Below are 72,089 nucleotides of genomic sequence, written 5' to 3'. Positions count from 1 at the left end.
TTAATAGTTTTTCCCTAAAACCCTTATTTACTATGACTATTTCTAATAACATTTTAATTCACTGTACTAAACTTTACTTTGTATATCAGTTCATTGGTCTCAGTGATGGTCAGAGTTGGTATTGACTGTAGTGCTGCATTCACATCTTCTAGCAGACTTTCAGAAGGTACTTCACTTATTCTTGGTAACCGGCCTTCATGTATCTTAGCCATGGTCTTCAATCTTAGGTCAGCTGCTCTTGCATTAAGCTCTGTTATTGGGGCTTGGATTGTGGGGAGGATGATTGTAATATCTCCCTGCTGACCTGTCGTCCTAGCTCCCCCTTGCCGTAGAATTTGTGTTGTACCTCTTCAATCTCTAGTTGTGACATGAGGTGTTTCTTGTGGATGTTAGAGCCCAGTTGTTTCAGTTTTAGCCTTGATGATGGGTTCCCACATCCTCTTCATGTAGCCCCTCTCACTAGGGTTACTTACGAGACGTCCGAGCCGGTTTGACGCTTGTGTTTCTAACTCTCATTATACAAGGTAGACAGGTATCATTAAGGGCCTTGTCTAAGGGCCCACACTATTGTCCTAACCAGGAATTGAACCCACTCCCTACTATGCTGAAGTGGCACTAATCACTGCATATATATATACACAGTGAGGGAAAAAATTATTTGAACCCCAGCTGATTTTGTAAGTTTGCCCACTAACAAAGAAATGATCAGTCTATAATTTCAATGGTAGGTTTATTTGAACAGTGAGACACAACAATGACAAAAAAAATCCAGAAAAATTCGCTTCAAAAAGAGTTATAAATTAATTTGCATTTCCACGAAGGAAAGAAGTATTTGATCCCTTCGAAAAACGTGCTTTAGTACTTGGTGGCAAAACCTTTGTTGGCAATCACAGAGGTCAGCCGTTCTTGTAGTTGGCCACAAGGTTTGCACACATCTCAGGGGGGATTTTGGCCCACTCCTCTTTGCAGATCCTCTCCAATGTTTGGCAACTCGAACCTTCAGCTCCCTCCACAGATTTTCTATGGGATTAAGGTCTGGAGACTGACTAGGCCACTCCATGACCTTAATATGCTTCTTCTTGAGCCAGTGATTTGTTGCCTTAGCCGTGTGTTTTGGATCATTGTCATGCTGGAGTACCCAACCACGACCCTTTTCAATGCCCTGACTGAGGGAAGGAGGTTCTCACCCAACATTTGACGGTACATGGCCCCATCCATCCTCCCTTTGATGCGGTGCAATTGTCCTGTCCCCTTGGCAGAAAAACACCCCCAAAGCATAATGTTTCCACCTCCATATTTGACAGTGGGGATGGTGTTTTTGGAGTCATAGGCAGCCTTCCTCCTCCTCCAAACACAGCGAGTTGAGTTGATGCCAAAGAGCTCGATTTTGGTCTTATCTGACCACAACACTTTCACCCAGTCTTCCTCTGATCAGTCAGATGTTCAGTGGCAAACTTCAAACGGGCCTGTAGATGGGCTTTCTTGAGCAGGGGGACCTTGCGGGCACAGCAGGATTTCAGTCCTTCACGGCGTAGTGTGTTACCAACTGTTTTTTTGGTGACTATGGTCCCAGCTGCCTTGAGATCATTGACAAGTTCCTCCCGAGTGGTTCTTGGCTGATTCCTCACCGTTCTCATTATCATTGAAACTCCACGAGGTGAGATCTTGCATGGAGCTCCAGACCAAGGGAGATTGGCAGTTAATTTATGTTTCTTCCATTTGCGAATAATTGCACCAACTGTTGTCACCTTCTCACCCAGCTGCTTGGCGATGGTCTTGTAGCCCATTCCAGCCTTGTGTAGGTCCACAACCTTGTCCCTGACATCCTTGGAAAGCTCTTTGGTCTTGGCCATGGTGAAGAGTTTGGAATCTGGATTGATTGATTGCTTCTGTGGACAGGTCTCTTTTATACAGGTAACGAGCTGAGAGGGCTGCCAATGTCAGCTCGTTACCTGTATAAGATCCACCTGGGAGCTAGAGATCTTGCTGACGGATAGGGGATCAAATACTTATTTCCTTCATGGAAATGCAAATTAATTTATAACTCTTTTTGAAACGCATTTTTCTGGATTTTTTTTGTCGTTGTGTCTCACTGTTCAAATAAACCTACCATTGAAATTATAGCCTGATCATTTCTTTGTTAGTGGGCAAACTTACAAAATCAGCTGGGGTTCAAATAATTTTTTCCCTCACTGTATATATATATATATATATATATATATATATATATATATATATATATATATATACACACGTGTGTGCACGCGTGTGGCGCCGGGACCAAACTTCAGGAAAAGCAGAGACGCTTCAGACCTGTTCTCCCCTCCGTCAACATGGGAAACGTTAGGTCTCTTCCTAACAAGACGGACAAGCTGGCTGTGCTCACACGGCAGAGGGAATACAGAGAGAGCAGACCTGAGACCTGGCTGACACCGCTCATCCCGGACTCTACTGTTTTACTGGACAATTTTCATCTGCTGTGGGCAGACAGAATGAAGGGCAGTGGTAAGAGGAAATTAGGAGGACTGGCTGTGTTTGTGAATGTGAGGTGGTGTAAACTGGGACACTGCACAATTGAAGAACAACTGTGCAACAGAGACATTGAACTGTTAGCGGTTAGCATGAGGCCATGCTAACTACCACAGGAGTTTACACATTATAGTAATTACTGTGTACGTCCCTCCCTCTGCTAATGCTGACACAGCCTCTGACACTCTGTTCTCAGTCACCAGCAGGCTGCAGACACAGCACCCACAGGCCCATTTCCTTCCACACGGAGAGGACATCAGTGGCCTCACAGACTGCATAACCGACTACATAAACTTTTGCTTTGAAAACACTGTCCCCTCCAAGGTGGTACGGTGTTTCGCAAACAACAAGCCATGGATTACCCTGGATATTAACACTAGGACTACTGACTTTTCTGGTCATACCTAGGAGCCCGGCAGTGTGGTCAAATGACCACCTGGCCCCCTGTGGACAGCTGCTTTTATTATGTAAATACGGTAATTACCGGCTCACGTCGGGGTGGGCGCAGATGGGGGGAGGGTTGTCGCTGACTTACCACAAAAGGAAGGGAGGCCTGCTGAAGCTCTTTCTCACAAAGCCATCTTATGGAGACATCCACACACATGTTGTTGTTTTTTTTTTCCAAAGCGGGATGACAAGTCGTCTTTGCCGCTAAACTGGGTGCAGTTCTCCAGTGCAATGTTATGATGCCAATGTTACAGTGATGACATTATTTCATGCACCGGAGAACTGTTGCACATTTCCCACTTCTGAATGGTGAATGGCCCGCCTGATTCCCATGTCTGTAGATGTGACCACCAGAAGACCCATAGAAACAGACCAACGAATAAAGAACCCAATTTAGCGGCAAAGACAACTTGTCGTCCCGCTTTGGAGAACTGCTTCAACTGCGTGTTACGGTGTCCGGCCCCGCTCCGTATCACACTCTTATTATTATTGTTATAACTGTTATTATTCAGAAACATGTAGGCCCCATGTGTTATGTGACCAACAAATAAAGCACCCAGTTTCCGTGTCACACTCTTTTTATAAAAACCTACATCCCCTCCGTCACATTGTAAATGTGTCACAACATATTTGTCTCAGTGACACATGCATTTGTTTCGTCCCGTTATTACAAGTAAGCAGCACTGTCAGACATGTGCTGCTTACTTGGAGTCCTGACTTCCAGCCCCCACAGGTACATGTGGGGGCTGGGGGCGCGGGGAATGGAAGGCCCGCCCACTTTAATTCAACAGCTGCACGGGAAAAAAGGCAATGAAGGAGCAAGAGCTTCGAAATCAACCCCCCACGCTTATTCCTGGAAAAAGAGCTGTGTGCCAGGTGAAGCATTGCTGCACTTCGAACGGCATGACAAAGCGATGTGCTGGTTGCTATAGGTTCACATGTGGACAGTGAATCAAGCAGAAGCCCTGGATGTGTCACTTCTGCGGGTGACTGCCATTGTGATTTTTTATTTGTTACATTCTTTTTTGCACATTTGTGATAGGGCGTGGTTTTTGAAAACATATTAGAGTGAGAAATTCACATATACAACTCTACCTCTGGTAACCCTTCACCCCCTGTTGAAATATTATACATATATAAAATATAATACAAGAACACCTCCTTATTACTCCTTATTTACTGTGTTGTTTTTTCTAGATTATCATATTTTTGCAATGTAACACTATAACAGTAGCTACCTGCAGAACACTACAGGTTCTGTTGTTAGCTTTGTTAAAACATTAGTATCTGGCTGATTAGTGTAGTGGTGACATCACCACCTCCCATGTGGGAGACTGGAGTTCAAATCCCAGCTGTGGTCTACCACCAGTAGGGGTCCTTAGGCAAGACCTACCCTTGTACCCTACTTGTAAGTCGCTTTTTTTAATATAATATTTTTTAACTTGAGAACTGCACCCAGTTTAGCGGCAAAGACAACTTGTCGTCCCGCTTTGGAGAACTGCTTCGACGGCGTGTTACGGTGTCTGGTCCCGCTCCATGTCACACTGTGTGGATGTGTTCGTTAGTTCTATGTATGTGTTATGTGACCAACGGATAAAGCACCAAAGACGACTTGTCATCCCGCTTTGGAGAAGGAAGAAGATGTGTGTGGATGTCTCTATAAGATGGCTTGGCGAGCCAGAGCTTCAGCGTGCCTCCGTTCCTCTTGTGGTGAGTCAGTGACAACCCTCCCCCCATCTGCCCCCACCCCGACGTGTGCCGGTAACCACCGTATTAACATAATAAAAGCTAGGGTGTTAAAGCTCTAGTGTTAAAGCTCTCCTAAAGGAGAAGAAGAGAGTTTTCAGATCTGGGGAAAAGGTAAAGCTAAATAGGGTGCAGAAGGAGCTTAGGAGGAAGATCCGGGAGGGAAAGACCAGCTACAGGAGGAAGATGGAGGTGCAGCTGCAGCAGCAGAACATCAGTGGGGTGTGGAGAAGCCTGAAAACCATCTCCGGCTACAAATCACCCCAATCTCAGTCTGAGGGGGACCTGAGGTGTGTCAGTGATCTGAACCTGCATTTCAATAGGTTTGATCAAGCACCCGCTATGACCCACACACAGTCTCATTCAAAGTCCTTGACCAGGACTACCCCCCACAGCAATAGCCCTTCACACCTCTGGCCCATCTCAGCAAACCACTCCACCTGGACCACCCCCCCACAGCATTAGCCCTTCACACCTCTGGCCTATCTCACCAAACCACTTCCCATCTCACTGGACCCAACTACCCCTGCAGTACAGAGCCCCCCTGCTCACCCCTGTTCTTTTCAGCTGCCCAGGTGAGAAAAGAGCTGAAGAAGATCAAGTCAAAGAAAGCAGCCGGACCAGATGGCATCAGCTCCATACTCCTTAATGAACTGTGTGCCGTTATGGAGCATGTCTTTAACCTGAACCTAAAGCTGAGGGTGGTACCACAACTCTGGAAGACCTCCTGTGTGATACCTGTGTCTAAGACACCGCATGCCAGAGATCCCAGCAGCTTCAGACCAGTGGCCCTTACTTCACACTTGATGAAGACACTGGAGAGACTGGTCCTGCGCCACCTCCGCTCCACAGTGGGCCCTTCCCTAGACCCACTGCAATTTGCCTATCGACCTGGCATCGGAGTAGAGGATGCTGTCATCTTCCTTCTACACCGTGCTCTTACTCACCTGGAGAAGCCCAGCAGCACTGTGAGGATCATGTTTTTTGATTTCTCGAGTGCTTTCAACACCATCCAGGCAGTGCTTTTGAAACACAAACTGGAGAGGGCTGGTGTGGACCTTGATCTTACAGAGTGGATCCTGGACTATCTCACAAATAGGCCACAGTTTGTGAGAGCCCAGGACTGTATGTCTGACCGGCTGACCTGTAGTGTGGGAGCCCCCCAGGGGACTGTTCTGGCCCCCTTCCTCTTCACCCTCTACACTGCAGACTTCAGGCACAAAACGGACAGCTGTGTTCTGCAGAAGTTCTCCGATGATTCTGCGATTGTCGGCCTGATCACTGATGATGAAGACGCGGCGTACAGAGGACTTACGCAGAACTTTGTGGCCTGTTGTCGGCAAAACCACCTCCAATGCGAAGAAAACCAAGGACATGGTGGTGGATTTTTGCCAACGGCAGTCTGCTGTCCCCTCACCGGTGAACATACAGGGGACAGATATTGAGAGAGTGGACTCTTATAAGTATCTGGGTGTTCACCTAAACAATAAACTAGACTGGACTCATAACACGAATGCACTTTTCAGGAAGGGTCAGAGCAGGTTGTACCTCCTGAAGAGACTGCTGTCTTTTGGAGTGAAGGGAGCACTCCAAAAGACCTTCTATGACTCTGTAGTGGCATCAGCCATCCTGTACGGTGTGGCCTGCTGGAGCAGCATCACAGAGAGGGAGAGGAGGTTGATACTCATATTACACCTGTGCAATAATCATAAACCAACTTTACAATTTACATTTTCAACACTGCTATTCAGTAATATTCATATGCTGTACATAATCACACTGCTACATATACTGTACTTACATGGATATATTTTATGTATTACTGTACTGTTTGTACTATCAGGTTTCTTAGTTTATTTATGTCAGACTGTGCCAGTTTAGACTTTCAGACTATCTTTCTGACATTCTAGTGTACTTAAGCTGTTGTAAAAATGCAATTTCCCCATTGTGGGACTAATAAAGGTTTTCTTATCTTATCTTATCTTAATTTTAAGTAGTCAACCAACTTTATTGGACTTAATAAGTTAGGGCCTGTCCCAGGCAATCCAGTTTTAAAACCCTCTGAAAGATTTTATAAAATTATTTGTTTCATTACCCTATATCACAGTATTTGGTGTTTCAATTCAAGGCGCTAATATGGATAGGTGTCAAACCGATGTTACAGCCCATTGTTCAGCTGTTGCCAGAAAGCTTGAAGCTTGAAGCTCACTAGCTAGAAGACATTAATAAAAGACATGCAACTATGTACAATTTGAGAAGATTCATTACTCTACAAAAAAAAGCATTAAAATATTCCGGGCACCTGGAAACCATTTGTATGCTTTGTCGAAATGATGGAAAAGTGCAACTGAAAGTGAAAATGAAGGCCCTTTTTCTGTTTTGACTAGTTTAGGTATTAATATTCTTTGAGTTTGACTTTGTATGTGTTTCTCAATGAATGGGTAAAATGTTTATCGTCTCTGGTTTGTAACCCACTAAAACAAAAACTGTCACACCACCATGTTTGGCACTTACTGACAGGATGTACCCTGTCCAGAAGGGTACTGATTTACACAGTGCCACTTTCAACAATTTTTATTACAGACAACTGGTAAAAAGCTGATATATCATCTAAGTGTATTCCTGTCTAAGCCATATCAGCTGTGTGTGTGTGTGTGTGTGTGTGCGTGTGAGAGAGTGAGAGAGAGAGGGAGACAGATAGAGATTATGCAGCTTAACATGATCACCAATGATCCAGATGATGACACACATTTCAATAGTTTCCAGCTGAGATGCAGAGTTATCATTGGTGGAGGTTCACATTATGAATATGACCCAGTGCCAGGGTCTCCTCTGGTCCTTTCCCATGAGTAGGATCCACACAGAGCCAGGACCACATGGTCTTCATTACGACTGGTCTACCATGCAGTCTTAATCCCTTATACAGAGCATTCTACACCTGACAAAACCTTCTGCACTGTCAGTGCTACTCTCACGCTTACTGCTGTGTCCCTAGCTTGGATTTTAGAATTATTTTGGCTTTACAGAGTTATGGTAATTTGAAACATAAGTGGTGACACTCTTACACAGATCATCTTAAGGGATTGTGGATCAGGTCATAATGAAATGCACTGTTGTCAAGCAAATCAATAGGGAAGTACCTTTCAACACAACAATGCAGTCTTCTCTGGTAAAATCATCAGTTGATTTCACTTCTTTTTTTGATAAAATTGTATTATTATGTGTGGATTTATCATCATAGATCAGCACATCAACTTTTTATTTTATATTGGAACATTTAGTATTTTGAGTTTTATTTTTCACTGTAACTGGCTGATGAGCATGAAAAGACAAACAAGAACCTGCTGTCACCGTATTTCCTGGTGCCCATCACTTCCAGCAAACTTGTGTGCGAATTGATCTGCCCAATATGTTGTGTATGTTAACTTACTTCAGCAAAACCTCTTTAAGGATGTTAAAACTGCCTTAATCCTACTTTACCCCAGCTCACATGGCACTTTCCATCTTGGTAGCTTAAAGCTCTGCCTCATATCCTGCCACTGAAAACTAAGAACCACAAGAAGACCTCCTGCGAAGTGAAGTGTTCTATTAGGTTAATAGAACACTATTCTAGTCTAATTTATTAGCATAATAGTACTGTGAAGTTTTTTAGTTATGAGGGAGCTTGATTGACTTTCATTATAAATCAATCATGGTCAATAAAAGTTGGCAACTCTGAAAAAAACAATCTGAAAAATATCTCATTAATGTCAAAGTGAAAACAGATTTCTACAAAAGTAATGTCAATTAAATAAAAATGTGTAAGGTGAAATCAATATTTGCATTAATATTCATCCCCTTTAAAATGACTGACCTAATCCAACAAATCTGGTAATAGTAGTCCCACAATTAGTGAAATGGGGATCACCTGAGTGCAGTGAATATGTCTCAAGTGATTGCAGTGTTATTAAACTTGTGTCTGGAAGCTCCAGTCACTGGTTATTCAGTATTCCTGGCTACCATTACACATTAAAAAGCATAAATCAGGGGATAGATACAAAAAAATCTTCAAGGCATTGAAGTTCGGATTTCTTCAGTGACAACGTAAGAAGGGGACTAGTCAGAGAGGCCACTAACACACCGATGACTACTCTGAGGGAATTACAAGCTTCAGCAACTGAGACAGGAGAGACTGTACATACAGCAACTGATGCCCAAGTTCTTCACCAGTCAAAGCTGATGGGTGAGTGGCAAGGACTGTTGAAAAAAACTAAAATCATGAATTGAGTTTGCCAATAGGCATGTGAAATACTCCATGGTCTGATGAGACCAATGATGCTTTTTGGCCATCAGACAAGAGGTTATGTTTGGTGCTCACCACTGCACATCACCACAAACCCACCATCCCCAATGTATAACACAGCGGTGGCAGTATCATCATCATTCTCCTTGGCAGCCAGCCATGGAAGGCTTGTTAAGGTAGAGGGTAAGATAAATGGGGCAAAATATAAAAAAATTAAAATAATATATATATTTGGATTGTCCTTCAATCCTGAAGGACAATCTTATTTAGTCAGCAAGACAACTACGGCTCAAGAGAAGATTTGTTTTCCAGCAAGACAATGACCCCAAGCATACAGCGAAAGCTACATAGAAATGGTTTACCAACAACAAGGTGAATGTTCTAGAGTGGCCGAGTCAAAGCTCAGGCCCCAATCCAATAGAGAATTTGTAGATGGACTTGAAAAGGGCTCTTCACACTTGATCCCCACGCAACCTGACAGAGCTTGAGCATTTGAATTGAACTAGTGGTGGTGGTGCTGTTGAACTAGGCATTTATTATTTATATATATTTTACACCATTTTAGCTCCTTACCATGCAGGAAATTAATTATAAGTTGTTAGAATTTAAGACCTTAAGCTGGTTAACTGGTGTTTGCTAATTGTTTTCATGAATTGCTTGCCATAAAATGTCTAGAATGTTTTATACTGATACTGAGGTACAGGTAGTGTGTGCTGCAGACAGCTACACAGTACAACACCTTGTAACTTATGTGTGTGAGCATCATGACTATGATAGTGTGCAACGATCACCTGGTTGTCCTGCCAACAGGGTTTTACAGTGAGTTTTTTTACTGTGCTCATTCACTCGCAACGTCACACATCCCAGCTGCACACTGCATCAACCTTCCAAAGGGGACACAATGCAGCATTCACTAAATGTCATATTACCTTGAATCATAAATAATTTATTTACCACTAAAGCAACAATACTGTGTTACAATACAGTATATTGGGTCACAATAACGTTGTCATTATCATCATCATTATTATCAATATAACAAATACACAAAACACAGAGTTGCTGCCTAGCTCATTTTCTGCTATCCACTGTCACTAATTGCCTGTCGGAACTGTGGGTCAGTTCACCTGCATCACAACTTCCTATTTGATAAAGGTAAAATCTAATTAAGACTAGATATTCTAAAATAGTAAAACGAAAACGGCATCAGTGCAATTTGTTTTGGAGTAAAGAAGCAAAAAAAGTGAAATAATGTTTTCTACTACACACATAACACAGTTGACACTGGTCGCTTTTGATGGTTTGAGCGCTTTTGTATTTTGGCACTGATAGCATGTGAAGCTCATATATTCTTCTATAATCTTCCATCACATTAATTGTTCCATTATCAAAAGAGTACCTGTTCTTCCTCTGATTTTGAACTTCGGAATGTATGGCTATGCAGGGGACAATGACGGCCTGTAATTCATAATCTTCTTAAATGTCAAAAATAAAAAATGTGTATGTAACATTAAAGACATAATTCCAGTTAATCACAAACTTTGTCTAATATTTTCTTTTTTCTCTCTTTCTTTTGGTTACAAAACATTGTACATACTATGGCTCACTCTTTATTTGAAATTCAAACTGTGTGGATCAAATTGAAAGTTTCAAACTAAATGATCTGAAAGGGCTTAACCATGACATTGGATTATTTGATGACTGGTGGGTGGCTTTAAATATGTTTGTTCCAGTTTGTTCAAACATGATTTGTTTATAAGAGTGACAGTCAAAGTCATTTGTCAAAGTACGACTTTGTTTGGGAATAGGGTGACATCATCAGACAGACTGAACAGAACCAGCACTTTATAAGAATTGAAGCTGGTTAGATTGCTAAAATCTAGACTAAATAAACTTAGAGCATACAGCATACTTATGCTCCACAGTAAATCGCTACAAACACAGTGCATACATGCACTTAATTATTCAGGTAACGAAACCTGTTTACATGTGCTGTAGTGATTTGGTTACTGTAAATATACATGTAGTAGATCAGTGATTTCTCCTCTACCAAGGACTTATTTAGGAAGATGACTTACTGATTTTAACTGTATTTTGACAGTTGCTGGTGTGTGTGTGTGTGTGTGAAACAAAAAAACACAGCAATAAGAGCAGATTAGGGCATAAACATCTGGATTGGAATGGAACTATTTAGAAATGACAAAGGATACAAAAGAAAGGCAAACCTAAAAAGAAGACACGGTGTAGTGACTATGAATAGGGAGGACACATAAGTGAAGTGGGGGGGTATATGTGGGGGGCAGGGCTGTGTTAGTTTCAGGATTTATATGGCATATACACACTTATCATTTACACTTCCAGTGTTAGCCTTACTCTGTGTGGTGCACGTTGACAGGGCCTTAAAGACACTAAAAGACACCCTGTAACAAAGACCATGTCACTGCACATGTGCAAGTGTAACTATTGTATATGTGTTTTATGTTATGGCTTTGATACCATTGCTAAAGATGATTTTACAGTCATCTAATATCTTAAGGGCTATAGTATCAATAAAAATTGTGACTCAAATATGTACTGAAAGAGACACTTTACATTTTGAAAAAAAAAGATAAAATAACACACTAATATATAGAGAATTGACAGGGATGTTTTTAAATGACTTTAGCTATTTTTTGGCAATTCTTGTGGCTGATGGCTATTCTATTGACATTGATAATGACAAGATTGAGCATCTGTTGAGATCTGCTTTTTTAAAGAATATTTCTATACTCTGAAATGTATGAGTTTCAAAATAACATGAAACTGACAATAGAAAAATAAATAGAAAGAATACTAAAATTAACTAACTAAACTTAATTAAAATCAGGCATTGCTTTTGAGTTGTGGTTCAACAGAAGAATTTAAAATAACACACTAATGAAACTGGCCTGGATAAAAACAATGGTACCCTTAACTTAATATTTTGTTGCACAACCTTTTGAGGCAATCAGTGAAATCAAGCGATTTCTGTAACTCTCAATTAGATTTCTGCACTTATCGACAGGTGGCTTATTATCCCTGTGGGAGGATCCATGATCTGCAGCTGAGACCAAACCTTCTGACACTGGGCAACATGTTTGGCCCAGAATGAATTGATAGTCTTGAGATTTCATTGTACCCTGAACAGATTTAAGATACCCTGTGCGAGATGCAGTCAGTGCAGCCCCAGAACATAACTGAGCCTCCATCTTACACAGTAGGTACAGTTCTTTTCTTTATTTGCTTTATTTTGCCTCTGTGAGCTTATGTGACATGCCAAAAGGTTCCTGTCTTGTTTAATCTGTCCAACTAACATTCTCTCAGAAGCTTTGTGGCTTGTCAGTATGCATTTTATCAATTTCTTTGTGATTTCTTTGCTTGAAGCAGTGGAGTCCTTCTCGTCGTCTTCCATTAAGTCCACTTGGGTTAAAACAGTGACTAATAGTACAATTTCACACTTGTACTAATTTTACCTCTAATCTCTTTGGAAGTTGTTGTGGGCTCTTTGGTTGCCACATATTATCTATCTATTCAATTTGTCATCAATTTCCCTCTTGCGGCTACAGCTAGCTACATTCATTCAGACCTTAAATTTTTAGATATAATGTGCAACAAAGGAACATCAAGCTGCTTGGAGATGCTCTTATAGCCTTTATCTTTAACATGTTTGAGTATTCTTTTTTCTAATTTCCTGAGGCAACTCTTTCCTTAGCTATCTATGGTCCAAGTTTAGTGTGATATACACCATGATACCAAACAACACAGTGACTTCTTAACACCCATTAAATAGGTAGACTTTCTTTCAAGAAACAGACACCTGTGTTGCTGATTACAGGACACACTTTAGTTTAACATGTCACTATGGTCAAATTATTTTTATATTTTCTAGGGGAACCATCATTTTTGTCCAGGCCAGTTTCACTAGTGTGTTTTTTTTAAATGCTTGTTGAACCACAACTTAAAAGCAATGTCTGATTTTTAGTATATTTGTATTTATTATTCCTTTTGTCACTTTCACATTATTTCAAGGGCCATTGTGGGGTTTTTGTTTGTCTTTAACGGAAGGGTACCAAAAACTTTTCTCCACATCTGTTGTTATTATGTTGTTGTGCCTGTTGTACTCTTGCCAATCAAGTGCAGTGTTGTGAATTTCCTCTTGGGGACAATAGAGTCAAAGTCATCTTTTGTTGCTGCTTAGCATCAACCAGTTTATCAAGTCATTAAGTTGATCCAGTTCTATTTAATCTAATTGATACATTTAGTCACAACCAGTGATAAACATCTAGAATCCCCTGCTATACATAAATAAATCTGTCTATGTCATACAGTACATGTAAACTATTTCATTAATTGAAATAGACATTTTTTGGGTAAAAAAGCTATATGTTGACTTTAGACAGCCAACAGTTCCTGATGGTAGGAAAACCAAACTTTACATCACAAACCAAAGGCAAAATGCATCAAACTTTGTCAACCAAAAACTGCAATACAACACTGTACTACTTAGCACTGGTATCAAAGTCAAGGCACTGGTCCTGTATTGTCTGAACTATATGCAGTGAAGTAGCATAAAATTGTTCTGTACCTCTATTCTCCAACACACCACAACTGACTGTGCCTGTGTGAAAACACTGCTGCGAGAATAGCGGTGCTTTAAAAAGTACACTTGCGGTTCAACTTTGTGTAGGTCAACTGTATATGTGCTTACATGAAGAAAGGACAGAAAGTGTTCTGACTTGTAAGAGCTTCTAACTGCATTTGCAGGACTTGACTTTCATATTTGAGAGCTGCTCTATTTTGGGAGTCTTGCCAATGTAGTAGAGGATGGTGAGGGGCTCTAGGTCCTGGGAGACGCAGCATGGTGATGCTGATGCTTCAGGGTTAATGGTGTTATACAAGCCTAATACCTGAAACACAAAAATAAGAACCATACTATAAATACAACATGGTCTAAAGTGGAACATCACATCATCAAACTCAATATACAGTGGCTTTCATGGTTTTCTGCATTAATTTGGCTGATTATTGAGACTGTACCATGCACTTTTGACCCTGTCCCTCACACATTACCTTAGAATGCTGGGTATCGGCGCTCCACAAATATGGACATGCCCCAGCACAGAAGTTGGCCTCATACCCCTTTGGCTCATGGATCCACCTCCAGCCCAGGTCTTTCTTAAAGTCAATGTAGAGTGACCGTAAGCAACAGTTGTCCTGAACATTTCTACAATGAGATAAAAGGGAGGTGAGACGGTGAAGAGTCTGAGGTTTGTTGACGTTAGCATCTCTGTGTCTCTCACACACAAACAGAACTGTAGTTGTGCTTCCTCCTTTCTGTCTCCCTCTCTCTGTACCTTTCTGCAGGTATCCCCGGCCTCAGAGCTGTATATTTCCAGAGTGCAGTAACTGGCCCTACCAACCTGCCGAGTGTTTTTACTGCTTGTTGTTGTTGTTCTTTGTTGCCTGCTGTCCTCTCTCCTCTGTCCACTCACCCCAACTGGTCGAGGCAGAGAGCCACCCACCATGAGCCTGGTTCTGCTGCATGTTTCTTCCATTAAAGGGTTTTTTCCTCTCCACTGTCACCTAGTCCTTGCTTAAGTGGCATCGTTAAGTTTTCTATATAATTCTGTATACAGTTATTTTGTAAGGTCTTAAACCTTACACTGTAAAGTGTTCTTGATGTGATTTGGCGCTACATAATAGCAGGCATTTATGAAGCCTAGCTAGCTAGTTTCTCCTGATATGTTTGTGTCATAAGAGCTATAGTGTAGATTGCAGGTTAGTACTTAGAGCAGAAGGCAGCATCTAGGGCTCTCTTGGATCGATGGTTTATGTGCTGCAACTGGGACTGGGACTGCAGCCGGTAAGAAGGGAGAAGCATAAGCAGGAGGTGTGGAGCCCGAACACCGTGTCGCCGTTTCTTAAACAACTTTAAGTCACTGTCATGGATGCTGTCATCAATACCTGGAAATAAAATAGAGCTGCAAATCTGCTGCATCTCAGTGTATGCAAAAAATAGTCCAACATTCAATATCTCAGAAAATTAAAATAGTACTTAAAACCAATACAAAGAAAGGGTCTTTAGAAATCTTGGCCAACTGAAAAGTATGAATATGAAAAGTATGAGCCTCTACAGCACTCAATACTTGTGGGGCTCCTTTTGCATGTGGCATGGCATGGAGTTGATCAGTCTGTGGCACTGCTCAGGTGTTATGAGAGCCCAGGTTGCTCTGATAGTAGCCTTCAGCTGTTCTGCATTGTTGGGTCTGGCATATTGCATATTCCTCTTCACAATACCCCATAGATTTTCTATGGGCTTAAGGTCAGGCCAGTTTGCTCGCCAATTAAGAACAGGCATACCATGGTCCTTAAACCAGGTACTGGTAGATTTGGCAGTGTGTGCAGGTGCCAAGTCCTGTTGGAAAATGAAATCTGCATCTTGCGTTGACCTTGGACCTCAGAATACAGTGGAGCAACACCAGCAGATGATATGACACCCCAAACCATCACTTACTGTGGAAACATTACACTAGACCTCAAGCAACTTGGATTCTGTGCCTCAACTCTCTTTCCCCAGACTCTGGGACCCTGATTTCCAAAGGAAATGCAAAATTTTTCTCATCAGAGAGCATAACTTTGGACAACTCAGCAGCAGTCCAGTCCTTTTTGTCTTTAGTACAGGTGAGACGCTTCTGACGCTGTCTGTTGTTTAAGAGTCGCTTGACACAAGGAATGCGACAGGTGAAACCCATGTTTTGCATATGGAGTCTCCCCCACATTTCTGAATGGGTTTCGTTTCACAATTCTCTCCAGGGTGCAGTTATCCCTATTGCTTGTACACTTTTTTCTAACACATCTTTTCCTTCCCTTCACCTCTTTATTAATGTGCTTGGACACAGAGCTCTGTGAACAGCCAACCTCTTTGCAATGACCTTTTGTGTCTTGCCGTCCTTGTGCAAGGTGTCAATGGTCATCTTTTGGACAACTGCCAAATCAGAAGTCTTCCCCATGATTGTGTAGCCTACAGAACTAGACTGACAGACCATTTAAAGGCCTTTGCAGGTGTTTTAAGTTAATTAACTGATTGAGAGTGTTGAAAAATCCTTTCTTTGTATTGGTCTTAAGTAATATTCTAATTTTCTGATATACTGAATTTGGGGTTTTCATTAGTTGGCAGTGATAATCATCAAAATTAAAAAAAAAAAAAATCCTTGAAATATATCAGTCTGTGTGGAATAAATGTATACATTATACAAGTTTCACTTCTTGAATGGAATTAGTAAAATACATCAACTTTTTGAAGATATTTTTTATTTTTTCTAATTATATGACCAGCACCTGTATATATCTACATCCTCATCTAATAGCAGGGTGTGACATGTCTACACCATGTGTTAATGTAAAATGTTCAAAACCACAAATTATTGGTTTGGTCTATTGATAGGATTTGTTGTCAGTAGTAAAAAAATATAGACTTTAGAACAGCACTGTTTATCATTATTATACTTTTCTGGAATAAAAATACCTGCAAACCGTGCCTCCAGTTCCTCACTCTTATTGGGAATAATGTAGTTATTTGATGGTACAAATGTACAGCATGGGCAGTGCAGGCTGATCTTGAATCCACTGTTTCTTTCTGTGGAGTAAAGTTATGACTGCAACACATGCAGTAAATGAAGAGGACTGTGCTACAGTGTTGTAAGGAATACACACTTACCTCTGTGATTCAGCCATTCACTCACTGCCTCTGTTACATCAAAGGACAGCCACTCGCCTTCTGTCTGTGTGCGAACCACCTTGCTGTCAATATAACGCTGTGTTGGTGATGTCAGGTCTTTGTGTCCTAAAATCTGTGGACAAAAGGAGGCATAAGTGGTCATAGCTGTGAAACTGAAATCATATTTTACAGTTTACATTTCTATCAATGATTCAGCTGGGCACTTGAGAATGACAGCATGTGGTCAGGTTAGTCCAAATGACTGTACTATGAAGCTTTTCTCAATAGCAGGAGAAACACTGAGAATTCTATGCGCCACACTAACTTGTAATTGCCTTTGTTGTTTTTAGGTTGTTTTATGTAACCTCTGTACGATGCCAAAGTTAATTAAAATGTTGGCAGTGAAAACAAAACCTGAACTGAAAAAAGGAAACATCTCTCTCCTCATTCCACTTCCAGATGGCCACCCATCCTGAGCCTAGTTCTGCTGGAGGGTTCTTCCTCTAAAGGGTCTTTTTCCTCTCCACTGTCACCTAGTGCTTTCTCAAGTGGGATTGTTGGGTTTTCTGTATACAGTTATATTTTGTTAGTTCTTAAACTTTAAACTGTAAAATGCCTTAAGATGACTTCTGCTGTGATTTGGTGCCATACAAATAAAATTGAATTGAATTGTATTGAATTCTTTTTAGTAAGCAGAGGCCACATTTGTGTTGCACTGCCATAGACACCCTGCTGAATGTTTTATATACTATTTTATATACTATGCTATGTCACAACACTTTCTCCTTTACCTTATTGATGGGTTTTTGTTGTACCGCCCACTTGTTGGTTGAGTACCCACAGTCCTAAAGTGTCTACAGTTGGGCAAACAATCTACAAATGCAGACTGTTAAAGTCACCGTCACTGTAACCCTTTTCAGCTTTTTGTAAATCAACAATTGATCACAGGTCCTCTGAACACTCCTTTTGGTGAGAGATGGCTCACAGAAGCATATTCTTCTTGGGTGGAGCAAACTCAAAAATGTTTGAGTGGTTTTTGTCAGTCAAAGTAGCTCTATTTCACACCTCCAAACAATTTTTTTTTCTGAAGACTCCAAGTATGCTAACACCTGACTAGCGCTATGAGGTTTTTCTAGTTGTTCTCAATAAAGACATGGAAGATCAGAATTTTTTGGGTTCTTATTTTAGGCACATTATATTTGTTAATGTTGTTGACTTAGAAGAAGATCAGATCACATTTTATCAAAAAAATGGATTGATTGATGAAATTGATCGTGCAATACCAAGGAATGCAGAAATGCATATAACACAATATAATGAATTAATGAATGAATCTGACTAGTTAGTTTGGCTAGGCTGGAACAGAGCTCTCCATGGTCTGAATATAGTCATTGTACAGGGTGATGGCTGTTGGCAGGAATTCAGCTCACATTCTCTTCACAGCAGAGCAGCTTAATTCAGAGACTTCTCCAGCTCCGCTATTATAAGGAAAGGTATAGGATGTCTTTCCATGACATTCAACAGTTTGTTCAGCATCAGTCCCTCAACAACCTAACCAATTCAGTCAACTTATATCTTCAGGAGTTTCTCTCAACAGGACAAGCTGGATTGTATTAGAAGCACTGGAGAAGTCAAAAACATGATCCTCACAGTGCTGCCTGCTCTGTCCAGGTGTGAGAGAAGTCTCTGGGGCAGGTATGTGATGGCATCATCTACTCCAACCTGAGGGTGATAGGCAAACTGTAGTAGCTCTAAAGATGTTTCAACCTCAGGCCTCAAATGGGTCAGTACTAGTTGTTTCTTTCATGACATGTGAGGTAAGGGCGACTGGTCTGTAGTCAATTAGAGCTGCTGGAGATGAACATTTTAGTAGTGGCATGAGACATGAAGTCTTCCAAAGCTTCGGCACACACTCCTAACTGAGACTGAGGTTGAAGAGGTGCTGTAAGATCCCACAGAGCAGCACAGGCCTTCAGGATTTTGGGGCAGACTCCAACAGGTGCTGTCCGTGTGTCTGGATGAGTAAAAGGGGGAGGAGGAAGGTTTTGGGGATTCTCTGGTCTTGTAAGATTTCCCCTTAACCCCTTCTCTTTGAAGCCTGTGAACTTTTTCTCTCCAGACCACACATGCTTCATGTTGCTATGCTGGAGTTGGTTCTCCAGCTTCCTCCTGTAGGCATCCTTACTCTGCCTCAGTCTCACTTTCAGCTTCCTCTAAACCCAACTAATATTATACATACAAATGTTAATGCACTCTGATAGTGTCTGCCATGGAGTCGATGTTGTTTCCATTCTGTTCCCATAGAGATTCCCAGCTGGTGGCTTTAAAGCACCCCATTGAGAGACTCAATTCACAAGCTTCCTGAGACAACTTCCTATTAGTTCTCCTGGTAACTGTAACTGCTGCTGAACAATGGGAGTGTAGACAGAGGTGAGAAGCACCAGGTTGTGATCCGATCTGCATCCTTCAAGTCTCTAGTTTTTGTCTCTGGTGGGGCAGTTGACATACTGGTGAAAAGTTGCAAGAGTTGTGAAAAGACAAAGCTGTTCTTTCACAATAACATGGATTACCCCACCTGTTACTTACAAGCACCACACCCCCTCCTCCTTCTTACCGTTCTGCCTGCAGTCACTGTCAGCCCACACCATCTGGGAGTCGCTGATGGTGCAGCTGGAGTCGGTGATATGTTCCTGCAGCCATGCTTCGGTAAAGCACATAATACTGCACTCACGATACTCCCGCTGGGTCATAGTCAGTGCTTCAAGCTCGTCCAAACCTTTTTGCCAGGGACTTCACATCTCCCGCAACGACAGGAAGAAAAGGTTTAATCTTTCTCTTCCATTCTTTCTGTTTAAGCCCAGAGTCTTGCATCCCAGCTCCACAGGGATCTGGGGCTGTGATCAGCTGGTTGTGCTGGTAAATAATACGAGTAAGAACTTTATCCTGGAGGCCTCTGTCGCCATGGCTTCCCGGTACAACAAAGGTTAGAAAAACCTGAATGGGCAATCCACTGCCCATTCTGGTTAACAAGAATATTGTCAACTTGACAGAAAAGAGCAACAAAAAAAGGAACAAAAACTACGAAAAGAACAGTTCTAATCAGAGTTACTGTAACAGGCTCCCACCAGAGGTGGTGCCAATTTGCATAATGCAGAAAACCCTTTAATTCTGAAAAGTTTACATACTTTTTCTTGCCACTGTATAAACAACTGTACATATTTGCATGGTTTGTTGAAGAAACCCTGCCAGTGAGCAGGTTTGTTCACAATAAGCTAGTGTGGCAAATTGAATAAAAGTGATCTGGATTTCTGCATCTAAAAATACATCTCCTTACATTTAAAAGTTTTCAAAACCTGCTTTCTGAAACACCTGCCTCAACCTGGGGTATGATCCGACTCTCCCACCACCTAAATCTCTCTCCAGATGGAGTGACCAAAATGCTGTGTAATCGTTTTCATAGTTAACATGATGTAGTGCACATTTAGATACAGTAGTTGTGTGTTGAGAGGCATCAGAATGAAACTTATTGTTGTCTGAATTCAAGTAGATATTAATGATGGAAGATATCTACTTGAGTATTATACTACCATACAAATACACCAAGATAGAAAAAAAACACAAGAAGCATTGGAAATCAGAGAGAAACGTTTCTCGCTGATTGATTGGCCAGGCCTGGGAGAAGCAGTGAGAATGTAACCAGATGCTGGACGGACCTTTGTTATTCGGCTGTTCTTCAGAACCATGTGTTTATGTTGGCTAATCTCTGTCTAATGTGTAAAACACTATTCCTGCTGCTTTCACTCAAATCTCCTCTTAGAGTTGCTGTGGGAAACTTAACAGAGACATTGAAGCTCAGACAGAAACAGTACAAAGGAAGGGTTTTGAGGTAGAAGGTGGTGAGAAAAGATTTAGAAGTTTAACTTTTTGGAAAAACAAAATATTAAAACTCTTATTAAAACTAATATTATAGTTGTTTCCATTTCAAAGGCTAAAAGATGTGCAAAGAAAAATTGTGCAGTAGTAGAAAAGAGTACATTTGAATATTCTGTGCATTTACTCAAACACAAAAAATATGTTGTGAATTTATTGAGAACAACCACTCATAGTGCTAGTAGAATTATTCATTATTTAATTAATGAGTTAATAACTGGTTGATACCCCCTCTTGCAATTAGCATATCTGGAAGATAATTATTTTGAGGGTGTGGAAAGAAGCTACTTTGACTGACAAAACCACTTTTTGAGTTTGCTCTGCACAAGAAGATTACTAGGTGAGCTATGCATCACCAAAAGAAGCTTTCAGATGATCTGTGATTAATTGTTGATTTACTTAAAGCTGGAAAGGGTTACAAAGTGATGTCAAAGACTTCAGAAATTCACCGGTCTACAGGCAAACAAGACTGTGGCTACACCACCAAGAAATGGCTGGCCAGTTAAAATGACAACAAGAGCTTAACAAACACTCATCGGTAAAGAAACAGCTCAGAGTGACAGACGAAAGATTTAAAGGCATCATTGGAGCTGGCTAACATGTTCATGAATCTACAGTATGTACAACATTGAACTATCTATGGCAGGACACCACAAAGGAAGCTGTTGAAAAGAACATTGCTGCATGCCTGAAGTTTGCGAAAAAGCACAATGGCACTCTACAGCAGTACTGGCAAAATATTTTGTGGATTGATGAAACTAAGATTGAACTATTTGGAAAGAACCTACAACACTAAATCGGGCATTAAAAGGGCACTGTATATCATCATATCATCATAAAGTAAGGTGGAGGAAAGATCATGATTTGGGCCTGTTTGCTATATCAGAGCATGGCCAGCTTGCAGTGATTGAGGGGAAAATTAATTAATAACTGTGTCAGTTATTAATTCCAAGGTTTGCAAGGTTAATACTTTTTACAGTTGCAGTATCTGGTTTTTATGGTTGTTCTGAAAAAAAATCTGATCTTTTATGTCTTTATTATTATTTTAGGCACATTGGCTAATACTACTGACTTAGATTAAAAATCAGATTACATTTTATGACAAATTAATGCATAATACCATGAAATTCAATGAGGTTCACATTTTCTTGACACTGTACATCAGTTTTTATACTGAACTGTAGTGAGTGGACAGAAAAGAGAAAATTTTGAGGTTTTGGAAGATATTTACATTTCCATAAAATTGTAATGCTGTGCAAGATGTACAATAAAACAGCATGCAATGACTAAATTAAAATATCTCAAACCCATATTTTATTCACAAATTAAATGTTTAAATTGAGAAAATATACACTTTAAAGGAAAAAATTAGGTAATTTTTACATTGAGATGGCATTGCCACCAGCCTCGGCTCTGAATAAATAATATAGATATTGGATATTATATAGGATATTAGAGTAACTGAAATTACATATTCATTATTTATTACTGCAACATATTATTTAAACTTAAGACTCCATCACATGATACATGACAGTAAGCATTATCTTGCTTTGGGTGGTGCAGCTAAAGGAATATTCCTATCACAGTTACTGACTACACAGAAGATGATGTAAATATTTCTAAGTGAGACTGATTGAAGTGAAGTTGAAAAGACTTAGATCTAGACTAGAAATTAGTCTGAACTTTCTGAACTTTTGAGTATTTCAGTTTCTATTTCCAACGTTAAATTTTCTCAAAAAGCTCACAAAAAAGATTTTTAATGTATAAAATTCTATACTCAGAATTCTACACAGAGAGTTTCCCATCCAAGGTTTAATCAAATCAGAGTTCAAAGGAAAGTGCAAAGTTTTTAAATGTTTTAAATGTGCTAGAACAGGCTTCACAGCATTTGAAGAGGTACCATTTACAGGATTTATGCCATAATTAATTTACCTAAAAACTTGAATGAGTTTATACTATAACATGAGACATTAGTGTAGAATGGAAAGAAAATCTTGCAAGGTTCACCCTCACAAAACACAGGTTACTGTACTTCAATTTATGATGTACAGAAGGTTCTACAGGCTATTTATCACAATTAAATCCAAACATTTCAAGACAAGGTCGAAAGTTTTCAATTTTAATATATAGACGAGAACAAGTGGGTGTGTGTGTTTGATATAAATGTTATCAGTTCCCCCTCTTTGTACCAGCTCATCCCTTCTTCCCTCACACATTTCCAAGGCCTTGTTTGCATGACAAATTCTATTCACCTGATCCATCTCTAACTATAAGCTTTTTAAAAAAGGAAGTCTAGTCTTAAATGTGGAGAGGGTGTCTGCCTCCCGAACCTGAACTGGGAGCTGGTTCCACAGGAGAGGGGCTTGATGGCTAAAGGCTCTGCCTCCCATTCTACATTTAAAAAATCTAGGAACAACAAGTAAACCTGCAGTCTGAGAACGTAGAGTTCTGTGTTTTCATGACCTCTCTCACTAGTGTCCTTCTTGCATAGTTACTCAGTTTGTGTGGAAGGCCTGTTCTAGGACTGTAGACTCTACTATGCTTTTCAATGACCTGTTCTCTGAGTTGCTGGGAGTTTTATTTTGTCTTCGTGGTGTAATGGTGGCCAGGAGTACTGATTAACCAGTGACTGGACCTTCCAGACATAAGTGCCTTTATACTGCAATCACTTCAGACACATTCACTGCACACAGGTGATCCCAATTTAACTAATTGGGGCGGCTGTTTAATGTAGTGGTAACATCACCGCCTCCCACGTGGGAGACTGGGATTCAAATCCCAGCCATAGCCTACCTCCAGTAGGGGTCTTTAGGCAACACCTCCTCACAACCACCCTGCCTACCATTATACTGATTTGTAAGTTGCTTTGGATAAAAGCGTCTGCTAAATGTAATTGTAAGCACCAAATATCTGGACCTGTTGGATTAGTTACCCCTTTAAAGGGGGTAAACATGAATGCAAATACTGATGTCACCTTACATATTTTTATTTAATTGACATTACTTTGTAGAAACCTGTTTTCACTTTGTCATTAATGAGATATTTTTCTGAAATATTTTGTCAAAGTTGCCAACTTTTATTGACTATGATTGATTTATAAAGTTTGGAAAGTGATACCTGGTAGAGCTCTATGCGCTGTTCAGACACTCGGGCCACTGGGTTTTGAAGACGGAAGATCCTAAGCTCAGCCTTCACCAGGTTGGATGCATTCTTTTCCATGGAAGACACATCAAAAGTCAGCCGTCTGAAGTAAGGGTTGAAGTGTGTAGGAGAGATGACATCTATAAAACAGGAGACCAAATGGCTGATTGAGGTAAGTGTGTGTATGACAGATTTCTTTATTGTTATAGACTGGTTATCCAGTGGCACGAAAAAAGTATGTATATGTATGTGGAATTTCATGGTTTTCTCAAGTCAAGCCTATTAACAAACTTAATGTGCCTAAAATAATAACACAAAACAAATTCTGATCTTTTATGTCTTTATTGAGGAAATAACCTCAACCAGGCACATCTGTTGCTGTGTATCAGACCTGCACATTGTTCAGGTGGAATTTTAGCCCATTCTTCCTGGCAGAACTGCTTTAGGTCTTTCATATTCTTTGGTCGTCTCATATGAGTGGCTTTCTTAAAATCGTTCCATAGCATCTCTTTGGGTTGAGGTCTGGGCTTTGACATGGCCTCTCCAAAAGGCCATTTTTGTTTTTTGAAACCACTCTGTTGTGTGTTTTGGATCACTGTCCTATAGCATTACCCAACTTCTACAAGGCTTTAGCTGACATTCAGTCATTCTCACATTATTCTGAAGAATCTTTTGACACGCTTGGTCATTTATATATTTAATTACTGTAAGCTGACCAGTCCCTGATGCATCAAAGCAGGCCCAAATCACCCAAACTGTGAGGTATGATGGGGTAAATATCTTGGGTCACCCACCCAAGATATTTACCCCATCATACCTCACAGTTTGGGGTATGATGGGGCAAATTTTAGGCGTGCAGCATTGTTTTTGGTAAGCAGCGGCTTCCATGGTGGAAGACACCCTGCTTGTTTAGTGTTTTACCTTTTCTCATGAACACAGATGTTAGCCAGTTCCAATGATGCCTTAAAATCTTTGGCTGTTACTGGGGGTTGTTTCTTTACCTCATTAATAAATGTTTGTTGTGCTCTTAGGGTAACTTGACTGGCCGGCCGCCCACTTCTTAGTAGAGTAGCCACTGTCCTAGAGTGTCTCCATTTGGAAATTGTTTGCCTAACTGGTGAATTTCTTAAGTCTTTGATTTCACTTCGTAACCCTTCCCAGCTTTATGTAAATCAAAGATTCTTGATCTTAGATCCTCATGCTCCGTTTGATGAAGCATGGCTCACAAAAGCATACACAAAAGGTCCACACAAACACAAATACAGAATAACATCAATAAAGAAAACTTGGTATATATACAGCATATATAAGATGAATGAAAATAGATTAATTAAAATGGGTCAATAATTATAGTCCAGGGTGGAATAAAGAATGAAAACAGATATATGACAAGAAATGATCAGTTTCCCTACCCCTTACATAGGGGGGAGGAATTGAAAAAGTATGTGAACCCTTTGGGATTACGTGGAGTTTTGCATGAATTGGTCATAAAATGTGCTCCGATCTTCATCTAACTCACAACAATAACACAGTCTGCTGAAAATAATAGTACACAAACATATGTTTTCATGTTTTTATTTATACATAACATGTAAACATTCACAGTGCAGGGGAAAAACTATGTGAACCCCTAACCTAATGACTTCTCCCAGAGCTAATTGGAGCCAGGAGTGAGCCAACCTTGAGTCCAATCAGTGTGATGATATTGGATGTGTTGCTGAAAGCTGTCCTGCCCTTTAAAAACACACACCAGTTTTGAGTTTACTATTCTCTCCCTAGGCGTGGTCGTCCTGTAAAGATGACTGCAAGAGCACAGCGCAGAATGCTGAATAAGGTAAAGAAGCATCCTAGTGTGTCAGCTAAAGACTTACCGAAATCTCTGGCACATGCTAACATTTTTGTTGACACATCTACAATAAGGAAAACATTAAACAAGAATGGAGTACATGGGAGGACACCACGGAGGAAGCCATTGTTGTCCAAAAAAAATATTGCAGCATGTTTGAAGTTTACAAAAGAGCACCTGGATGTTCCACAGCACTACTGGCAAAATATTCGGTGGACAGATGAAACCTAAATTGAGTTGTTCAGTTGGAAAAAAACACACAACAGTATGTGTGGAGAAAAAAAGGTACAGCGCACCAACATCAAAACCTCATCCCCACTGTAAAACATTAACATTAAAAGGAACAGGTAGAAAGGTTTTCCTGTGGCGTTCTTTGGAGCACTTAATGTTGATCAATCTCTGGCTGGACGTGCTCCTCTGTCCAATCAGCAGACTGTGTAGTGGGTGAGAGGGATTGTCCAGGGTCCAGCTCTGCCCCCAAGCTAGTCCGCCTCGTCAGTTTGTTCAGCCTGTTAGTGTCTGCCACCTTTATGTTGCGGCCCCTGCAGGCCACAGCATAGAAGATAAAACCTGCCACCACAGACTCATAGAACATCCACAGCACGGTACTGTAGACATTTAATGCACTGAGAAAATAAAAAATAAAAAATAAAAAAAACATGATCCCTCCCTAAGGTCCTGGACCCCGGGCTAATTTTCTTAACTCATGCAACACCTGACTCTAATGAGCTTTTTCAGGTCATTATTCAAAGCATTCACATACATTTTCTACTCTCACTGTGAGGTTTTATGTTTGCTCCCACTAAAGACATGAAAGATCAGAATTTTCTTGTGTTATTATTTTAGCATTTATTATATTTATTAATACTCTTGACTTAGATGAAGATCAGATCACATTTAATACAAATGAATGAAAGGTCTACATCATGTTTTATGCCACTGTAGGTCCAAACGTTCCTTGTAATGCTAACTAAGACAAAAACTATAATTTCATTAAAAATACAGAGAGAAAATAATTTAGCCTTGAGATTTGGCAGGGTGTTGGCCCTTAAATATCACACTTAACACCAGACTTGACAATCATTGCATTAAACACAGTATATTTGATTAAAATAGCATTTTAATGTGAAACGTAAGATAAATTAAAGGTTAATTTTAAGATTAAAAGGTCTCCAAGCCAACAAAGCTCTAAAGACTATGACATTCTTTGGGTTATTGACAAAGCTCCTCCAGATCCATGATCCATTGACACTTAACTGACACGTGCAGATCTGACAGACATGTGTCGCTGCAGAACACACACACACACACACACACACACACACACACACACACACACACACACACACACACACACACACACACACACACACACACACACACACACACACACACACACACACACGTTATATTGGAAACCATGTGAGTGTTTGACAGCATCCCACAGCATGGTGAATTAAGAGGCCCTGGGGACACTGTTATTGTTGCGTGGTCACGCATGCTGTTTTCATTTTTTACTTTTTCATCTTATAAACAACAAAGGAGCATTATGTCTTGCTTCTTTGTTCTGCATCATATTTTGTATTATACGTGTCTTATCGTTTCAGTTGTATGAATAGAATCTTGTGCATGTGGATAGTGAAAGCACACCTTGAAAGGTCCCCTATTGTGCAAAATATACTTTTTGAACATTTCTCTACATTTATATGACTCTAGGGTGCATGTAGACACGCACTTTCTGCTTTTTTTACATTTTGCTGTTTGTCCGATACTCTCCCAGAATGGTCAGTTCAGAATCCTTCACCTTAATGAAGTCAAGAAGAATTCACGTTACACAGGCTTGGTCCACTCATCGCCCGCCACAAACTCTGCCCAAAACTGTTGCTGGATGATCCAATGCACACCGAAGTCTTTTCAATTTACCATTGCAGCAAGACATGAGGGACCTGTGGGTTGCTTTTATTGTCATTGGACTGGTGCTGGAAAGACTGCTGGAGGTTTAGTATTTCTCTGGACACCAATTCACTTCTGACTATTTTAAGAATGAGCGTGCGTTCGACGCTGGGTTTGCATCACAGCTGAGGTTTAAGAAGGGATCAGTTCCGACAGTGATCCACTCGCTGCTCCTCCAACAGTAAATACATTTTTCATATATTGTAATAACTGTAGTGAATTATCATGTTATGTTAACTGCATGACATTGCTGGCTGTCTGTATACCATGCCGTGTTGTACATAAGTCACTGTGTGTCTTTTCACAAACAAAAGAATTACGACTTGCGTTTTATTTGATGCATGTAGGTATTTACACAGACAAGGTGGACAGAATATGTGCTTTTCTTTCAAAATCTCAAACGGTCCTCCGACAGGTTATCATCCCAGTTACCCAAATACTAGTAGGTTTCCTGTCAAACAGAGACTATTACTGCAGACTGTTGGTACACAGCTGTCTCTGAGGAGTCTTCAGCCGCAGGTCTGTAGCCTAATATGTTACAGCTGCTTTAGGTAAAGTTCACAATAATTAGCTTTGCAGACGTCACTACTTAGTTACAGTGTTGCTGTAAATCTTCCTGTTATATTTCACAAAAAAACAATTTCTGCTACAACTCACCAGGCAACTGTGTTCTGAAAAGATTTCAACACCCATAAAGCAACTATCAAAGATGTCACCTGGACCTTGATGAGGGAGATCCATAGTGATCTAAAAGAACCCTAACTCACAATATTTCCTCACACTGTGCAGAAGATTCAGCTGTCGTTACACTTTGACAGCATCATCAGATGTTATTTTATCTACTTCAAATTCTATTACTCAGGGCAGGCTGAACAGACACACCTTTTTGTATGTTGAAGTTTAACAGCAGTACTGTAGTGTATACATGACCATTATAGCTATTCATTCAATTAACACACAAACACTGTCATGAAAGACTTTTTTCTCAATTTTAGATTGTCATGTTGGATAAGATGCTGACAAAAGGATCCTTAAGGATGCTGAGCCTGCACCCACATTTTGCTCACAACAAATGTGCAAGTAGTTTAAGTGTTATTTCTTTTATCTCGAGAAAATTGTCTTTGGTCTGCTGTTATAGCATTTTTGTTTTGTTTTATCTTTACTGTACTTGAAGACTCCATGGCCACAGTGGACCAGTGGAGTTTTGTATTACCCTGTATTACAATGACAATGTTCACTTACCACAAGCTGGAGACTATCTCTTCAAAGAAGAGGAAAAAGGAAGAATGCAGAGTCAAACTAAGAGGACTGAGCTATCATTCTGTTTTATATTCCTTTATAAAATAAAAAATAAAAAAATCAACAACACCTTTGTAATTTACATGTTGTGTTTACTGTAGGTCTTGTACTTTGTGATACATTCAGAACAACTGAAATAAAATAATTATACATTTGTAAAATATGTAAACTCCACACTCATTATTCAGTGAAGCACACAGAAAATTAAAAATACCAACCACGTATTTGTCTCATATTACAGAGGGTATGTCGATTATTGATCATCAGTGGGGTGGTCTTGCTTGCTGTGAATCCGCGAACCACAACTGACCAATCAACTGAAATAACAGCTTATTTTATACACCCAGGGAGGCACCAGCACCACAGGACTCTGAAACATGGGAAACCTAAGAAAAATTTAATATTGTTAAATATATTTTTATTTTAGGTCATGTAAAGATCTATCAAAGGTGTGTCACCAACTCTTTTAGTCTCCAGCTCTTAATTATTACAGGTATAATGCATATTTGAGTTAATCTAGCCATAGGGGTTGCAAGCCAGTGACTTCTGTGCCGGTCCCAAGCCCGGATAAATAGAGAGGGTTGCGTCAGGAAGGGCATCTGGTGTAAAAATTGCCAAAATAACCATGCGAATCATTCACAAGACTTTCATACCGGATCGGTCGAGGCACGGGTTAACAACGACCGCCACCGATGCTGTAACCTACAGGGTGCCGGTGGAAATTTGACTACTGTTGGTCGAAGAAAGAGGGGAGGCAGAAGGGTTCGTGGTCAGAGAGAGAAGGGAAAAGGCAGGAACATAGATTTGAGAATAGGGACTCTTAACGTTGGTACGATGACAGGGAAAGGCAGAGAGCTGGCAGACATGATGGAGAGTAGAAAGGTAGATGTTCTGTGTGTGCAGGAGACAAGGTGGAAGGGCAGCAAGGCACGTAGTATCGGAGGAGGATACAAACTGTTCTACCATGGTGTTGATAGGAAGAGAAACGGGGTAGGAGTGATCTTGAAGGGGGAGTTTGTGAACAATGTTCTAGAGGTGAAAAGAGTCTCAGACAGGGTGATGAGCATAAAGCTAGAAATTGAAGGGGTGATGGTGAATGTAGTCAGTGGGTATGCGCCACAGGTTGGCTGTGAGTTAGAAGAGAAGGAGAGATTCTGGAGTGAGTTTGATGAGGTCATAGAGAGTATCCCCAGAGGAGAGAGAGTTGTTGTTGGAGCAGACTTCAATGGGCATGTTGGTGAGGGCAACAGAGGTGATGAGGAGGTGATGGGCAGGTTTGGTGTGAAGGAAAGGAATCTGGAAGGACAGATGGTGGTGGACTTTGCTAAGAGGATGGAAATGGCTGTAGTCAACACTTACTTCCAGAAGCGAGAGGAACATAGAGTGACATACAGAAGTGGAGGTAGGAGTACGCAGGTGGACTACATCCTATGTAGACGAGGTCATTTGAGAGAGGTTAGTGACTGCAAAGTGGTGGTAGGAGAGAGTGTAGCCAGACAGCACCGCATGGTGGTGTGCAAGATGACTCTGGAGGTCAGGAAGAAGAAAAGAGGGAAGTCAGAGAAGAAGACCAAGTGGTGGAAGCTAAAGAATGAAGAAACTTGTGAGGAATTCAGGCAGAAGTTGAGACAGGTTCTGGGTAGTCAGGATGAGCTTCCAGATGACTGGGAAACCACAGCAGAAGTTATCAGGGAAACAGGTAGGAAGGTGCTAGGTGTGTCATCTGGAAAGAGGAAAGAAGGTAAAGACACTTGGTGGTGGAATGAGGAAGTACAGGAATGCGTCCAGAGGAAGAAGTTAGCTAGAAGGAAGTGGGATGTAGAAAGGACTGAGGAAAGTAGACAGGAGTACAAGGAAGCGCAGCGTAGAGTGAAGAGGGAGGTGGCAAAGGCCAAACAGAAAGCTTACGATGAGCTGTATGACAGGTTAGACACAAAGGAAGGAGAGAAGGACTTGTACAGGCTAGCCAGACAGAGAGATAGAGATGGGAAGGATGTGCAACAGGTAAGGGTGATTAAGGACAGAGATGGAAAGGTACTAACAACCCAGGAGAGTGTGCAGAAAAGATGGAAGGAGTATTTTGAGGATCTGATGAATGAGGAAAATGAGAGGGAAAGAAGAGAGGAAGATGTTGATGTTGTGGAGCAGGAAATAGAAGAGATTGGAAAGGATGAGGTTAGGAAGGCTCTGAAAAGGATGAAGAGTGGAAAGGGTGTTGGTCCTGATGACATACCTGTGGAGGTGTGGAAGTGCTTAGGAGAGACAGCAGTGGAGTTTCTAACCAGTTTGTTCAATAGGATTCTAGAGAGTGAGAAGATGCCTGAGGAATGGAGGAGAAGTGTTCTGGTTCCGATCTTTAAGAACAAGGGTGACACGCAGAACTGCAGCAACTATAGAGGAATAAAGTTGATGAGCCACACAATGAAGCTGTGGGAAAGAGTAGTGGAAGCCAGGCTTAGGAAGAAGGTGGAGATTTGTGAGCAGCAGTATGGTTTCATGCCCCGTAAGAGCACCACTGATGCCATTTTTGCTTTGAGAATGTTGATGGAAAAGTACAGAGATGGACAGAAGGAGCTGCATTGTGTCTTTGTAGATTTAGAGAAGGCGTATGACAGGGTGCCGAGGGAGGAGCTGTGGTACTGTATGAGGTCGTCGGGAGTGGCAGAGAAGTACGTCAGACTAGTTCAGGACATGTATGAGAGAAGTATGACGGTGGTGAGATGTGCTGTAGGTCAGACAGAGGAGTTCAAGGTGGAGGTGGGACTACACCAAGGATCAGCTTTGAGTCCCTTCTTGTTTGCTATGCTGATGGACAGGCTGACAGATGAGGTCAGACAGGAATCTCCCTGGACAATGATGTTTGCGGATGACATTGTGATTTGCAGTGAGAGTAGAGAGCAGGTAGAGGAACAGCTGGAGAGATGGAGGTTTGCTCTGGAAAGAAGAGGCATGAAGGTCAGTCGTAGTAAGACAGAATACATGTGTCTGAACGAGAGGGATCCAGGTAGAAGCGTTAGGTTACAGGGGGCTGAGGTGAAGAAGGTACAGGAGTTTAAGTACTTGGGGTCAACAGTTCAGTGTGATGGAGAGTGTGGAAAAGAGGTGAAGAGGCGAGTGCAGGCAGGTTGGAGCGGGTGGAGGAAAGTGTCAGGAGTGTTGTGTGACAAAAGAGTGTCAGCAAGACTCAAAGGAAAGGTGTACAAGACAGTGGTGAGACCAGCTCTGCTCTATGGGTTAGAGACGGTAGCAGTGAGACAGAGACAAGAGGCTGAGATGGAGGTAGCAGAGATGAAGATGTTGAGGTTCTCCTTAGGAGTGACCAGGTTAGACAGAATAAGGAACAAGTACATCAGAGGGACGGCTCACGTTGCCTGTGTTAGCGACAAAGTCAGAGAGGCCAGACTGAGATGGTTTGGACATGTTCAGAGGAGGGATAGTGAGTATATTGGTAGAAGGATGTTGGAGATGGAGCTGCCTGGCAGGAGGGCAAGAGGACGACCAAAGAGGAGATATATGGATGTCTTAACAGAGGACATGAGGTTGGCTAGTGTTAGGGTAGAAGATGCCCATGATAGAGTTAGGTGGAGAAGGATGATTCGCTGTGGCGACCCCTGATGGGAAAAGCCGAAAGAGAAGAAGATAATGCATATTTGAGTTATCACTACTATATTTCACAACATAGCAATTAGTGATATGTCTAGGGTTTTAAAACCTAGCCCTCAAGGACCCTTCTATTGAAAAATGTGAGCTTTTATCCCAGTGTCAAGCATCTAAAGCTCAACAGACAGACATTGTGTAACTGAGTTTTTAATCATTATTGTAGCAGCATAAAGTTGCTATGTAAAATGACTAGGCCTATATTACAGAAACCAAGCTAAACTAAGTTCAAAATCATCATTGACAAATACTACCAGTTAAAATTATATTAATTATTACAAACCAAGATCGAAAAGTATTCTAACAGACATCCTATGTCCTATAATACGGTTAGTTACATTCACTAAGCTTCCATAAACGTCCTGTTCTATTGAAATGTTTGTACGTCTCTGCAAACATTATTTACAGACGTCATGCCTAAGTTGGTTATAGCCCGCTAGCATTAACCACATACTAAGTCCCATAATAAGGTTAGTTACATTAACTAACCGTTCATAAACGTCCTGTACTATCCCAATGTTTACACGTCTATGCAAGCATTATTTACAGACGCCAGGTCTAAGTAAGTGGGTTATATGTAACAAACTTAGACCTGATGTAACCTTATATTCTACTACTTTGTTTGTTTGTGTAACCAACCAAAATAGCTAACAGAATCAGCCCGCTAGCATTATCCACATGCTACACATAACACAATTATTTACACCAACTTGTTTACTGACCTTTCAGAACATCCTGATAGAAAGGTTTCCAGGGTGATGAGAAGGATTTTGTAACCCAAACTCTGCAACGTCGCATTTGCTTCCGCGTAGAGGCATGGGGGCACATCTCATTTGCATACACACCCTGAAAACAGCTCGCTCTGACAGAGGGCCTGAAGTGCACACTTTCAGACAGGCTAGTGGAGGCGATCTACGCGTTTTTTTGGCCTGACAATTTACACGCACATCCAGGATCAGCGTACTTTAGCCTGAAAGACAAAATAGTGGACCTTTGAACAGGAAGAGATAGCCATGAATTGGGATTTCCATTCATTTCCTGGTGAAGCGCACACATCTTTGTATGGCAGTCATTGTAAGGACACTCATTAACATTATGCGTTCCCTATCACTATTGATTTTTAATGTATCTTATGTACTGCCCTACTCTAACCCTAAAACCTAGTCTTAATCCCCAAATTGCTCTTTAAACAGCTAAAATGTCATTACTTTGTAAAAGTGACCTCACTCCAAAGGTTTTCAAGACTGAAGAGGGAAGCATGCCAGATTATTGTCAAGTGTAAAAAAAAAATCAAAATCAAAATGCTATATCATACCTTTGTTTCCTTGGCTTCTTTACATGCACTTTAAAACTACTTCAGCAATCACAATAATATTAATATCATTTATTGAGATTGTACCATGAGGTAAAATAAACATTAGTCTAGCAAAATTTTTTACTGCATGACAAATCAGGTCAAAACCTCTGATTATGAGAGACATGATAAGGAACCTTGCCAAATGTCTGCCCATTGAATTCATACCTCCTTGTTACCTTATGTTTAAATGTTGTCATTTGGCCGATGCTTTTAACCAAAGCGACTTAAAAGTGAGGCACAAGTGAAGCAAAACATCTAAGCCCAGGAGAAGAACTTTAAAGTGCTCTAAGAAGCACTGTTTTCATTTCATGATGTGTAAGTGCAAGGTTTTTGCAGAGAAAGTTACAGAATCCAAAGATGCATTTTAACTACTTCATTAAGTGCTGAAATCAGTCTAAATCTGAGGATTATGATGCAGCAAATCAAGTGACATATCAGCTTATTTGACATGGCAAACCTTTAATGCCTGATCAAAGGTTTGCATTATGGTATTAACAAATGGGCAGTCATATTGTTACGACATTTTCCATTATCATAATACCTATACTTAATTCTAACACAAGTTAATCAAATGTGGGTACATATATGAATTAAGATCTGGTGACTGTGCATGCCTGTGTTCTTCTTTGGTATTCATGTGGGTTACAAACCATTGTAAACAGTGTTGCACTATACACCCTAGCTACTGTATGTTGTATTCAATTCAATTCAATTTTATTTGTAGAGCGCTTTTTACAATTGACATTGTCACAAAGCAGCATTACACAACCAAAGAACAGTACAAAGAAAGAAACCAAAGAATGTTGTATGTCATTCACAGACCAGTAAGAAAGCTTTGATTTTCTTGTTGAGAAGATCATACATCCTGAGTGGATTAAACACATGAAGTGCACAGAAGGATTTAGTGATTCAGTAGGTGACTGTTTGTCCAGCCAACTCTCTGGATTCTTACAGTCACCTGTGAAATACCTCTGCTGCTGTGTTGCAATATAACTGTCTATTTTTCTTTATCATTTCCACTTACAAATATACACTGTGGTTTAAACCAATACAGTGGACTTTAAAAAAATGTCAACTTCTCAAGGAGAACTTCAAAGGACCTATAGGATCATGTCCAGCACCCTGTTGCCCTTAACAGAATAAGCAGGATGGGTAGTTACCAATAAATTAATGAATCACCTTAATAATAATAATAATAATACATTTTATTTAAAGCACCTTTCAAAACACTCAAGACACTGTACAATCAACAATAAATCAACACAGGACAAAACAGATTTTAACAGCACAAATGCAGATTAGAGTGAGTAGGTGATCTTAAACATGTAGGTTTTGAGTTTAGATTTGAAGATAGGAAGATAGTCAATGTTACGGAATTCCTGTGTTAATAAATTCCAAAGAGTAGGGGCAGAACGGCTGAAAGCTCTGCTCCCCATGGTGCTAAGACGGGCAGGGGCGACATTGAGGTGGATGGCGGAGGAAGATCTGAGTGAGCGAGAGAAGGTGGCAATGTGGATGAGATCAGATATGGGGGGGGCAAGGTTGAGAATAGCCTTAAAGGCATACAGAAGGAAGTCTATTCTGTATTTAACCAGATGCCAGTGAAGTTGTTGTAGGATAGGGGTGATGTGTTCGGAAGTGGAGGTTTTGGTGATGATGTGAGCAGCTGAGTTTTCTACCAGTTGGAGCATATGAAATGATTTTTTGGGGATGCGGAAGAGATGAGAGTTGCAATAGTCAATTACTTGCACTGTACAAATAAGGCAACTCCACTCAGGCATTTTGAATTGCTGCTCCATCTTTGTTCTAGCCACCTAGAACAAAGCCGCTTTTCTTTTCAGAGGTGTGGTGACAGGGTACTCAGTTGGCAGGTCACCAGCCTGTCACAGGGCTCACACAACCAGCTACATGATGATGTTCTTTAATTTATATTTGGCATGCCATCTTTTTCCAAATTCAGCATGTTTAGTAACATTCAGTAGAATAACAATATGATATTGGGTTTTGAATTTTTCTGAAACATGAATGTCCTAAATTCTACACTGTCCTTATATGCCTCACACAAAGGGCCTTCCTAGAGTTGATGCTGTTTCGCAGAACAAATGATTCATTATTCATTAGAGCCACTTACTACCATACACTGTAAGACCGAACAGTAAAAGCTTGTCAAATGAGTTTTGTTAACTCAAAATTTTTAAAAAGTGGATTTACCTTTAATATTTTGAGTAATTTGAACTGTTTTTTATTTTTAAGTTTATACTGATTAAATTCTTTGAGTAAATTTAGTCATTGAACTCAAATGTTCTGACCATTTCTGTCTGACGTCACGCGGTTCAAACTCGAAGTCCGCCATGTTGTTTGCTCGCATTGTGGAGAAATTGAACCGAGGATGTTTTAGGTGGACCGGGTCAGACAGGCAGCACCAGCTCCTGATGGACCGGGTCAGACAGGCAGCACCATCTCCTGCCGGAACGGGTCAGACAGGCAGCACCAGCTCCTGCCGGACCGGGTCAGACAGGCAGCACCAGCTCCTGCCGGACCGGGTCAGACAGGCAGCACCAGCTCCTGCCGGACCGGGTCAGACAGGGTCAGACAGGCAGCACCAGCTCCTGTCGGACCGCACCTTCACACCACTGACCGCGTCTGTCGCAGCTGGACTGGTACCGACTCTGACTCTGAGCCACTTCTCTGGTGAGTTAAGAAACATGGTGTCGTCCTCTCACTTGATTCACCAGCTTTTGTAGTCTCAACATTTTGTTATGGATATGAGAGGTGAACGGTGTTTTAGCTAATGCTTCCATATTGTGTAGAATAAATAGTTTATTGGGAGGCTGTGTGTCGAGCTAACTGTTAGCTTAATATTTGACAATATAAAGCTCGCAGTTAGCTTTATATTGCTAACTGCGAGCTTTATATTGTAGTTTTAACAAGTAACTAACGTTCATGGCGCCAAATCAGCTGCTTAATGTTTTTGTTACCGCTTGAGGTCAAAATGTCACTTTTTTACCCAGGTTTAATTTTCATACATGTCTGGCTGTGTTGAGTTAGGTAGCTAACGGTGACATAGAGGCTCTGTGAAACGACCATGTTGAGACAGGAGTTGTAACATGTGCTTAGCTAAGTCTTTATAAATCATGTAAATTATAGGTTTGAATCAGTACAGTGAATAACCTGAGCGTCATTAAATGAAACAAGTAACGTTGTTGTTAAATCAAAGCCATTGAGCTTTTTCTGTCTGTTCTGTATAAGTCATTTCATATTTGGTGATATGATTTTTTAAATATTTTATTATGTGAAGTGTTGCGTATTTGTCATAAATAGTCAATTGTTTCTACTGTAGTGTCAGAAGAGTTTTAACATTTAAATTTCGTTAAATTTTCTATATTCTCTCTCTTTAGGCTAAAAGTGAAGCACCTGTTTGGTGGAGTTTTCAATCAGGTAAGCTATGTGCATTTTCAGTACAAAACACTGAAACCGATAAAATGACTTGGAGGTGCAAACTTTGTGTTACCACCATTGATAAAAGATTATATTTACTTTTCAGGCAAGAGGAGTAGAAACAATCCAGACAAACGAGCTCCCCATACTAACGTTAAAAGACCAAAGTGTATTTCCTTCCTAACTTCCCAAGAAGTGAAGATGGTGGAGTCACAGGTGAAAATGTTGTTCTTAGTTCATCTATTTGTCTAGGTAAATGTAATTATTTGTGTCAATAGTATCTTGGTCAGTTTCACTTAACACCTGGCATATGAATTGTGCTAGTATAAAGATGTTTTTTATGTCTTCAGCCACCATTAGATATATTTTGGCAGTTTATCTTTCAGTTTTTACATTAAACAACTTATAACAAATGTTCAAATATATATATTCTAATATTCTGCTATGTGTGGTTTTTCAACACAGACCATACATTCTTCATTCGTTCAGGAAAAGTAGCTGAAGTTCTGGAGCTGTTCCAGATTTATGACCTTCAGGTAAGTTATTTAAACAAATTGGTACCTGAACATACTAACATTGGGAATCTTAGGTTTACCACACAAAGAAATGAAAGAGACATATTATTATACGTTTTTCTTTTTTTTGCTGTGACCTATACCATCCATGCTGAAACAAGTTCTGTTCTCACACTCAAGGATCAAATTGATGTTGATGTGAGACGTGCTGCTGTCCTTCAAGCTCTTCCTGCATATCTGCATGAGGACGACTCAACATTTCTTAAGATGTGAGATGTAAGTTAGCACATTGTTTATAGTTTAGGCAACAGTTCATTTATATAAACAAATGTCATGATGCTAAAGAATAACGTGCAATAGGCCTGGTGTGATTAGGGCACATCATTAAACCTTCAGATTTTCATCACATTCAGATTAAAATTGCATTTAATTATCAACAAGAGAGTTTTTTTTCCTCATTAATTGGACTAATCCACCAACCTAGTTCATGGACTGTTTAACTAAAAGAGTATAATGTTATGGGAGTTTCTGAAGATTTGTTTACCCAAATGAATAGAAGTGATTGGAAGTCATGCTTTTCCTTCATGCAAGTACTTTTACCTAATTTTTACTTATTTAATGTGATCAATATGGAGGCATTAATTAGATGTTTATATAGTATGAGAGGATGTGGGAGATGAGCAACAATTTGTGTGTTGGGTCACTAAATCTTTAATATGAAAATGTTGTGAATTATTCCAGATAAACACATTTTAACAACTATAGCCCATTTTGTGTCGACCTGTTAAGACAGCACTCTCCACATCTGAATGGGTTGACCCTTACACCATTATTGTATGGCTCAATTTGATTGATACTGTCTACCTTTGGAGATACCATAGGCGATGTACCCCAAGTAAGGTAACCTTATTTTCTCTTCAGTTGTCACAGGTTGAACAACCAGACACAGGTGACCAGTTGGACTCCTCTTAATCAACTCCACCTCCAGCAACATTCTTCTCTCCAGATAGGATTTCAGTTGTGCTTGAGGGTAATGTTGTTGTTGATTGCACCACACTGGCTGATGCTTTTGTAATGCTTTTGGCACTCATTTATGCCCTGCATCTGAGCTACCCAAATAAGTTGGCCAACACATTTAACTTTATCCAGAATGTATTGATGGGCCTAGATGATGGGAAGTTAAGGCCCAGGGTGCTGAGTCTTAAAAAGGACCTTTTATCATTGGAGTAATCTGATGTGACTTTATTATCTTGAAGATTGTACACATGCACTATTTTTGTGATTTGATCATTTTTAAATTAGGTAAATGTGAAGAAGTTTAGCCATACTGTAGTATGTAATTACATTGATCACTGTGGGTTAATATGTAACACTTATATATGTGTTAGAAGTGTTTACAAGTATTTCTTGCACTGTTTTATGATGCTATTTTGTCATGCATGTTTGACTTGAGTGATGGTTACTTAATAAAGAAGTAACTTGTTCTGAAACGGCCTATTATTCTGTTGTGTAATCTACTGTTAAAGTGTATGGGTTTAACAAATTGAGTTAAAACTACTTAAAAAAAACTTATGTAATCAGTTTCAAAAGAAATTTTAAGTAGTGTTTTAATTTTTAATTTTTAGTTAAGCAAATCTTTAAGTTAGAGTAGAGTGCATACAACTTTATTTACCATGTACGCTTTACTTGAAAAATCTATTACTGAGCAACTAATTATTTTTTGTTACTTGTAATTGATATATAAGCGTTAACTATACTTAAATTAGTTCTGTATTCTGAACTTAAAATAACAAGTTAAAAACAATGATTAAAAAGCAGTATTTAGAACTTAAAAAGTCAAGTTAGTATCAATTAAAACTAATTTGTAGAACTCACTTGATAACATATGTTTTTTGGACTTATAAAAACAAGTTATGTTAAGTCAAAATTTCTTATGTAATCAGTTTCAACTAATTTTTTGAGTTCTATTAACTTATCGGGTTTTACAGTGTAGGACATGAGAAGACAAGACAAGGAATGAGAATGAATGGTAGTATAGTGATTAACGCTGTGAGCTAACAGCAAGAAAGACCTCATTTTAAATCCCTTGTTACGTGGAGTTTTCTCTACACAGAAAAATATACCGGCTCCCTCGAAAGTCACCAAAAATAATGTGGAATCTGTGTGTAACTTTGCAAAAACGATGTTAGACTCTGTAGTTTTCTCTGAACCCCTTTCTAATCTGACTAGTAATGACAATTACAAGAAAAAGTATGTGAAGTATGTGTGAAGTATGAGTAATAGTCTTGACTTAGATAAAGATCAAATCACATTTTATGACAAATGCAGAAAACCATGAAATTTTAAAAGGTTCATAGACTTTTTCTTGCCACTGTACATCAAAAAGCCAACACAAGAGGACTGATTCATAAGAACTTAATTTAAATAAAGACGAGTCCACTTACAGAACAAAATAAAAACAAAATAATCAAATGTAGACTGTTAAGTATCAGATCTCTCTCGTCAAAATCCCTTGTAATAAATGATTTGATAAGTCGATGATTTGAAATAGGTTTATTTGGTCTTACTGAAACCTGGCTGCAGCAGGAAGAATCTCTGCATGAAACAACTCCCCCACATCGTATTAATTATTGTATCCCTATAAGCACAGATTTGGGTCGAGGAATAGCATCAATTTTCCACTCAGGCTTATTAATCAGCCCTAGACCTAAACCTTTACATCCCCTTTACACTGCCTTTTCAAGGCAGATTTCCTGCTCCAATACACTCACACATCTCGCTGTGCTGTATAAAAGGTACCAACCCAGCATGTCATCGGGTGTCCGGGGAGAAAGGGTGTGAAAGTTTTATTTTGGCACCAAATACTGCACTTGTTTTACTGGAGGATATGATATGCTTGAGTTAAAGTCAGTTTAAAATTACTATAACTCAAGCAGTGTAGTTACGTTGTTGAGTTGTTCTGTTCTCTCCTCTTTCCACTCACCCCAACCGCTTGAGGCAAATGGCTGCCCACCCTGGGCCTGGTTCTGCTGGAGGTTTCTTTCTCTAAAGGGAGTTTTTCCTCTCCACTATTACCTAGTGCTTGCTCAAGTGGGGTTGTTGGGTTTTCTATAAAATCTCTCTGTACAGTTGTATTTTTTAAGGTCTTAAACCCTACACTGTAAAGTGCCTTAAGATAACTTCTGTTGTGATTTGGTGCTATAAAAATAAAAATGATTTGAATTGAATTAACCGCTTTCTGTCTAACTCGTTTTAACTTATTAAAAAGCCTCCGGTAATTTAAAATATGGCCAGAGTTCTGACTGGAATTAGCAAGAGAGATAATATTCTCCTACATTAGTTTGCCTCCATTAGCTCCCTGTAAGATCCAGAATAGAATTTAAAATACTACTCCTCACATATAAGGCACTTATAATTTAAAAGCTCCATCATATCTTAAAGACTCCTTATGGTACCATATTTTCAGAACACTTTGCTCTCTGTGCAGGTCTACTTGTAGTTCCTAGTTTCCAAATTTAGAATGGGAGGCAGCACCTTTAGCACCCTTTAGTTTTTAAGCTTCTTTCCAGTGAAACCAGCTCCCAGTTCAGGTTCGTGAGGCAGACACCCACTCTACATTTAAGAATAGACTTAAAACGTTCCTTTTTTACAAAGCTTAAAGCTATCTCAGGTGACTCTGAACCATCTATTAGTTATGCTGCTATAGATTACTCTGCTTGGTGCTCTCCCTTATACATTAAGCTCCTCTAGTTATCCAAATGAATGGGACATGCTGACCTTGTCAGAGTTAGAAATAATGATTTTGATGGAAATTATGAATGTGTTCTTCAAAAACAAAAACAAAAGAAAACAAAAAAAAAACAAACACCTTTTGTAACAATGACAGCCTGGCAGGCCTTAGACAATCTAGCTGTCAATTTTGATAGCTTTCCTTCCTCAAGGTCCCTTCCACTCCACCGTACAAATCTCCTATTTTATCACCTTCAAAGCACCCAGACCCGCTGCCTCTACCATGCTTGGCTAAAGATATTAAGCACAGTTCTAGCATATTTTCATTTGTTCTGCACTGCACACTGTCTTCCTGTGTCCAATGTCTGTGCTCTTTTTCCCATCTAAGTCTTTTGTTTTTACTGGGCAGTTTGAGATATGGCATTTTCTTGGCAATTCTACCATGAAGTACAGCATCCTGAAGTTTTTCACTGTTGATGCTGACACTGGTGTTAGACGTGTACTACTTAGTGCAGCTGCCAGTTGTCTTCTTGCATAGTTGTGCATTGGGGCCTCCCATTCCTTTTTCTGTCCCTGTTAGAGCCAGTTTGTGCTTCTGTCTGAAGCACAAACTGCTCTACTACTACTAACTACTACTACTACTCTCAAGCCTTGTTGCCCAGTCTATGTGTTTTCACCATGTTTTGATCAAGACCTTGTCTTTGCCTTGCCCAATTTGGTTTCTGCCTGCCTCATGTTTTTGTGAATTTTTGCCTGCTCTTTGCAGTGTTGTTGTTGTTGTTATTTTACTTTCCATGATCACCCTCTTTTCCTAATTGAGGAGACCCTTAAGGTTTCTATTTATCATGGTTTATTATTAGGGAATTGACAGACCTTTTTGGTTGCTACAACATTGTCCTCAAAGAATTGGATATAGTCTAAGATGAAATGAGTTAGGCCTTCAATCTTCTCACCATGATCCCAGGTCCCAGTTTGTAACATGGAAGCAGTCCTACAGGGACTCCTCACCCTCCTTTGGACTCCTCTTAATAGCTGACTGCTGTCTAACTATGATGGTACCAGATTTATTAGATTGTGGATCCACCAAGCAGAGGAAGGGAGGAAATATCAAATTTCTTGGATATTATATAGAATTGTGGGGCTCAGGGAACTGCAACTATTATGTGGAAGAGTTGGGAAGTCTGTATTTATAATTAGATGTTACTGACTCCTCACCCTCCCTGGTACCATCATAGTTAGACAGCAGTCAGCTATTAAGAGTAGTCCAAAGGATGGACAATCTAATGATTGTGAATCCACCAAGCAGAGGAAGGGAGGAAATCTAAAATTTCTTGGATATTATATAGAATTGTGGGGCTCAGGGAACTGCAACTATTATGTGGAAGAGTTGGGAAGTCTGTATTTATAATTAGATGTTAATGAGCATAGTGAGTGGCAGCCTACTGCAGTCATGATAAATGGTAAATGGTCTGCACTTATATAGCGCTTTTCTACCTAGTTCTAGTCTACGCTTCTCATTCACCCATTCACACACACAAGTACACACCGATGGCAGAGCTGCTATGCAGCTGACCTGACTCACCGGGGGCAGTTTCTTGCCCAAGGACACTTTGGCAGCCGGGAATCGAACCACCAATTCTGTGATTGGCAGTCAACTGCTCTACCTATTGAGCCACAGCCACCCTCAAGAGTCTCCTGTCCCTCCCGACAGTAAGCAGCAGGGGACAGTTGAGTGGTTCAATCAAGCTCAGAAAAATTGTGGTTTTGGTCCAGGACCAAACAACAAAAAGGGGTGTGATTTACTTAAATTTTGCATGTACTAATTTCTGCAAACAAAACAAACCTATGGTGCGCGCTGAGGACTGTCTTAAAATTACCAACATAGTGTAATAGTGTACACTGTGTTTTTGCTTAAGTGTGCAAAATACATAGAGGATTAGATGTAAATACATAACCTGAGCAGAGGCAATGTGATTTATCAAGCCTGACAGCAATTACATTAACTGTTATTGCATCTGTATTTAATACATTTGGCAACCTGTGCAACATAAGTGTGGAGAACATTCGTTAACACTTGTGTTAATATATTTGGAATGAAGAAGAAAAAAATAATACAAACGTATTGTCAGTCCAGCAATCCAAGTTTGCTGGGCGAATTACATCATGATTTAGATACAGTGACAAGAAGAAACCACACAATACATGTAATTTCAAAACTTCTCTTTGTCAGTGATGCAAGGAAAACCATCTCCACATTTCCTGGCATCTGTCTCACTACAGTGTGCTGCTGCTGTATTTAAAATTAGGTTTGTTTTCACTCACTCAGGACACACTGAATGAAACTAAATGCAGCTTTATATGGTGCATATTTCCTGTGTCATAGGAGCAATTGACTCATATACATACACATATGCAACTTATCCCCATCGCAAACGTAAGGACACAAATTTTTTGAATGTGCAGATTTTTTGTTTCCAACGGTGTCATAACCAACATTGTGGCCAAAATACTTAATCATTAACTTAATATGAGGAACAGTGACCTTTCTTCCAAATTAAGAGATGGCAAGTATGGAGATGTGAGTTTTTAGGTGAGTAATTATAAGATTTATAAAATTATTACTGGTATTAAAAAGGAGAATGTGTGTGTATATATAGTCATTTTCATTTACAAACTCTCTATGACAGACACCAGTGAAACACGCAATCCCTCATTTAAATATTACTGGCTCCACCTTGTTTACACCTATTGTCAATCACATTATTTTACTATATTTGTAGATCATCCAGAAAATACCCACCAACAAAATCTGCACGTGTCACATAATTGGGAATCTTAATAAAATGGGCCCAATGGCACTATAGCCATGCTTGTAGCTCTGTGAGGCTGTGTTTAGCCAGAGCATGCTTTGAGCTAAATGCTAACATCAGCATGCTAAAATGACAGTAAATGTCATATACTATGTGTCTGCATGCTCCATGACTGCTGCTTCACTCAAAAATATCAAATAAAGGCTAAAATAATAATAATGTACACTTTATTGATCCCCTTGGGGAAATTAGTTTTGGACAGCTGCCAAATTTAGTTGGCGCTACTACGGGGTTTCAGTGTGTGGTGCAAGGACATCTCAGCAAGTAGCCAGGCGGAACTGGGAATCGAACCACTCACCCTGGTATTAGGCGACTGCTCTACCACCTGAGCTACTGCCGCCCCTATAAAATGACTTGTTCATGCTTGGTAATTTCTTTCTGGACTAATGTGGCAAAATTTCACATTTGCTATCTTTTGAGAATCCTTTGATCAAATAAGTCAATGTGACTGGGCAACATTAAACAGTGTGAGCAGCTAATACTAACAGTCCTCTTTTTTATTCCCATTTGTCAGCAGAGAAAGTTACAACAGCTCCTGTTTAAACAAAGAGCTGCAAAGCCTCATGAATGAGTCTGCTGTGCTTTACACTGGATGCTTCGAGAAAAACGTCCAGGGAAGGGCTACATCTATGCTATTTCACAAACGTTGCAGATGGAAGACACACACACACACACACACACAAAAAAAAAAGCCGACGCATATTCACTAGTTCTGATGGACATTCACACAGCGCTTATTCTTACTGCTGTTTGTTTTATTCAAGGCCAGTATTTGATACCCAAAACAGTAATTCACTCTGAATAATTGCACACTCTCAGCTGCAACACAGCTAATGAAAATGGTTTTGGAGTGTTAATAGTTTCAGAGAAAGGGAGAAATGTTTCAGTTCAGTCACACTCCACTTAAATAATATGTGTGGTCTGCCCTTAAGTTGAAAAATTACAAAAAAACAAACTAGCAAGGACTATCAGGGAGGTAGCTCTAAAGCTGGACCACATTGATAGGCTATTTGTTTCCAAGATCACAGCATGAGCAACAGCTTCAGAATGTTGCCAAATGTGTTGCCATGACTAATGGAAACACCTACAACCTCATCTCATCAATCACTGTGTGAACTGGGCACAAATTGCCAGAGTTTCATCAGCATGTTGTATTTCAGTAAAGCACTAATTCAGAATGTTGGGAAATATTCATATATGTTACCAGGGTGAGATATTCAAAAGGATATCACTCTCATTGTATGTGTTAACAAAGCTGTAGTCCTTAGAAATGCAGAAACAACAGTATGTTGTGACTGTGTGCAGCTTCCCGATGTAACGGTGAAGTTACCAGGTTGGGTACCACTGGCCATATCTGACAACCCACAGTGGAGCTGGAAATACTATACAAATATACTAGTATATTCTGTACAGTACAAGTATTAGGCAGATATAAACATTCAGTATAAACGCACATAATTATCCAATAATTACATTTTACCTCTGTGTTTGGATAGATTTTAAACAAACAGTGTAATGTGAGCTTTGCAGTTATTGGCAGGTATATTTCTCTCTCCACCCTGGTTTAAGTCCTAATGTTAAGCTAGACTAAACTTATTCTAACTCCAGTGCTGTACTTAACACATACTCACAAGAATGATATCTATCTTCTCATCTCACTATTGGCAAGAAAGCAAATAAATGCCTTTAGAATGTTTTAGCTCAAAGATAAAAACTACTGCTTCTGCTAACTGGGGCTTAATTTTAATAAAAGTTTAGTTTGGTGTGTTATACATAGTAGCAGTGCTACTTTTATCTATCCAGAACCAGTAAACACCCTAATAAAGTAGACTCACTTGTGGGAATCCTAGTAAAAGTAGTAAAAGTATAAATGTATTATTATTATTATTATTATTATTATTATTATTATTATTATTATTATTATTATTATTATTATTATTATTATCATTATTATTACTACTACTGTTGTTGTTGTTGTTGTTGTTGGTGTTGTTGTTGCTGTTGTTGTTGTTGTTGGTGGTGGTGGTGGTATTGTTGTTGTTGGTATTATTATTATCGTTGTTGTTGTTGTTGGTATTATTATCAATATTGTTGTTGTTGTTGTTGCAGCTAAAGTGAGATCTGCAGGGAAATTAACAGGGTTGGTTGAGCGTGTGGGGTATAAGCAAATAACTGAATACTGTACCTCTGTCTGTTTGCAGGCAGGTAGACAGCAGAGTCAGCCCTCATCACCACTGATTTATCCAAACTTGAGATAAAAATGATCCACCACAACTGGCGCCACTGTGTGTTTGTGTGTCTCTGACAGGACTAAGACAGAAATTAGGTTAGTGATGTCACACCACACACACATATACATTCACGCAGCAAGGGGGATACTGTTTATTCATATAGTTCCTCCCACTGGAAGAATAGCTGATGTCCAAGACAGTGTCCCTGATTCCTGATTTGTCATCACTACCATTACGTCACATGTTAAGAGCAGAGCACTGACGCATGTTTTATGTAGACAAAACACCAGTTAAAGAAGACTGATTGTCCTCTGTGAAATTAGGTGAATTAGTTAAATAATTATTTCATTTGAAAAATATTTGATGCAAACAGAAAATTTACTCTATGTGGCCCTACTAATTCTTTGGCTCTGGGGCTTAATCTTAATGCTTTGGAGCAGTAACGGCCAAACTTTTCTGGGTCGTCTTGGTTGATCCCCCATCAGCAAAAATATTTTTTGTTTTGTTTAAATCTATTTCAAAGGTCCCAAATGAAGAAAGAAAAGAAAAGATCAAGGTATTTAAAATAAACATAAAGAATGGTAAAGCATATACAGAATTTTTTTCTAATTTCCTTTAACTGTTAATAATAAGCCTCTTTTTAACATATAGAGTTCCTCATTCTCAGGCAAAGAACTACTACTATAGGCCATCATGCAGAGAATGATAAGCAGTAAAAAGTGAAAGAAATAATTCTATTGGTCAAAACTGAGGGCTATATCGACAGCATGGAGCTTATGAGTGTCATTTTTATGGTGCATTACTATAAAGCATGGGGTATGTTGAATTACATGTTCCACGTTACATGAATTACATGTACTTGCACATTTAGGTAGGAAAGTGCTATATAAGTGCAGACCATTTACCATTTCCATGTTAAAAAAACATGTTAAAGAAATAGGAAACATCAGTTTTTTATTAAATTTGTATATAGTCTACTTCAGTTTCCACAAGATGATCGGCTCGCACTTGCATTGCAAGTTGTCTCAAGCTTTACCTGTACTGAAGCTAGGTACTTTTTTTTTTCTGTCGTGGTCAGTGGAAGCAAATATGAATCCGTGAAAGCTGTCTACAGCTGCTTGGGATGTAGTTCTCAGTCTTGGACTGAGAGTGCTGTGCTTGGCTGCTCCCCTGCCCAGCGAACACTATGAGTGGTGGCTTTGTCAGCAGGAACAACTGGAAGCCAGGGGCTTCTGCTGAGTTAGTATCACTGAATGAGTATCACTCTGAGTGCTGGGCATCTGGCTAAACTGTCACTGCAACATCTTAGATGATATGGATCAACATCCATATACTGTCAAGTGTGCCAAGAAAACAGCATTAGGCTGGCAAAATAAGAGTAAGACCTATGATTATAATAATGTTTCTTAAATAATTTCTAACTGAGATCAGTTATTGTAAACTGAATCACAATGCTTTGAACTGTTCAAAACATCAAAGACCTGTGTGTGTTGACAAAAACTTAACCAGAGCAACAGCTTTAGCTTTATTCATTCCTTAATTATCACACTCCAACACGTGTACTGTAAAGTGATCATTATAAAATTCTTTATGATAACATTCATTTAATTGCGGGGTGCCTGTGGCTCAATAGGTAGAGCAGTTAATTGCCAATTGCAGGATGGGTGGTTCGATTCCCGGCTGCCACGTGACATGTCAAAGTGTCTTTGGGCAAGATACTGAACCCCTAGTTGCCCCCGGTGAGTCAGTCTGCCATCGGTGTGAATGAGATGCAGCGTAAAGTGCTTTGAGTATCAGCTAGGTAGAAAAGCGCTATATGAGTGCAGACCATTTACCATTTAAAACAAAAAACAACAAAACATCTGGCATGTAGTATTCCAACAATTATGATTAACGACAGCAGTGGTATTTTCTGTCCCATTAAATTTTATCAACAGGTATAACTTTCAGGCAGTTCTGGATAAGCTCTTTATGTGCTAAGTTCAGAATTGAAAATCACCCATGTGCCCAAGCCCAGCATTATTCTGATCTAAACTGCCTGCTGTTTGCAGCTGACCAAACTTTATGCCTTCCGCACCATGGATTCCAAAATTTAATGCTTCAGCTGTAACTGGCCTTAACTTTACAGAGCTACTTTATACACTGTCAGATGAAACATGAAAGGCTCATTATAATGCTGCCTGGGGCTGAGCAGGATACGTGCAATGGGCAAATCTCTGATCCTGTTTTTGTTTCACTAGGGGTGGGTTCATGAGGTTAACCAACTTTCTTGTCTGTCATGACCTGAACAGGTGGCAGCCATATTATTCAGCTCTATCCACGAACTGAACAATAACACATTCAAAGTGTGGGAATACATAAATAAAAAAAACATTTGCTATTCAATTCAGCTGTGACTGGTTTTGCAGATGTACTGGCATTAGGAAATTCATGTGTCTCCTCAAAACTGGTAGTGGGTCCTGGCACATGACACATGACATTTTTATCTCTTTCTACTCACACTTATATGGCAATGTAACATTAAAGTGTAACATCTCAATTAACATGAAGAATTCTACTGCAAACATGTAGATTTAACAAAACTGTATGTATCTGTTTTGTTCCCTCTAATGGTAGGCATGATGCAGTGCTATTTTTGTTTGTGCAACTCCCTTGAACTCATATTAACAGATGCAACAGTTTACTATCTCAGAATCACTTTTACCATTTGAGAATGGAAACAGGGACTAAATATCAGTCTGCAGGGCTGAAATACTGGGATTGACTTGAGGAAAAAACTATTTGACCTACTTTTGAGGTTTTACTTTTGTAGACATGCACAGAAGAGGGTATAAAGTACATTCATTTTAAGCAAAAGATCACATAAAAAAATTAATGGAATGGAATTTATTATTATGTCAAATACAATAAATCAGAAATACAGAAAGATAAAGATAAAAAATAACCATCATCATACTATGATGCTGCTAGCAATTAATCGATCAATCAAATTTGCAAAAGTACAGATCTGGGGAAGACTTCTAAAGAGCACAGTGGCCAAACTGAGCAATCAGAGGAGAAGGACTTGGTAAGAGAAGGGACCGATAACACAATCGTTACTGTTATTTAGCTCTAGAGATCCTGTGTAAAGATGAAACAAAGGACAACAATCACTGCAACCCTCATCTGATCTCGGCTTTGTGGCTAGACAGAAGCAATAAGACCAGAGAATTTTGTTTATCACAGTTTGAAATCCAAGTGGACTTTCATGTTATTTGCACTGGGGAGAATCTTTTGTCTATATATGATGTATAAAATGAGAAAAATCAGTTACCATTCACCAGGACAATGCAAGTAATGTGGGTGTGGACACTCCAAAAAAAAAACAACATATTGAAAAGAAGGCTCTTTTTTCTTTCTCTTTCCAGAAATAGCAGTATTAGAATGATCCAGTCATCCTCCAAATCCTAATTTCAGTTCCTTCCTCTGTGGAAGGAGCTGAAAATAATGACTCACAAGCAGGTCTCAGAATCTTCAAGATTTTAGATATGTTTAGAAGAATGGACCAAAATCATCCTTCACCACTAAGAAAGATTAGTCTTGTCATTTAGGAAGCACCATCATAAACAATGGCATCTCTTATTGCATGCCCCTTGTTTTACTTTTGATTGATTAGATTTACTTTTCATGGGAATATTGTGCAACTGAAATACAGATTTTTTTTCTGAAGGACATGCAGAATAAAAACAATTTTAATCTAAAGTTTGCAGCAGTGGTAAGATAGGAAGCTGTGAGCAAATGAAATATCAAATATTATATAATAAAGGTTTTCATAGTCTATCCTTTGCAGCAAGACTGAATCAGATTGTTGTCTTAGTTTGCTTAATTTAATGCAGTTTATTTATATAGTGCCAAATCACAACAAGTCATCTCAAGGCACTTTACAGTGTAATGTTTAAGACCTTACAAAATATAACTGTATACATGTTTTTTTTGGAAAACCCAACAATTCCACTTTAGAGTGGAGAGGAAAAGCTCCCTTTAATGCAAGAAACCTCCAGCAGAACCACAACAACAAGAAGCAGCAAAAGCACTAGGCAGGTTGGTATGGCCAGTAACTGCACTCATGGAAGTATACAGCTCCAAGGCCAGGGATACCTGCAGAAAAGTATGGAGAGAGGGAAACGGAGAGGAGGAAGCACAACTATGGGAGAAAAAAGAAACAAAGTTAACAACATGCCATAGTGGCATATAAGTGAAGAGAGGAGAGAAGAGGAGAGGAGCTAAGTGTAGCAAGGGAGGTTCCACAGTGAGAAGGATTTTAAATTCCATTTTGGATTTTACAGAGAGCCAAAGGAAGGATGTTTATGCAAGTGAAATATGATCTCTTTTGCTAATTCTAGATAGAACTCTGGCTGTAGTTATTAGGACGTCCTATTAATAGTGAATTACAGTAGTCCAGTCTAGAAGTAACAAATGCATGGACTAGTTGTTTTTTGAAAAAGGCAGACAGGAGATTTATTTCATGTTTGAGATAAAGGAGGTGTCCTGGTCAAAGATAACTCTGAAATTCCTCACAGTATCGCTTGAGGCCAATACTATATCATCTAGTGTAACAGTATAATTAGACATCATGTCTCTGGGGTTTTTAGCATAACTCTGTCTGAATTGAAGAATAGAAAAAAAGAAGGTAAGACATCTTTGAGCAGTCTAATCAGGATGGGGTGTAAAAGATATGGTGATGGTTTAGATGAATTAATTATTGAAATTAACCCAGCACGATCTGCAGGAGAAGAAGCAGGCTAAGTATGCGTAAACGAATGTCTTACAAATTAATCAAAATGTTTATGGCCGTTGTATATGTGAATCCATCCATGCCGGTTGCAAGGAGGAATTTTTTCTGAGATTGTCCACTGAGAGTTAAGGGGACATTAGGCTCAACAGAGGCATGGCTCTTTGTCAGCCAAACTCCAATGTTGAAAAGGAAAATAAAAAGGCTGTGGTCATTCTTATATATATTAAGCTGTCTTTCCAGGCTAGCCAAGATTCATCAAAATTATTGCATCACCTCCTTTCTAGCTTTTAGGATGTCTACTTCAAGCTATGGATATGTAAATTGTACCATGGAGCTAGACTGTTCTGATTCACTAGTTGCTTTTTCAGAGAGGCAACAGTATCACATAGTGTTTGGAGTTAGGCCGCATTAGTATCAACAAGAAAACCAACGTGTACTTGAGTAAATTCCAGTACAGTAAATTCAAATGTAAAAAATGGTCAGATCAGAGTGGGCATGATTAAAACAGTGAGTGGGTTTATTTACTTTTTAAGTAAAAACAATAGATTCTAGCAGTGAATTAAATGCAGTGTTGAGGCAGTTATTGTCAACATCTACATTCATGTTAAAGTCATCCACTATAATTACTTTCTTTGTAATAAGAACTAAATCCAAAAGTCTGAGAATTGTAAAACAAGGAAGAGGGACAGGAGGACAGTACACCATAACAAACAGAACTGGTTTTTGACTTAAGTTAAGAGTGAGGCTCTCAAATGAATTAAAACTATGTTTAGGTCTAGTGTTGATTAACAAGCTTGAGTGGAAGATTGCTGTTATTCCTCCATCCCAACTTGCTTGGGATGGAGGAACATGTATCCTGAGCTCTACTATGAGATGTCAAGGTTTAGGTCATCTAATAAACTTGGCCATATTTCTAGGGAGTAGAGATGCTCCATCTAAAGTGGGATGGAGGCCTTTGCCCAGGTTTTCCATCCAAAATTTTCTAATCTATGTAGCCCACATTGTTTAGACAGCCAGTGGTTAAATTACGTCCAGAGAAAACTACATTCTCTGGAGTCTAACATCATTTTTGCAAAGTTAGGATAATTCCGCACTAATTTTGGTGACTTCCAATTGCTGTAAATGAGCATCATTAACTCCTGTGTTAATTATTATCTTAGGGTAATTAAGGAGTTTTAAATAGAATACATTGTTACCCGCTCTGGCACCAGGAATACACTTGACTATGGCCGCTGGAGTCTACGTCTACGTTACGTTTCTGACTATAAAGCTGCCAATTAAAAGAGTTGGTTTCTCAGCAGGTGTATGGCTGAGTAGAAACGTGAACCTGGTTGTGGTGTACCTTGGGCAAGGGTTATTTTTTCTAAGAATCACCCAGCCAGCCTGACTTCCCATCTGCTGGAGGACAGCTAACAGGAGCTGATCTAGGTGGTTCCACACTGGCTACCGGGACCTGACTAGCTGGTTTGTTTTCCATAGTGTGGAACAGAATTTCCAATATGGTCAGCCTTGTCTCAAATACTGCAAATAACTCACAAATACCCTTATTACTACTACATAAGGCACACTGAGCAGGTCAGTGCAGGAAAAGCAGAGAGAGAAAGAGAAACCATGGGTTGAGCTATTTAAATGATAAGCTAACAGACTTCAGAAAACAAGATAATTATGAAATTAGGAGTCTAATAAACAGGTGCTTGAGTGATAAAAGCATATGCTACAACTATTAATCCAGTCGCTGTATAAGAAAACTAGCTTTTTAATGTTAAATGAGTAAGGGCTATCTTTAACTCATGAAGTACAAGTGATCAACAAGTCAGCGTTAACAGCCTTAAGGAATACAATATGCCTATGAGCAGTAAGGAGGAGCATTTGGACTTAGAAAGGTGATTTATGGAAAAGTAAACTGGACAAATTGAGAGAGTAATGGTGTCAGCACTGAGGAAGAGGAATGAAAGCATGACACAGAGAACAGAGGATAGGAGCATCTGGCTACAGATACACAGCAACCAAGATGAAATGAAGGAAACAGTGAGAGGACAGGGAGACAGGAGGGAGTAGGGTAAAATGAGAGACTGAGAGCAAGAGAGGAAAAGGATCTACACAGAGGGAATCTGAGCCCTCGCCTGTCTGGTTCCCTGTAGACACCTCCGCCCAGCCGCTCACCTGCCAATAGTAAATTGAAAACAACTCCACACATAATCCCTGGGAACTAAAAATACCCAGGGCTTTCAAGACAAGTTCCTTTACTGTCAGTCTCCATAGGCCAAAGTCCCAGCAACAGATAAAAACATATACACAACACATGCAGTAACACATAGTATAGACATTAACATGTCCACATGTGGATGGGAGACAGAAAGAGATGGAAGTAGGTTGTTATACAAATTTAAAAACAATGAATGATCACCTGCCCTAACAGAAGACATTTCAATCATCATCACTACAAAATTGTTTTAAAACCAGAATTGTCTCAATATAAAATAGATAATTCCCTTCACAGCTGGAATGTACAAAATGGCTTCAGTAGGTCTCAAGAAAACCAATAACAAATTACAAAAAAACCCGTACATCTTGCATTAGCACTGAATATTGGTGCTGAAAATACATCACAGGCTGGGATATAATTCCTAAGACACAGCACACCAACTTTCAAGTTGAGACAATGCTGACAGTCGTCAAATACCATTTTGTAGACCTACTACTTAAGATCTTTCTGATACTATGTGCTCTTTAAAACCCATCGTACTCCATTTAATACATCTTTGACTGTGTCTTACAAGCACATTGTGAAAGCATACTCGTTTAGGCTGATGTTACACTTGGCCTCCTCCTGCATTCTGAATGCTGTGAAATGGTTGTGAGGATGGCTGCATGGTTCACTTTCACAATTGCTGTATGGCAAGAAGGTAATTAGAAAGCATGGCAGAGACATACATGCACAGTGGGTGATGCACACTTCACTTGAGATTTATTACTCAGTGAATGACACACAGTCATGACCACAGCTTCAGCAAGCCCTATTCAAGGAACCTAGTGCATAACCTGATCTTGTGCATTGGCACAGCCACAGATATTGTCCAACAGTATGGTGGTGTCCAACATATGAGACAATTGCAGCCCAGCTTCAGCCTGTGCACCAAATATCCACCTCCCATTCCCCCTGCCCTCCTGTTAAGACTATCAGCACTTGTGCTGTCGCTATAAACATACAGAAAGTGCTGGAGGAAAGCTTATTATTCTTTTAACTCTCGCTAAATCACTCTCTTTCTCTCCCTCCTGTTACGCAATGCTCCTTGGACGCAGCGGCTGAGCAGTTCAAATGGCAGCAGCGTCCAGGTCTTGCGTAAGTGTGGTGAGGTTTGTCACTCAGGCAAATACCCCTAGGTCTTAAAAGTTTTCAGCTTTCCCTACAGCTGCTTTCTGACTTTCTGATCACTCCATGAAAGAGGATTTCATTCGACTAGAGGATCCTGATTACAATCAGACACAAAAACAGCAATGGACTCCAGTCATTACATTTAAATGGTGGCTGAAATGAAAAGTGATTACCAGTTACCATGCAGCAACACAGCAAAAATACTATGACTGCAAGTTCTTTTACTGATCCAATATGGTGACAGTGACAAAAGGTGAAGAACATACAAAGCTCCAAGAGAGCAGTGCCAGTGTGCTCTTTGGCAAACTTCAGGCATTCAGCAATGTTCATTTCAGTAAGCAGCGGCTTCCTTTGTGGTGTCCTGCCATAGACACCCTGCTAGTTAAATGTTTTTTGTATTGTGGACTCATGAACAAGGATGTTAGCCAGTTCCAATGATGCCTTCAAATCTTTGGCTGTCACTGGGGTTTTTTTCTTTACCTCACTGATGAGTGTTTGTTGTGCTCTTGGGGTAATTTTTGGCTGGCCGCCCACTTGGTAGTGTAGCCACAGTCCCAAAGTGTCTCCATTTGAAGATTGTTTGCCAGTCTTTGACATCACTTTGTAACCCTTTCCAGCTTTATGTAAATCATCAATTCTTGATCATAGATCCTCTGAAAGCTTCTTTTGGCAAGGTATGGCTGACATAAGCATCTTCTTCTGTTTTTTTGTTGGTCAAACTAGCTCTAGTCCTCACCCTCAAAATAAATATCTTCAAGGTATGCTAATGCCTGACGCCAATTAACTTGAGGTCATTATTCCGCAGGTTCACATAGTTTTTTCCACTAGCAATATGAGGTTTTTATGGGTTTTTTTTTTTTTTTTTTTAAAGACAAAATATCAGAATAGTCATGTCTGAAGATCAGATTACATTTTATACACAATTAATTCAGAAAACATGACACTCAAAAAGGTTCATATTGTTTCTTTTACCACTGTATTTCCAAGTGTTCTAGATAGATAGATAGATAGATAGATAGATAGATAGATAGATAGATAGATAGATAGATAGATAGATAGATAGATAGATAGATAGATAGATAGATAGATAGATAGATAGATAGATAGATAGATATAAACATCAGGCAGATTCTTCCCTTTCCAATTCTGACATAGGAAGATGGATACAAAGACTGAAAACAGTGGGACATTGCTTAACCATCTATTTATGCATTATGCAAACTAATTTGATCAATATACATAGGTCACATTGTGGGAGTTACTAGAAGACAAATCAACACATCTATTAGAGACATCGGTCTAAAATTACATTACATGAGAACACCACATTGCAACCTAACAATGTTTATCAATAATGAATGTCCAAACTTGCTTGAAGATATAAGTCCAATTACACCACTCTGACAAGAATTACACAACTGTCTTCAGAGGCTGAGTAGAACTCCCTATTGCATACTGTATGTGTGTAAAATTAGCTGAATTCCATGTTAAAATGTGATTTCAGTTAAAGTTACTGGCTACTGTGGGCACCTGCACATAAATGCCAATGCACTGACAAAAGGGTATGGTGAAGAGAACATGATCAGAACACGATCTTCCTTCCATCAGCAAAGCAATAGAGTGCCTAAAATTTTCCATGGAGCAAGCTGCAGGCACAGCCTCACAACTAACTCGGTTTAAACAACTTTAAGAACTGTGAGACCCGGGACAATCTCCAACCCCCCTATATACCCCACACCATCTTCTTTACCCTGCTGCTGAACATTTTTGTACCACTGCTGCCTGGCTAACTGGCTCCCAACCAAATAAGGCAAATATGTGTGACTGTGTGTGTGTGTGTGTGTGTGTGTACACACTTGTATGGCCAACAGAGTGATGACTGGTTTGAGATTTGATCCATGGGAGTGAGAATATTTTGCCTAGCCCTCACAACTTCATAGGGCTGTTTAATACTTTAGTTTTGATAAGATTGGACTCAGTTCAGGTTAGATTTGGGGTTGTGTGGTTATGTGTGTGAATACATTCACACACATCAAGTGCTTGACTGCTTGATCTCTCTCCTGTCAGCATCTGTCTCCAGATGTTAGTGCCCAACCAGCGTGACTACCTTATATGGATGGCCCTCTGCCCTACCTGTGTGTTGACTTATACCCAGTAAATGCTTTCCTGCCTGATTCCGGTATTGGGACTGATCAATTCATGCCAAGCATAACATTTAATGCAGAATGCACTTCAGGGCATACAAAGTGTCATGCTAATTTATTTTTGCTTCACTTCATTTTGGATGTGTTAAAGTAACCAAGTTAGAGTTAATAGGTTTCTCTACAAATATTAACAAACTGTATGTTGTGACTGCGTTCAATAGATCCACACAAGCCATAAACACATAACATTCATCTTCTATTAAAACCTTCAGTCTGAGAGATAGAGAAAGCTGCCCTTTCATCTATCCCTATAAAGACCAGGACCAGTTCACTCCTGCACCAGGTTGGACACACTTAACGACCAATTTTAGGTGTTAAGAGGGGTTGGGCAGAGATGTGACTACTACATCCTTCACATCTTCCCCATCCTTTGTTTCACATAATGTGAAACCAAACCTGGAGCATAAATTTGTGTCCAGTTCCCATGACTCAACTTCCAAATAACTTCACCTGGATGACTAAGAATCTTCCCCGACACAGTGTTACAGGAGTTTGTCTGAGTTTAATTATCTTTTCTTTTAAGGACACAATAATGTAAATAAATAATAAACATTCTACTATATATTCTACCAATTGTCAGTGGCACTATTGTCGTAATTGTTGTTGTTACTGTGTTGTTATGCCTGTTGTACTCTTGTCAAACAAGTGCAGTGTTGCGGATAAGAATTTTCCCTTCAGGACAACAAAGTCCATAAGACACATACAGTGATAATAATTCGGAGAATGTTTGGTGATAAGCAACTAGATCACTATGTACTTCACCTTGTGTTGAAACCTAAACATAATTATGTTTATATGTTTAAAGACACATACAACAAACAGTAACAGGAGAATCCATGTTAGCTACTGTTTAATAGACCAATGAAGTGGGAGAAGGTCTGAACTTACACCGAAACAAGTCCCAATCTACCTTGCTCACAAATGACTCTTAGTGATAATAGTGCCCTAAAGTGAAGCTGGATCCTACACAACATGACTAAATGCAAATAAGGAATAACGGTTTGACTGTTAGGTGAACCAAATTTTTACACAGAAGCTCTCTAAACACCTCCAGTTGAAAAAACTCAGAGCATCTGACGTCATTTGCGTTTTTCCATTGTCCAGTCTGGGGAATTGAGAGGTGGAGGTGCACGAAATAATATGATTTAGCCAACAGAGTGGACCTTCGTCCAGACGAAGCTCCTGGACCACATGGTGGTGCCATACCCATGCCATACCATGCCATAAATGTTTAAATAGTAGGTAGGCTGATTCGGATATTGCCCAGAAACAATATCGAGGACGCATCAAGCTGACCTTTTTTTATATACTGTAGGCTTCAACAAGTAAGGCCCCCATCCCCACAATCGACAGGAATAAGCTGAGGTAACAACAAATATACCCAAAAATTCCTCTATAATAAGTGGATACTGGATTACAACATTGAGTCAGTTCACTCTTATGAAAGTTGTTCAGTACAAACACTGAAAAATTCTTTCAGTATACAGCCTTAACAATTACTGTGCTTCTGCATATCTGGGGCCATACAGCACGCGCATTAGTGTCCTGCTCCTAAATAAAATAGCACTACAGCTTGTCGATGTTCAGGTATTTAATGCAGCTTCTATTTACCAGTGGGCTGTAAAACCTTCAAGAACCAGTAACATCAGATAACAATAGTGACATACCTATTAAAAGTATTCACCCACCTTGGATGTTTCATCCTTTTATAGATTTATAAATCAATCATGATCAATAAAAGTTGGTGACTTTCAGAAAAATCTCATTAATGTCAAAGTGAAAACAGGTTTCTATAAAGTAATGTCAATTAATTAAAAATATGTAAGGTGAAATCTATGTTTGCATTAATATTTACTCTCTTTAAAATGACTGACCTAATCCAACACAGTTCCAGATATTTGGTGCCAGTAGTCCCACAATTAGTGAAATGGGGATCACCTGAGTGCAGTGAATGCATCAAGTGACTCCAATATTATTAAACTTGTGTCTGGAAGGTTCAGTCACTAGTTATTCAGTATTCCTGGCTACCATTACACCATGAAGAGGGAGACTAGTCAGAGAGGCCACTAACGCACCCATGACTACTCTGAGGGGGTTAAAAACTTCAGCAACTGAGATAGGAGTGACTGTACATACAACAACTGTTGCTTGGGTTCTTTACCAGTCACAGCTTTATGGGAAAGTGGTAAGGAGAAAGCCACTGTTGAAGAAAACTCATGTTGAATCACAAATTGAGTTAAAGAATGCGGCAAAATAAAAAGGACAATCCTGGAGGAGGACACACCTGCACCAGGTTGGACACACTTAACGACCCATTTAGGTGTTACGAGGGGGTGGGCAGAGGTATGTTCATTATATCCTTCACATCCCCCCCCATCCTTTGTTTCACCTAACGAGCCTATTCAGGGCAAGGGGTGGAGTGAAACCAGCCTTGGAGCATAAATTTGCGGCCTCTAACCAACTATCTTCAGACTGAAGAAGCTACTTGGATGAGTAGCGAAACGTTTCAACTAACTAAAGGAAGTCCAGTTGCCATGACTCAACTTCCAGATAATTTCACCTGGACGACTGAGAATCTTCACCGACATACAATCCTGGAGGACAATCTTATTCAGTTGGCAAGACAACTATGGCCTGGGAGAAGTTTTCCAGCAAGACATACAGCGAAAGCTACACAGAAATGGTTTACCGACAACAGCGTGAATGTTCTGGAGTGACCGAGTCAAAGCCCAGACCTCAATCTAATAGAGAATTTGTGGATGGACTTGAAAAGGGCTATTCACACCCAATCCCTACACAACCTGACAGAGCTTAAGCAGTTTTGCAAAGAACAATGGCATACAATTCCAGTGTCCAGATGTGCAAGTCTAATTGAGACCTATCTACGCAGACTTCTTGCTGTGATTGCAGCCAAAGGTACATCTACTAAATACTGACCTAAAGGGGGTGAATATTATTGCAAACACCGATTTCACCTTACATATTCTATTTAATTGACATTACTTTGTAGAAACCCGTTTTCACTTTGACATTACAGGTATTATTCTGAAATGTTTTACTCAAAGTCACCAACTTTTATTGACCACGATTGATTTGTCATGTCAATTAAAAGGATGAAACATCCAATTGGGTGAATACTTTTTAACAGTGTAACAGTAACAGGTCAGAAATTAGAAGGTAGTTTTGATTTGTGATCCCACAAATGCTGCAGAGCATTACAAAATACAGAGTGCCTTGCAATAATTACTTAATTAATGTCTGTTTCAATTTATTGTATGCTTTTTTTAAAAAATACATTTTATTACTCAAAATAATTAGTACTCCATTTTAAACTTCCCACTTATTAGTTAGACAACTTTCTAGGTAGTTTTAGTTACATAAAAAATTTGTCAACAATGTTTCGTCAATGACAAATTGAACACTGACCTGCACGGAGAGAGGATGCATGGGAAGAGGACATAGGATTCATCAGATAAAGAAAATAAGACTTATGTCTGTTTTCTCTCGCAGCAGTTCGGCAGAGCATGATGGATTGGATTTCCCAAAATAATCACTAGCCCACGTGACCACGCAAACTGTATCTGGAACTTTTACACGTCGCATTCAACACATTAGTGGGGCACTACTAGTGCACACTTCACACAAACACACACGCACTTACTCTCTGACGGGTAGAGGGGCTGCATGTCGATCTTGTGCACCTCCTTGGCGTAATATTCCTCCTCGCTCCGTTGTCGCTCGCACGTCGCAGCCCGTTCGTTCGCCTTTTCCTGTAACAGGTCGCGGGTGCTGTTGTAAATAGCGACAATGTCCCGGGACACCTCCTCAGGCTGCGGGAAGTCAGTCGGGGGGTTGGTGAGCTTCAGCTTGCTCAGGATCTGCCCTCGGATGGCCTCGATGCGCTTCTTCTTGAACTGATCCATGTCCAGCGTGCTGCATGTGGACAAACTCAGTGCCACAGTAGCTAAATCCAAAGTGAGGAGAAGACTGACGATACACAGGTTCATCTTCTTTTCCAGTCCCCTCAAATCTCAAACAAAAATAGGTTTTTGAAAATATTAATAATAGTCGTTTTAAATATCGCCAGACAGACGCATTGCTTAGGCAGAAATCAAAGTGGAGAACATTTACGCATCCGAGCCAAGTGGCTCCGAACAGTTATGTGAAAATCGTATGGTTCTCTTTCCCCAGTTTCAATAAAGAGTACCTGCAAATCCATTCAAGTGTCTCGACACAAAAAGGGATTCGTGAGATCCCGTTGACCTATTCCCCGCCTAAGGTCCATACACAATGACAGTGCGTAAAGATTCAATTCAGCGTTGCCAAACGGATTTTAAACCAGACGATAATAAGTAGGTTAAAACAGCAGGAGGGTGGTCGTCAGCGGTACGCGCAGCCGTGTAGCCTGCGGAGCTGAGCACACCTCCACCGCATCAAAGCGCTAGGCTTGCAGCTCACCAACAGTCCGGGCTTCGAGGTTTCTGCCAAAGTTCAGAGCGTGCGCCTCATTCCTTGTTATTCCCAGACAAATCACAGCGTCGAATATCAAACACGGTCCTGAAGTCCGGGGGACGTAATGTGCGAATTTGTTCAGTTAAAACGAAATCGGAAATCCAATGCTGTGATTTGACAATGAAACTTCCTTTAAAAACAGCTCGGAGTTTGCCTCCGGTGCGACTGCAAAGCGCTTTCACCCCATCTAGTTGACGAACGGCTGGTCTTCTACGCGTGCCAAGCGGACAGCAGGGATTTATAAGAGACTATATTACCACGTGCTTCCCCTCCGCCTGCGTCAATTCGAGGCTATGGAAACCAGTGCAAGGGCAGGGGACCCTTTCAGTTCCATACTGTGAGACGGTTTATTGTAACCTAAATAGCAGTGCTTTTGCTGTACCCACTGGGACAGCGCTGCAGCGGCCTACTACGTCGTGAGACAGGGTCCTAACGCCGGTCAATGCGAGAGTTCTGAAATCGAATGGAGAGTTTGAGAGTCATTCTTCATGTTGCACTTCCCTTATACAAAAGTTAAACTTTTCAAAAACCCTATTATTTCCTAACTATTATGTGACCGATGAGTATCGCAGTTAGCTTACAGAAACACCTTCATGTATGTATTCAACACGCTGAAGGGAGAATTTGAAGGCCTCTGGAATCCTGGAGCCCCATATTTGTGCACATGCCCAGTTTTTTTCCAGTCTTGAGCTTTTTTGTACTCTGTACTGTTATGAGTTCAGATTAAAATCAAGTTGTCTCTGTCCCACTCCCAGACATTTCCTCTAAGAAGTAGGTAAACGGCAGAATTGTTCTAACAATATTCAAAGCTGAACTTTATCAGCTGAAGAAAGAAATATGAAACAATAGGCTGTAATTTTCAGTGCAGTTTAAATTTTATTATTTATTTTACAGAACAGAAGTACAGAACTAAACTGTGTAGAGAAAAAGCCCACTTGGCTAATGGATAAGACTGGATCATAGCTTAAGTGAGTCAACTTCAAGTTTTCAACACTGCATCTCCATTTTGTGCTGATAAAATGGAACTTGTTCAAAATAGTCACACTGGTCTCCCAGACATTTTAATGTGTTGGTTTACATGTCCTGTTCTCCTTAGGCATCTCTTTAGTATTCAGCTGAAAGGTAACTTCTGTGAGCAGTAGAATGGAAAGGCAAAGACATCATCAGATCTACATATAGCACAGTTCACAGATGAAATTTGAAATTTTAAAAGCTTTTGATCATGACTGTTTACCATCTTCAAATTTGTTAGACTCTCTAGCCTCCACTTAGTGAAAGACTAAGTGGAAACAAATTTGGCTGATAGTTGGGGGGAACCACAGTGAACCTCAGCAGCCTCACCAACATCTGAGACTCTGGGCCACCATATTATTTATTCTACTAGGAAATGAGTTATAGTAACCTTCAATCTCTCCTCAAAGTAACAAAAAGTAACATCAAGATGAATACATATTGGTTGTAGTTTGTTAGGATAGGATTTAATTATATTATATTGTATGCGGGTTCAGGCCAGAATGTTCTGTTAAGTATGTAACTTAACAGCAAAGTCTGTGGATCAGAATGTTCGCTTCGTTCAACTGTCAGCTCTGTGGACAGTGGCAGATGTCTCCAGACAGGACTGGCTCCAAAACATCCTACTCCACTTGCCTCTTGTAAGCATGCCCACAACCTGTAAGCCTGCTGTGTGGCCGCTTGACTTACATTCATGACTCTCAGAAAAAATACACTTTTTTTTCATTATTTCATTATTAAATCCTGTTGAGACTAAAGTGTTAAAAAGATTTGTAGTAGAGATGCCAAATGAGGTGAAACAGTGCTTCGTATCCAAAATGCCAGGATAAAAGAAGCTATTCAAGAGTTACAGTAGACATGCATTCAGTGTTATAGACAAGCTGATGCATCCCACCACCTTCCTCCTCCCTATGTCAATAACAACCTGAAAAAAATATCTCCACCCACCGTACTGCTAGCAAGACAGGAAGCGAGGGTCACCTTACCAGGTCACATTCAAAAGGCCACTTACTGGCAGAGCAGATGGCTGCTAGATGTCAGTACACACAACAACTGAATCAGCTGCTTTTTCACCATAACATCAGATGGTTGAGTTTACAATGCCTGCTGTTTATTTTTATTTAGGCTAAGTATTTGCCTCTTTGCAGGATGAAAAACCTCCAGAAATGTATTCAGAGAGAGAGATACAGACGACAGAGAGGAGAGAGACAGAGGACAGAGAGGAGAGAAGGAGAGACACAGGCGACAGAGAGGAGAGAGGGCGAGGGACAGACGACAGAGAGGTAAAAGTTGATAAAAGGACAGTGAGACTGAAAAAGCAAGAGATAAATATAAAAATGTCCAAAAAGAGAAAAGTGGCCAGTTAAAATAGAGTTTTTAATCCAGAATGGACAGACTCCTTTCTGTTCATATTACCACTGGGACCACTAAACCAGTGTGTCTGATATGTTTAGAAACTGTCTTGTCAAACAGCATTATGAGACAAAACACAAAGGTTTTGAACACACATACCCACTCAAATCAGAAGTGCGATCACAGAAAGTTGCTAGTCTCAGAGCCCAGTATGACCAGTCCACCAGGATCTTGAGCCACATGCTCCGTTTAATGTTCAATAACAATACATTTATCAAAAGGTTTTTGGATTGTACTGAATTAATTTGATTTGACAGTCAAGTGTTGATACATGCAGGCTACTTAATAATATATTGCAGTGAATAGTTAGATATTATAATCTTCTGGACCTTTGCTTCCAAAAAATGTGTGTAACCAGACCTCTTTAAATTTCAGTTGAATACCCCTGGCTTAGGAGGTAGAGCGGGTCATTCAATAATGACAGGATTGGCAAAAGATCCTAGCTTCTGTCCACATGTTGCAACATGTTGGTGAGGTGAGGCAGTTCTATCATCATCTGTATATGTGTCAATGAGAAGCCAGTTGTGAAGAACTTTGTTATGGTGCAGTAGGTGCACTCCATTTAGAAGAGCACTAAATTTAAGTTTAATGTCTAACAAATGCACTGTTCCGTCCTGTTAAATCAAACAGCTGTTTTAGGGTATGACTAAAGTTTAATGAGCAGACACCAGTTCAGAAATAATACAAGAATTGTCTGTTCATTCAACCAGCACTGTAAACAATATTTGTATCATCCCAGTATCACAGTTTCCTCTCCACAGTGCCTTCAATCTCTGGATGGTGTCAGTTAGAATCACTGTCTCCTCTTTTGTGTGGATAAGTTTCCTCTCTATCACTGTCTTTGTCCCAGTCTTTCATGGTGGCTCCCATCATGAAGTCATCTCTGAGGACACTCCAGACGGGCTTCTCTGCTGAAGCAGCCTGCATGCACACAAACACACATACACTTACACTACAGCAGACAATCATGCTTATCAAATTCTCAATTCTTCTACATTGTAGTTCGGGTCCAGTAAGTAAGGGCTCTCCGTTTGGGACACTGAGGTTCGAAACCCAGTTGTGGCCTCCAGTAAGGGTCCTTAGGAAAGACCTGCCTATTCCTTGTATGTTGTTCCTCACTTATACGTCACTTTGGATAAAAACAACTGTCAAATTATTAATTTAAATGTAAATGTAAGTGCCTCTAGTCCTATGTCATGTCTAATCAGTGCCGTCATGAGGCAACAGTGACACCGCCTGAGCACTCGGTGAAATCACACTTTGTTAACACTAGAAGTCCCACAGAGCAGCCATTTGGCTTTTCTACCTACAAAACCCACCGGGCAGCCGATGGGCTGGAAGGCTTTTAGCTAATATCCTAAACCAGGTGTGAACGATACTCCTGTTATGTAAACAAGGCTCACCACAGGTGGGGCCATGCTGAGCCACTTCAACGGAACTTGTGATTCACTTTGCCATCTTAGGGAGGGATCAACACACATCTCTCCCCACTGGGACAACTGGGGTCTTTGCCAAGACATGGGAGGACATTGCAAATGTACTTGGATTTCAAGTTGCAAGCCACCCAAAACTTGATCCAAAACTTTTTAGGCTTAGTTGCAATGTACTGCAGGACACAGCAGAGAGTCTTTGACGGGAAAAGCTGTTGTTCAATATTCAAGATTCAAAAAACTTTAGTACAGTTTACAGTTGTACTCAAAACAGACAAAGAAAGGGAACCACAACCAGGAAAGATCCAACACCAACATAAATAAACATAACCAATAACATCAATACAAAAAACTCAATATATGTACAGAATATGCTAAATAGATTAATGAAATTGGGTCAGTATATGTATACGACCCAACTATCACTTCCCCCACCCCACGGGATCAGCTTCTCAAAAGCCTTCATAATATTTGAGGTCAGAGCCACTGGTCTGAAGTCATTGAGGACTCTGGGACGTGGCGTCTTATTCACAGGAACCAAGCACAAATTTTTCCACACTAGAGGAACTCTCTCCAGATGCAGGCTGAGGTTGAAAATGTGCTGGAGAACAACACATAGCTGAGGAGCACATCAGGACCTGCAGCTTTATTGGGGTGAAACCTGTGCAGCTCTCTTCTCACCTGAGATTGTAAGGGTGGTGGCTGAGTCATGTGGGGGAAGGGACTGAGGAGCGGATAGTGAACTGAAGTTGGGTCTATGGCTCAGCCTGGAATTGATTGAAAACATTTTTTAATTTGTTGGCTTGGGCCACTGTCCTTACAGTCTACTGGCTGCTGGACTTGTAGCCAGTGATGGTCCTCATGCCCCTCCAAACCTCCCTGGCGTTGTTTTGTTGAACGCTATATTCCATGTGATGCAGTTGGTGACAAACGATCCCCACAGACAGAAATTGCAGTAAACCTGTCTGTCTTTGCTTAGCACGTAGTGATGGAACCTTGGTAAACCCCCACAAGATGACAATTACAATAAATGCCATTAGTTCAGGGAGGGCCATGAACCAATCAACATACAATGGGAAAGTCAAATGATATCACAAATGCATGCATAGATACTAATAAGAATACCAGTATCCCCTCCTCTGTATCTGAATATTGTCTGAAATATCTTTCTAAATAAAGATACAACATAGATACAACAACAGCAGACACATGTCTTGCACTTCAGATGGCAGTGAATATCTGCTTAGGCGTACAAACAAAAAAGTAGAAAAGATAAAACAAAAAAGGCAGAGTAGATGTTTTGGTTACTCCACACTGACTTTTCTGTATTTTCCACTTCATATGTATATTTCCATTCCACCAGGAATTAGGAAATAATATGAAATGAAATCCTAGTGAGACCCTACATGCCAATGTGAAATTTGTTCAATCAAGTCCTCTACTTGCTGTACGTGAACGATGCTCTGCCAACGATCTTCTCAACACAGCCCTCCCTCCCCCACACAATCAAATAAACCCCCATGACCCCCCCACTCCCCTGCTGATTCAGGTAATGACAAGATTTACACATGAAATGATGCTAATTTTAGCCAACAGAGTAGCAAGTTAGCTTCCTCTTGGCTAAAGGAGGTTCAGAAAAGCCTGGGACTTCTAGTGTTAAACAGGACCAACACAGTTCCAAATTCAGTTCCACTGGTTACTGGCAGAAGAAGCAGGGGGACAGACATGATACTCTTGCTAAAATATTATGCTAAATCCACTCTTTGGCTATTTCAGTACATTTATATGACTCTCTAGTGCATGTAGACAAAGAGCAAATATGCTAGAAGATGATGATACTTAATTTACATTACATTTTCTGGTTTTGTAGAAACCTGTCCCTGAATGGTCTATTCAAAGTTTGCATTTGAAATAACTTATTGTTAAGTCTCGGGGACCTAATCCCTGCTCAGGCTTAGTTGAAACACTGCCTTCCACATACTCACAGCCCAACACTGTTTTTCCTGGCTGCCGCAGACTCACTCTGTAAACAGCAAAATAGTTGCTTCAAAGAGCAAAGCACAGACACCTTTTACATATATGAATGAACACAGAAGTCTTTCTTCTTCCCCAAATTCTCTCAGGATCTGCACAAACTGTGGATTTGTTTTTGATGAGTGGTCCAGTATATGTGCCTGTATGTAAAGTTCTGACTAGTTTGTGGATGCGGGATTCATTTCAGGACTAACGCTCAAAGATGGACTGATTCGGTCTGTCACATAAACTTGGGTCTTAACTGTGTTAACAAAACAAGTGTTTTGTCTTGTTTGTTGGGCCAGGTTGCTGCATGTAGACACATTAGCTACACAGTTATGCTAAACAGTTAATGTGGCTAATGTCAGTCTTTGAGAGTGCCTGTTCACACACATTTTCAGACTGGACACTTACTATAATCTAAGTAGTTTTTCAGATGTACAGGCACATTCTGGGTACTTTGGGAAATCCAGCAGTTACTTTGCTTTGTCTTAGTGAAAAGAAAAACTAATTTCTACTAGGGTATATGTACAGTTCAATTTCATTTGCACTTTGCTGTACTCATTTGTGGCCAGGGTGACTTGGTAGAGTCATGAGATCTTGTAGGTGGTCTCAGCTCTCAGCTTTAAAGAGTGGCACCTAAAGTCTAAAGTCAAATTTATTCCTGTGTGTTTTCCAACAAGACAATGACCCCAAGCATACAGCTAAAGCTACACAGAAATGGTTTACTGACACCAAGCCGAATGTTCTGGAGTGGCCAAGTCAAAGCCCAGACCTCAATCCAATAGAGAATTTGTGGATGAAGTTCACTCCCGATCTCTATACAACCTGACAGAAAACCTGTAGAAACCTGTTTTCACTTTGACATTAATGATGTTTTTTTTTTTTTTGTCAAAGTCACCAACTTTTATTGACCATGACTAATTTATAGTGTCAATAAAAGGATGAAACATCCAAGGAAGTGAATACTTTTTATTGGCACTGTATGTGCCATTTTTAGCTCAAGGAAAATCTGTGTCAATCCAGCTAACAGACATCGCCAAAGTCAAGTGAGTGAGCTTTTTCCTGTAGTACCTTACTAAACTTACCCCTGATGAGAAGGAGTAAAGTTTGTAGTATTTGGCTCTATGCAACGCTTAGCCTATAAGAAAATTTTAAGGCTAAAAAAAAATATTTACATTTATATTTTCAATGCTAATTTAAATTTTTCCTGTTTCTGCTGAGGTTTAAAATAAGAGCTAACAATATTCATCTTTTGATTATAAATCCACGTCTTCAGTGTATAACATACAAAGGAATCAGCCTTGCTGTTCCAACAGAGACTGTTTACACACCAGTGAGTCTACCTCAGTGCCTGGTCTGGAGGCCAAATCAGCACATCCTTTATAAAACGTGTTGTTTCTACACATCTTAACACTGGTACTGTCATGAAACTGCATGTCTATGTTTAGGTGAGAAATTTTGTAAAGAACTAAAGGAACAACAGCATAAGATTTGACTTAACTCACATCATCCTTTTCAGTCTTGCTGCACCCTCCACCACCTCCTTCCGTCCTTCTCAGCACATCGATGAAGTCTTTTTTAGAGACTGAAGAGAGAATCTTGGCCTTCTTTCTTTCTGAAGCACCTACTTCCTGCACCTTGTGCTCCATTGTTTTCTGGTGTTTTCTTACAGCATTGAACAGCTGCACCACCCCTCTGAGCAGACACAAAGCATTGAATCATGAATGACACTTGGTTCTGATCATGACAAACAAAGCCTCAGAAAAAGGTTTAGAAACCTGGTTGCAATTCTCTGTAGAGCTCTTTCAGGTTCACGGTCCTTCACTATGTCTGGTTTCTCCCTGCACATCATCTCCCATGCATGCCTCTTGTCAACCTGTTGGACAAACACAGTGGTAAACAGATCACACAACTTTCTGTAAACTTTGACACACAGCTGTCTTGTCTCGAGCCTCAGTACAGTTTACACCCACTTTTGTTAGAGTTTTTCACAATTAGCTCTTGAAGCATTGAGTATTTACACTCACCGGCCACTGTATTAGGTACACCTGTCCAACTGCTCATTAACGCAAATTTCTAATCAGCCAATCACATGGCAGCAACTCAATGCATTTAGGCATGTAGACATTGGGTTTACAGAGAATGGTCTGAAAAAGAGAAAATATCCAGTGAGCAGCAGTTCTGTGGGCGCAAATGCCTTATTGATGCCAGAGGTCAGAGGAGAATGGCCAGACTGTTTCAAGCTGATAGAAAGGCAACATTAACTCAAATAACCACTCGTTACAACCGAGGTATGCAGAAGAGCATCTCTGAACGCACAACACGTTGAACCTTGAGGTGGATGGGCTACAGCAGCAGAAGACCACACCGGGTGCCACTCCTATCAGCTAAGAACAGGAAACTGAGGCTACAATTCGCACAGGCTCACCAAAATTGGACAATAGAAGATTGGGAAAAACGTTGCCTGGTCTGATGAGTCTCGATTTCTGCTGCAACATTCGGATGGTAGGGTCAGAATGTGGCATCAAAAACAACATGAAAGCATGAATCCTTCCTGCCTTGTATCAACGGTTCCGGCTGGTGGTGGTGATGGTGTAATGGTGTGGGGGATATTTTCTTGGCACACTTTGGGCCCATTAGTACCAATTGAGCATTGTGTCAACGCCACAGCCTACCTGAGTTTTGTTGCTGACCATGTCCATCCCTTTTATGTCACAGTGTACCGATATTCTGATGGCTACTTCCAGCAGGATAACGCGCCATGTCATAAAGCGCAGTTAAAGAAACTGGTTTCTTGAACATGACAATGAGTTCACTGTACTCAAATGGCCTCCACAGTTACTAGATCTAAATCCAATAGAGCACCTTTGGGATGTGGTGGAATGGGAGATTTGCATCATGGATGTGCAGCTGACAAATCTGCAGCAACTGCGTGATGCTATTATATCAATATGGACCACAATCTCTGAGGAATGTTTCCACTATCTTGTTGAATCTATGCCACGAAGGATTAAGGCAGTTCTGAAGGGAAAAGGGGGTCTAACCCGGTACTAGTAAGGTATATCTAATAAAGTGGCCAAATGTCTTTTCATTTAGGTCAGATACTTGAGAAAAATCCAGTTCAGTTCTTTAAGATACACAACTGTGAGTTGGAGATCAAATTAAAATTATTATCGTCCTCAAAATTCTACAAACAATACTCCATAATGATATTGTAAAGGAAGTTTGTTTGAAATACAGTATTTTAAAATTTATATAAAAAAAAAAAAAAAGAAAAAAGAAAGGAAAAAAAAAAGAATATTTCTCGTGGCCTTTGCTATCACAGCCTTTGCCATAACACTCAAAACTGACCTCTGGTGCATCATGTTTCCACTGATCATCCTTTAGATGTTTCTACAACTTGCCTGGAGTTTAACTGTGGGAAATTGAGTTGATTGAACATGATTTGGGTTTTAAGATTGCTGTGGTCAAGCCTCTACCTCTCTCAAAAAGCCTACTCTGGACTGGGGGGTTTTAGTAAATTACAGACCTATATCCAAAACTCTGACAGTAGTTTCAAAGCAATTATGTAACCAACTGCGCAGAAATAACTTGTATGAGCATTTCCAGTCAGTAATTAGAGCACATCATAGTACAGAAACAGCATTAGTAAAGATCACATAATCATTATGGGGTACTGTTTGCCGGTGCTGCGGTCATATTATGAAACAGCTGTTGTAATTCCAGTCTGCCACCAGATGTCACTGTTTTTCCTCACAATAAAGCCCTGAAGATTTTAATCATTTTGGGTAAGAAAAGAAAGAAAGCCTCAATGCTTTACAAGGCTTCATTCGACCATCACTATGTATAGGTCAAATTTACCAGTGGATTGGAGTGATTCAGGTAGGATGATATCGAACATTTAAGATAGTAGCATTGTATTCAGTGTACAAAGAATCCAGAATGAGAATATACACATGTAGGCTATATATTATACCAAGAGACTAACCAATGAAGAACCATTACCTGTTTCTTCCTCTCCAGCTGTATGTGTTGCTCTCTCTTCTTCATCTTGTCCATCTCAGTGTTCCTCACCAGGATGTTGCTTTTGCTCTCTGGTATCTTCTTCCCCAGGATCTTTGCCATGGCCTCTGCCCATCCAGTATTAATGTTGCTGTCATCTCTCTCCTCTCCAACACCATCTCTGACATTTTCTTCTCCTTCACTCTCACCATCATCAGACCTTTCATCGTTGCTTCCTCTTTCAGAATCACTCTGGTCATTGTAGTTCTTGCACAGAGGCACTGCATCCTCACCTGAGTCAAAGAAATACTAATGACAACATATTGACTGGGCTACTAGTTGCAACTTCATCTACACTTTATGACTCTTGTACGTCTTTATTCATTTAAGAGTTTTCCACGATCAGTGTTTTCCTAGAATGGTTCATTAACACTTGTGATAAAAGGTTACCACCACACTTTGTGCTTTGTACAGCGCTCAGGCTGCCTGGGCTTGTATGAAAGACCACACGCTGACAGACACAGACACGCACACACACACTCTCACCATTCACATTGCACATGCTTGCCACATTACAAAAAAACACGTCAGCAACAGTGACAGCCATTATTTGCTAGTGATATACCACTTGTTGTCCACAGAC

General features: G+C 40.0%; 2 protein-coding genes and 2 long non-coding RNA genes across 5 annotated transcripts in view; 2 read left to right on the top strand and 2 right to left on the bottom strand.

Annotated features, from left to right (window-relative positions):
* Positions 1-12,952: 12,952 nt before the first annotated feature.
* Positions 12,953-61,932, bottom strand: tgfb2 (transforming growth factor, beta 2). Of its 2 annotated transcripts, XM_026372602.1 has the most exons (7): positions 60,724-61,932; positions 23,790-23,953; positions 16,740-16,872; positions 16,548-16,658; positions 14,809-14,986; positions 14,093-14,246; positions 12,953-13,929 (listed from the first exon to the last, which is right to left on the bottom strand). In XM_026372602.1, the coding sequence occupies exons 1-7, from the start codon at positions 61,067-61,069 to the stop codon at positions 13,771-13,773; spliced, it is 1,245 nt and encodes a 414-aa protein (XP_026228387.1). In that variant the 5' UTR covers positions 61,070-61,932; the 3' UTR covers positions 12,953-13,770. The 2 variants fall into 2 exon arrangements, with proteins under 2 accessions (XP_026228387.1, XP_026228388.1); XM_026372603.1 differs by lacking the exon at positions 16,548-16,658.
* On the top strand, positions 36,589-37,674 carry LOC113170495. Its single transcript, XR_003299648.1, has 3 exons — positions 36,589-36,616; positions 37,324-37,363; positions 37,470-37,674. It is a non-coding gene; the product is annotated as an uncharacterized LOC113170495 (long non-coding RNA).
* Positions 37,867-39,421, top strand: LOC113170494. Its single transcript, XR_003299647.1, has 3 exons — positions 37,867-37,899; positions 38,059-38,154; positions 38,800-39,421. It is a non-coding gene; the product is annotated as an uncharacterized LOC113170494 (long non-coding RNA).
* Positions 61,933-64,631: 2,699 nt separating the features above from the next.
* rrp15 (ribosomal RNA processing 15 homolog) overlaps positions 64,632-72,089 on the bottom strand; it is a 12,418-nt gene continuing 4,960 nt past the window's right edge. Inside the window, exons 2-5 of the mRNA XM_026372683.1 lie at positions 71,450-71,739; positions 69,223-69,320; positions 68,950-69,139; positions 64,632-64,919 (exon numbers count right to left, since the gene is read on the bottom strand). Of these exons, the coding sequence (XP_026228468.1) occupies positions 64,782-64,919; positions 68,950-69,139; positions 69,223-69,320; positions 71,450-71,739 (716 nt within the window). The 3' untranslated portion in view covers positions 64,632-64,781. The remainder of the gene's footprint in view (positions 64,920-68,949; positions 69,140-69,222; positions 69,321-71,449; positions 71,740-72,089) is intronic.

This window comes from Anabas testudineus, chromosome 16, assembly GCF_900324465.2.
Source record: "Anabas testudineus chromosome 16, fAnaTes1.2, whole genome shotgun sequence".
NCBI classification, from domain to species: domain Eukaryota; kingdom Metazoa; phylum Chordata; class Actinopteri; order Anabantiformes; family Anabantidae; genus Anabas; species Anabas testudineus.
The sequence above is the reverse complement of the archived record's forward strand: the minus strand, read 5'-3'. Positions and strand labels throughout refer to the sequence as shown.

Coding starts and splice junctions, on each gene's coding strand:
- tgfb2 (XM_026372602.1), bottom strand. CDS start 61,069: ATGAACCTGTGTATCGTCAGTCTTCTCCTCACTTTGGATTTAGCTACT. Junction 16,873..23,789: donor AGCGCATAGAGCTCTACCAG/GTATCACTTTCC, acceptor TTTTGTCCACAG/ATTTTAGGACACAAAGACCT. Junction 14,247..14,808: donor GATGCTGCCTTCTGCTCTAA/GTACTAACCTGC, acceptor ATCTCATTGTAG/AAATGTTCAGGACAACTGTT.